This window comes from Salmo salar, chromosome 13 (assembly GCF_965601325.2).
Source record: "Salmo salar chromosome 13, fSalSal1, whole genome shotgun sequence".
NCBI classification, from domain to species: domain Eukaryota; kingdom Metazoa; phylum Chordata; class Actinopteri; order Salmoniformes; family Salmonidae; genus Salmo; species Salmo salar.
The window spans coordinates 93,834,325-93,906,413 of NC_138303.1; the positions used below are offsets into that span (position 1 = coordinate 93,834,325).

Genomic DNA, 72,089 nt, shown 5'->3' on the forward strand with positions numbered 1-72,089 from the left:
AATATTTGTATGAACACATGTTAAGTTTGCTGAAAATAAACGCAGTTGACAGTGAGAGGACATTTCTTTTTTTTGATGAGTTTATGTTTTCTATGGCGCAAAATAGTGTTCCGTTTAGTAAACAACGTGCTAATTTCCATTGCATGAGCTAGGCCTGCTGTTACTTGCACACAGTGGTCATTAAACACTATCATGGAAACAGGACTAGTAATTACAACAACCAGTGTTCTCGTCTGCACTCCTTACTGCAGGATAGCCTCACGTTTACTCGTCTAGAGGGGAAAGAGCGCGGTGGGTACGTGCGCTGTCCATGGTGCTGATTAGCATAAACACAACGAGGCAAGGTGGAAAAGGCAAAAATATAATTCTCTGTTGAAGTGTGTTTTACAGACATTCAAAGAAAAAACATGTTTGTCTTCTCTATGGAAAACATTTAATGTAACAACGACTGATAGGCTTCTATTAAATGGTGTGCTTTTTACAGCAACATGTTTAATAGTTATGTAATATAGGCTTGTTGAGACAGTACAGTTAGGGAGGTGCGGTAATTTGAGCGTTCACACCACCGCTGGGAGGCGTCTCTCTCTCTTAATTTAGAATAGCCTGATAGGGAGATCTCATTCTCACCTATCATTACGAATAGCCTATGATATAAGCTCGTTTTCTATGACGTGTTACAATCAATTAAACGGGTCGAGATAAATCAAGAGCAATAACACCTATCACTAAATAAAAATATACAATTTCTTTGCTGTCCATCACATAACGGTCCTGAGATGCGTATTACCCACTGGGCACAGACATAATTTCAACGTCTAGTTGTGATTTACATTTGGTTGAGTTGTCAACGTGAATTTAACGTTAAATCAACAACAAATGTCACCATGCCATTGGATTTAGGTTAAAAGTTGGGTAAAAAAAATTGTAGTCTTTTCACTAATCCAATCAGTTTTCCACATTGATTCATCGTCATCATATTGTTTCTTTGTGTGTTTTTTAATGACGTGGAAACAACGTTGATACAACAAGTTTTTGCCAAGTGGATGTCGTTTGTTGCGATCATCGGTTCTGCGTGTATTTGGTTGTTGTCCCACGATATGGGTTGTGATCAGAGTACAGAGAAGTTCACCAACACCAACATATTTGCTGCGTTTACACAAGCAGCCCAATTCTGGTATTTGTTTCACTAATAGGTATTTTAACCAATCAGATCAGCTCTGAAATAGATCAGATGTCAAAAGATATGATGCGATTGGTCAAAAGACCAATTAGTGGAAAAAAATATCAGAATTGGGCTGCCTGTGTAAATGAGTCTATGATCTCAGTTGCTTCCTCACTTTCTGACTCAAAAAGACGCCCGCGCGCCTGCATCTCCCCACTGCCCTGTCTTGTTCTAAGCTGCTAGAGATGCGCAGGTCTTTGGATCCCAACCTTCACAAGCCAACCGACAATGAACTACTCATCTAGGATAACTCTGCGTTGGAAACCACACGAAGGATGATTGGATATATGACTGTTCTTAACCGTGGACAGCTGCTGGTTTTAATTCTGTAGCCCATTGGATTGCTGCCACCCGTGCGTTTATGTGGTCCGTTTGGAGACGTTCCTTTGGGTTGTCTGTATTCGGATGTAAATCGGAGGTTTTGTTCCCTGCGCACCTCTCAAATGACTAAGCGTGGCGCGAAGAGGAGACTGCGTTCTCCATCTCGCTTCTATGTTAAAACCTTGGGCTAAAGTTTTCATGGACGGTGCCCTGGATTTTCCACTGCTATCCCTCTGAACAGGGTCTTTGCTTTTCAAGCAGAGAACAAGTATTTTACCACGCACACAAGAGGTGCCTTCTTTTGGATTCTATCTCCATAATGAAGTCCGTTTTTATCCGAGGTACGTATGGGATACGTTTACATCAGATCCGAATGTGTCGTGTGTTTGCTTGTTTATTAGTCTTTTACTGGTTTAGCATACTCTGATTCAATTTGCAGACAATTTTATGTTGATTTGCAGAAACATTATAAAAATATCCGTGCTTGCTATTGCAAGTCAGAACGCAACTATTGATGTATAGTCTAGGCCTAATTAATGTGTACTTTACTTGTTTAAATGAGAAGATATAGCCTGTAACATGCCAATGTAGGCTAATATATATATTATCTTTTTAAATTATCTTGTAGCCTAATGTTGTATGATAGTTGGAACACATAAAACATGCATAGTAAACATGTAATGTTGTTTTATAGTTACCCCAAATAATCAATGTGTAAACACGTGACATCCCAAGGGCTCCATTTGTCGGATAAAAAAAGTGTGGGGTTTCTGTTTGCACTACGCTTTCTCTCTCTATCGCTGTCGTTTTTTTTACCAGCGCCTTTGAGACTATTGTGCACCGTGACCAATCACCCATGTCATCCTAAGTGTTGGCGAAGACCACCAGAGCTCATGAAAATGATTTATCAGTGTTCACTGCTCATTTTGTAAATCGCATCTAGTCAAGCAGTGGGGATTTGGGGAATGGGGAGTTGGGGATTGGGTGGGGTGTTTGCCTTACCTAATAGCAATTAAATAATCTGGTTTCTTGTTTTGTATGAGTGAGTGCATGCCTACTTTTGTCTTTGTTCTTCTTCTGTCTGTGCATGTGGGCTGCCACTGCACGCCTCTTAAATGTTAATTCCTGGAGAGCCCAGGTCACTATACATAAAGTGTGATTCACCACCAGACCCAGGGAGGGAGGCTGCCAGGCTGGATCTCTGTCTATCACACCAGCTGGGGGTAGAGAAGAACAGTCCTGAATAATGAATAATAATCCCAACCAAATGCCCAGTGTGATGAAAATACATCAAACGATCCATAGCTCAAAGGAAGCAGAGAAAGAATAGAGAGATAGGGAGAGAGCATAGGTTGGAAGTGTCTAAGTGTGTGCTAGAAATCTAGACAGCAAGAAACTAGGGCGTGAAGTGTGTGTGAATGAGAGAGAGAATATGCGAGATATTGCAAACAGGGTGTTGGATTAGACTCATTAGAGGCATGGAGAATACTTGAGAGCAGGATGGTGAAAACCATAAAATCAAATGTTATCTGTCACATGCTTCGTAAACAACAGGTGTAGACTAACAGTGAAATGCTTACTGAAGGGTCCATCCCAACAATGCAGAGAGAAAAATATAGAAAAAAATAACAACATGAAGAACAAGTACACAATGAGTAACGTTTAACTTGTCTATATACACAGAGTACCAGTACCAAGTTGATGTGCAGGGGTATGAGGTAATTGAGGTAGATATATACATATAGGTAGGGGTAAAGTGCCTAGGCAACAGGATAGATAATAAACAGTAGCAGCAGCGTATATGATGAATCAAACAAGTTAGTACAAAGATGGTCAATGCAGATTGTCCAGGTAGCTATTTGGTTAACTATTTAGTAGTCTTATGGCTTGGGGTTAGAAGCTGTTCAGGGTCCTGTTGGTTCCAGACTTGATACATCAGTACTGCTTGCCGTGTGGTAGTAGAGAGAACAGTCTGTGACTTGGCTAGCTGGAGTCTGACAATTCTTACGGCCTTTCTCTGACACTATCTGGTACAGAGGTCCTGGATGGCAGGGAGCTCGGCCCCAGTGATGGGCCGTATGCACTACCCTCTGTAGTGCCTTGCAGTCTTTCCAGCCTCCTGAGGGGGAAGAGGCATTGTCGTGCCTGTTGGTGTGTGTGGAAGCAAGAGCAAAGATTATGAGATAAAAGACAGAGAGGATGCAGGAGGAAAAGATAGCTGGTTATCAAGAGGTTGTTATGTATGTCTGTATAGACATTGTGTTTGTGGTATTATGTAATATGACAAGCATGACAGCTTTAGCTATTGTTTCTGTTTCCTATAGTGTGCACAGTTACACCATTGTCTGTAGGAAGAGAGTAATAATCTGGAATCCACTGGCAATTGTTTATAAATCATGCAGGTGGTGTACTGTGTATTTTTCATTCTTACTTACTGGAGGAAAGACCTTGAACAGCCTGCACTGTAAATGTAGAATGTTTTTGCAAATGAGAACAAGGCACGAATCCTTTGCTATCCAATAAAATAATCGTAAATCCTCTGTTATGGCTCTGCTGTGTTTGGTCAGGTTTAAAGATCAGACAAATGCTCATACAATATGGTATGTTGAGTGGAAACAGGAATCTAGTCAGTGTAAAGGTCAATCCATCCCCAAACCCATCACCTTTGAAAGATTGAGCCTGTAGTCATTACACTCAGCAGTGCATGATGTCCCTCTAGGAGAAACAACCACTGAGATGTTCACAGCTCCTCACAGTGCTTCCTGTACATCAACCACTCTCCCTCTACAGCTCAGCACACATAAATCAAAGTCCCAATTGTCTGGTGCAGCCAGCCTCCTTTATTGAAATCCATTAGGCTATGCCTTTGGCCTCAGATTAGCTTTAATTGCAGAAGGGTTGAATCCATTCCTGTGTGTGAGCATGCTGTGGGTGGGCCCCTTCCATTAGTTTGCTGGAGACTTTATGGTTCAATCAGTCGTGGACACGGACGGGCGGTATCTACCATTAAAGTGGCTGGGAGGGTGGAGGGTATGGTGGTGGTTTATTGGTGGAAGGCATGTTCTTCTCATTATTATGCGTGTTGCAGAGGAAGGGAGGAATGGCTTGGTTGATTGATAATTGAGCCAAATGGAAGCAGCCATTTTAGGGAGGAATTAGGGTGTGGCAAATGTACATCATCAACTAGATATCACACACACCTACATGGTTAACTCTGTGTTTTTCCTTTATTTGCTTGGGTATTGTAGTGTGAAGTCACAGACCATTGACTGTGCTGTGAATGGTTTCCACATACACTGAACATTGCTGCTCAATGGAGTTCGAATTAAACCGATGGGATTTACTTTGCTTAATCTGTAACTTCCTTTTAATTTAGAACACATTTTGGTTCATGGTCCATTTATGTTATTATAGGCAGAGCTCTGTGATGCAATGAGGCGTTTTGTGATGGTAAATGGGTCTCTGAGAGTTTGAGGATTATTATGACATTGATGACATAGGAGCATGTACCAGTAAGCCAATAATCAGTATTTCAATAAATAAGTAATGCAGCATTAAGACTTTCAACTTGTAAGTGCTATCTATCCTTGCTGATATCAGGCCCTGATACCCCAGGTTTGAGCTTCCTGATTGGGTAAAGGGAAAGAGAGAGCATCTTAACAAATGTATTTATGCCAATTAAAGTGTCAGAAACATTTGGCCTAAAAGATTGCAATACTTTCCCAGACAAGAGAATTTGTAATGTCAACTGAGAATATTTTATGTTGATAATTATTCTGAAGAAAGGCTCAGATTCAAAAGGTTGCACAGCTACTAGCTACTTTGTTAATTCTGACACTGATGGGGTTTTAAGAAGAGCTTGAAGGTGATGATTCATACCTCTCCTCTGCATCGTAAATGCATCCCCTGAAACATCCCAACTACAGTACATGTGTAGTACGTCATTCATGCCAGATTAAGGATACTCAATTTTGTCTAACAGCATCCATATATGTTATTTACCCCAAAACACCTCCCACATATTTCCAATGTAAACTCAGCAAAAAAATAAACGTCCCTTTTTCAGGACCCTGTCTTTCAAAGATAATTCGTAAAAATCCAAATAATTTCACAGATCTTCGTTGCAAAGGGTTTAAACACTGTTTCTCATGCTTGTTCAATGAACCATAAACAATTAATGAACATGCACCTGTGGAACAGACACTAACAGCTTACAGACGGTAGGCAATTAAGGTCATAGTTATGAAAATTTAGGACACTAAAGAGGACTTTCTACTGACTCTGGAAAAAAAACTAAAGAAAGATGCCCAGGGTCCCTGCTCATCTGTGTGAACGTGCCTTAGGCATGATGCAAGGAGGCATGAAGACTGCAGATGTCGCCAGGGCAATAAATTGCAATGCCAGTACTGTGAGACGCCTAAGACAGCGCTATAAGGAGACAGGACGGACAGCTGATCGTCCTCGCAGTGGCAGACCACATGTAACAACACCTGCACAGGATCGGTACATCCGAACATCACACCTGCGGGACAGGTACAGGATGGCAACAACAACTGCCCGAGTTACACCAGGAATGCACAATCCCTCCATCAGTGCTCAGACTGTCCGCAATAGGCTGAGAGAGGCTTGTAGGCCTGTTGTAAGGCAGGTCCTCACCAGACATCACCGGCAACAACGTCGCCTATGGGCACAAACCCACCGTCGCTGGACCAGACAGGACTGGCAAAAAGTGCTCTTCACTGACGAGTTGCGGTTTTGTCTCACCAGGGGTGATGGTCGGATTCGCGTTTATCGTCGAAGGAATGAGCGTTACACCGAGGCCTGTACTCTGGAGCGGGATCAATTTGAAAGTGGAGGGTCCGTCATGGTCTGGGGGCGGTGTGTCACAGCATCATCGGACTGAGCTTGTTGTCATTGCAGGCAATTTCAACGCTGTGCGTTACAGGGAAGACATCCTCCTCCCTCATGTGGTACCCTTTCTGCAGGCTCATCCTGACATGACCCTCTTGCATGACAATGCCACCAGCCATACTGCTCGTTCTGTGCGTGATTTCCTGCAAGACAGGAATGTCAGTGTTCTGCCATGGCCAGCGAAGAGCCCGGATCTCAATCCCATTAAGCACGTCTGGGACCTGTTGGATCAGAGGGTGAAGGCTAGGGCCATTCCCCACAGAAATGTCCGGGAACTTGCAGGTGCCTTGGTGGAAAAGTGGGGTAACATCTCATAATAAGAACTGGCAAATCTGGTGCAGTCCATGAGGAAGAGATGCACTTCAGTACTTAATGCAGCTGGTGGCCACACCAGATACTGACTTACTTTTGATTTTGAACCCCCCTTTGTTCAGGGACACATTATTCCATTTCTGTTAGTCACATGTCTGTGGAACTTGTTCAGTTTATGTCTCAGTTGTTGAATCTTGTTACGTTCATAGAAATATTTATACATGTTAAGTTTGCTGAAAATAAACACAGTTGACAGTGAGAGGATGTTTCTTTTTTTGCTAATTTTATGTAGCTCCAATGACAACTACTCTCAGAATTTTCACTCAACAGTCCACATTCTGATGATGGTGCGATTGATGCAAAAAAGTGCAATTCTTGTTCAATAATTACAAGCAGTACTACAGTCATGGCCAAAGGTTTTGAGAATGACACAAATATTTAATTTTCACAAAGTCTGCTGCCTCAGTTTGTATGATGGCAATTTGCATATACTCCAGAATGTTATGAAGAGTGATCAGATGAATTGCAATTAATTGCAAAGTCCCTCTTTGCCATGCAAATTAACTGAATCCCCCAAAAACATTTCCACTGCATTTCAGCCCTGCCACAAAATGACCAGCTGACATCATGTCAGTGATTCTCTTGTTAACACAGGTGTGAGGGTTGAAGAGGACAAGGCTGGAGATCACTCTGTCATGCTGATTGAGTTCAAATAAAAGACTGGAAGCTTCAAAAGGAGGGTGGTGCTTGGAATCATTGTTCTTCCTCTGTCAACCATGGTTACTTGCAAGGAAACACGTGCCGCCATCATTGCTTTGCACAAAAAGGGCTTCACAGGCAGGGATATTGCTGCCAGTAAGATTGCACATAAATCAACCATTTATCGGATCATGAAGAACTTCAAGGAGAGCGGTTCAATTGTTGTGAAGAAGGCTTCAGGGCACCCAAGGAAGTCCAGCAAGTGCCAGGACCGTCTCCTAAAGTTGATTCAGCTGCGGGATCGGGGCACCACCAGTACAGAGCTTGTGAGTGCATCTGCACGCACATTGAGGCGAAGACCTTTGGAGGGTGACCTGGTGTCAAGAAGGGCAGCAAAGAAGCCACTTCTCTCCAGGAAAAACATCAGTGACAGACTGATATTCTGCAAAAGGTACAGGGATTGGACTGCTGAGGACCGGGGTAAAGTCATTTTCTCTGATGAATCCCCTTTCCGATTGTTTGGGGCACCCGGAAAAAAGCTTGTCCTGAGAAGACAAGGTGAGCGCTACCATCAGTCCTGTGTCATGCCAACAGTAAAGCATTCTGAGACCATTCATGTGTGGGGTTGCTTCTTAGCCAGGGAGTGGGCTCACTCACAATTTTGCCTAAGAACACAGCCATCAACTTCTCCCTACCATCCAGGAACAGTTTGGTGACGAACAATGCCTGTTCCAGCATGGTGGAGCACCTTGCCATAAGGCAAAAGTGATAACTAAGTGACTCGGGGAACAAAACATCAATATTTTGGGTCCATGGCCAGGAAACTCCCCAGACCTTAATCCCATTGAGAACTTGTGGTCAATCCTCAAGAGGCGGGTGGACAAACAAAAACCCACAAATTCTGACAAACTCCAAGCATTGATTATGCAAGAATGGGCTGCCATCAGTCAGGATGTGGCCCAGAAGTTAATTGACAGCATGCCAGGGCGGATTGCAGAGGTCTTGAAAAAGAAGGGTCAACACTGCAAATATTGACTCTTTGCATCAACTTCATGTAATTGTCAATAAAAGCCTTTGACACTTACGAAATGCTTGTAATTATACTTCAGTATTCCATAGTAACATCTGACAAAAATGTCTGAAGTCACTGAAGCAGCAAACTTTGTGGAAATTAATATTTGTGTCATTCTCAAAACTTTTGGCCACGACTATATAGGTTTAGACTGCAAACATTCACGAAAATTACAATTCTGTAGGCATAATTCTGTAGAAAGTTTCATAGAATTGATCGATAGAGACAATGCAGAGCTTCAGCAATATTTCAGTGTTTTTTTTCTCAGTGTTGAAGGTTTGAAAATGGGTCATCTGCCTTCCTTGCAGAAGAAGCCTTTAGGTTTCATAATACCTCAGCAAGTCAAACCTGTAGTTAAAGCAATCATAAGCTTTTTTTAATAAAGCCAATAATTATTGACTAGGTGTGAAAATGATGAGCTGCAAAAAAGAAATGCTTACATGAGGGTTGTTGCCTGTACAATTTATTGATTGTTGATGTAAAACATGTTTTTTATAAAAGCAGTAATAAACTGGAGCCTGTATGTTATTATGATTATTGTCATGGATGTGCAAGTTGGCAGTATTCAGTGATTGGAGCAGAGCCAGCAATTATAAAAATCAATAAAAAAAACATTTGAATGCCTTATCATTGTATTGACATGATGTGTAATCCATCACTCATCATGGGTGCATTGGCATATTTTCCCTCCTACCTCCATGTGAACAGACAGATCCCATGCTGTTGGTATGTGGACAATGTGTGTGTATAAACTATGGACACAGACATAAGACTGGAGCCAGAACTCTTGTGTTGAGATATTATGATGTACAAATAAAGTGTTCCTACAACTTTCAGAGATAAAACATGATGCCATCAGGGTTTTCAGAGTGAAAACAGTTCTTTGTTATTCTACTATGGATTTGGTCAGTGTGCACCAAGTATTTGCATACCTACTCAGTATGGTAGAAGAGTAATCTTTAACTTCAAAACAGAATAATAACTAAGGCTTACAGCTGTCAGCTTCACAACATTAAACTTGCTCTTTTAAACAAGTGCAATACAGCTTACGTCTACGAAACTCAGCACAGTAGCAGTTTAATATACCTTCGTGAGCTGGAGAGACTTAAAAAAATATATTTCACCTTTATTTAACCAGGTAGGCCAGTTTAGATCAAGTTCTCATTTACAACTGCGACCTGGTCAAGATAAAGCAAAGCAGTGCGACAAAAACAACAACACAGAGTTACACATGGGATAAACAAACTTACAGTCAATAACACAATAGAAAAATCTGTATACAGTATGAGCAAATTAAGTAAGGAGGTAAGGCAATAAATAGGCCATAGTGGTGAAGTAATTACAATTTAGCAATTAATACTAGAGTGATAGATGTGCAGATGAGGATGTGCCAGTAGAAATACTGGTGTGCAAAAGAGCAGAAAAACAAAAACAAATATGGGGATGAGGTAGGTACAGTTAAAGTCAGAAGTTTACATACACTTAGGTTGGAGTCATTAAAACTTGTTTTTCAACCACTCCACAAATTTCTTGTTAAATTAACAAACCAGTTTTTGCATGTCGGTTAAGGACATCTACTTTGTGCATGACACAAGTAATTTTTCCAACAATTGTTTACAGACAGATTATAATTTATAATTCACTTATAATTCACTGAATCACAATTCCAGTGGGTCAGAAGTTTACATACACTAAGTTGACTGTGCCTTTAAACGTTTGGAAAATTCCAGAAAATGATGTCATGGCTTTAGAAGCTTCTGATAGGCTAATTGACATCATTTTAGTCAATTGGAGGTGTACCTGTGGATGTATTTCAAGGCCTACTTTCAAACTCAGTGCCTCTTTGCTTGACATCATGGGAAAATCAAAAGAAATCAGTCAAGACCTCAGAAAAAAATTGTAGACCTCCACAAGTCTGGTTCATCCTTAGGAGCAATTTCCAAACGCCTGAAGGTACCACGTTCATCTGTACAAACACTAGTATGCAAGTATAAACACCATGGAACCACGCAGCTGTCATACCGCTCAGGAAGGAGACGCATTCTGTCTCCTAGAGATGAACGTACTTTGGTGCGAAAAGTGCAAGTCAATCCCAGAACAACAGCAAAGGACCTTGTGAAGATGCTGGAGGAAACAGGTACAAACGTATCTATATCCACAGTAAAATGAGTCCTATATCGACATAACCTGAAAGGCCACTCAGCAAGGAAGAAGCCACTGCTCCAAAACCACCATAAAAAAGCCAGACTACAGTTTGCAACTGCACATGGGGACAAAGATCGTACTTTTTGGAGAAACGTCCTCTGGTCTGATGAAATAAAAATAGAACTGTTTGGCCAAAATGACCATCGTTATGTTTGGAGGAAAAAGGGGGAGGCTTGCAAGCCGAAGAACACCATCTCAGCTGTGAAGCACGGGGGTAGCAGCATCATGTTGTGGGGGTGCTTTGCTGAAGGAAGGACTTTTGCACTTCACAAAATAGATGGCATCATGAGGCAGGAAAATTAAGTGGATATATTTAGGCAACCTCTCATTACGTCAGTCAGGAAGTTAAAGCTTGGTCGCAAATGGGTCTTCCAAATGGACAATGACCCCAACCATACTTCCAAAGTTGTGGCAAAATGGCTTAAGGACAACAAAGTCAAGGTATTGGAGTGGCCATCACAAAGCCCTGACCTCAGTTCCATTGAAAATCTGTGGGCAGAACTGAAAAAGCGTGTGCGAGCAAGGAGGCCTACAAACCTGACTCAGTTACACCAGCTCTGTCAGGGGGAATTGCTGCGGGGGGTGCAGAGCTGTTGGCTGGGGTTTGGGTAGCCAGGTGGAAAGCATGGCCAGCCGTAGAGAATAGCTTATTGAAATTATTGATTATCGTGGATTTATCGGTGGTGACAGTGTTTCCTAGCCTCAGTGCAGTCGGCAGCTGGGAGGAGGTGCTCTTATTCTCCATGGACTTTCAGTGTCCCAAAACTTTTTGGAATTTGTTCTGCGGGATGTAAATTTCTGTTTGAAAAAGCTAGCCTTTGATTTCCTAACTGACTGTGTTTATTGGTTCCTGACTTCCCTGATAAGTTGCATATTGCGTGGACTATTCGATGCTAGTGCAGTACGCCACATGATGTTTTTGTGCTGGTCAAGGGCAGTCAGGTCTGGAGTGAACCAGGCTCTGTATCTGTTCTTAGTTCAAAATTTTTTGAACGGGGCATATAACTAGGCATCCTCTGCTGACGGGATGAGGTCAATATCCTTCCAGGATACCCGGGCAGTTTGATTAGAAAGGCCTGCTCGCAGAAGTGTTTTAGGGAGCGTTTGACAGTCGTTTGACCGCAGACCCATAACGGACGCGTAGGCAGTGAGGCAGTGATCGCTGAGATCGTAGTTAAAAACAGCAGAGGTGTATTTAGAGGGCAAGTTGTTCAGGATGATATCTATGAGGGTGCCCATGTTTATGGATTTGGGGTTGTACATGTTAGGTTCCTTGATAATTTGTATGAGATTGAGGGCATCTATCTTAGATTGGATGGCCGGGGTGTTAAGCATATCCCAGTTTAGATCACCTAACAGTACGAACTCTGACGATAGATGGGGGGCAATCAATTCACATATGGTGTCCAGGGCACAGCTGGGAGCTGAGGGGGGTCTATAACAAGCGGCAACAGTGAGGGACTTATTTCTGTGGAGATGGAGTTTTAAAAGTAGAAGCTCGAACTGTTTGGGCATAGACCTGGATAGTATGACAGAACTCTGCAGACTATCTCTATAGTAGATTGCCACTCCGCCCCCTTTAGCAGTTCTATCTTGACAGAAAATGTTGTAATTGGGGATGGAAATTTCAGAATTTTTGGTGGCCTTCCTAAGCCAGGATTCAGACACGGTTAGGACATCATTGTTGGCGGAGTGTGCTAAAGTAGTGAGTAAAGCAAACTTAGGGAGGAGGCTTCTGACGTTAACATGCATGAACCCAAGGCTTTTACGGTTACAGAAGTCAATTAATGAAAGGGCCTGGGGACACACAGGGCCTGGGTTAACCTCTACATCACTAGAGGAACAGAAGAGAAGTAGGATGAGGATACGGCTAAAGGCTATAAGAATGGGTCGTCTAGTGCGTTGGGAACAGAGAATAAAAGGAGCAGATTTCTAGGTGTGGTAGGATAGATTCAGGGCATAATGTACAGACAAGGGTATTGAATTCCTGCCTGAAATGCAATGGTGTTACATTTTGATGCAATGGAAAAATTGAACATTTGGAGTTTGCACCATAGCTCAGTCATTTATGCATAGTCCTAATGGGTTAAGCCGTGAAGCTGTGAGCTTCTCTGAACATTGACAAGTGCATAAATGAATTCAGTGAGAGAAGTTAGTGTAAGAAAAGCCTGCACACTACCAGTCAGGTATGATGAAAAAATGTGAAGAGGGAGACATACTGTCATGGTTCCACGAGGAGCGGGCGTGGGTGCCTGCACGGACATCCTGGATCCGGGACCTGTTCGGGACATCAATCAACTACGTGGTGGTTGCCCTGGCTCCGCGACTGGAGCCACTCCTAGAAGGGGGGGTATTGTCATGGTTCCAACTGTTACCAGAGGGCGGCAACCTCAACATGTCACAACAAGCTTCTACCTAAACATGGACGCAGTAGAGATCACCCAGATAAAAAAGGTTATAACCCACCAAGGGGCACTGCTGGGGCAGCAGCAAGAACAACTCTCCCAAATATCACTTTCCAACTCCCTCCAACTACAGTCCAACTTCAACCCAGGAGGAGCCAATGCCCAAGTCTCATCGCCCAGGGCTACAGGCGTTGCCATAGCTCTTCCAGGGAACCTGCACCGGGAACCCAAGATCCCAGCCCCCGAGCGGTATGATGACCACCCGGGAGGATGCAAGGGGTTCCTCACTTAGTGTTCTCTGGTGTTTGAGCTACAGTCCTCCTCGTTCCTCACCGATCGGGCCATGATCACCAACATCTCTCTACTCTCGGGCAAGGCTTTGGCGTGGGCAATGGCGGTGTGGAAACAGCAGCCACCATCCTGTAGCTCCGTATTAGCCTTCACTGCCGAGCTGCAACTAGTCTTTGACCACCCAGTCGGCGGACGAGAAGTGGCCAGCCGACTGTTCAACATCCGCCAAGGGGTAGACCAGTGGCTGACTTGGCCATTGAGTTCCGCACCCTTGCCGCCGAGAGTGGGTGGAGTACGGAGGCCCTGGTTACCGCTTTCCACCAGGGTTTGTCTAACTCAATCAAGGATGAACTGGCCTGTCGGGAACTGGCAAAGGACCTCGAGTCCCTGATAACGCTGGCAATCAGGATCGACAACCGCCTCCGAGAACGTGAGAGCGCCTTTTTGACACTACCCCAGTATCACGGTTTCCTGAGCACCCCAAGCCCCCCGAACCCAGTATTGAGGAGCCCATGCAGCTGGGACACACACGTCTGAGCCCACAGGAGCATGACAGGTGAATGTGCGAAGGTTGCAGAATCTCTACTGCGGAGGTTACCTCATCCTTTCGTGATCTGGATGGACTTGGTCTCCATTCAAGAAGACAAGAGGTTGAACGCTCACCAGGCTAGGTAGGCTGTTTTTAACAGTTTGATTTCACACTAGTCTATCTCCCTGGATCCAAGAATCAGAAAGCAGATGCCCTGTCCCGCCAACATGATGTCTTTAGTGAGAAGAGGGACTCTGAGCCCATCATCCCCAGCTCCCGCATTGTGGCCCCTGTGATATGGAGTATTGAGACCATGGTACGACAAGCCCAGACCTGAGAACCTGACCCCGGCAGGGGTCCCACTAACAGACTTTATGTTCCACAATCAGCCTGTTCTGGAGAGCTACAATGGGAACACTCCTCTAAATTAACTGGGCATCCAGGGGTTAATCGGACACTGGAGTTCCTGAGACAAAAATTCTGGTGGCTCAACATGATTGAGGATGTGAGATCCTTTGTTGCGGCCTGTTCCACCTGTGCCCAAAGCAAGTCCGCTTGACAGCGACCGTCTGGGTTGCTCTAACCTCTGCCCATCCCCAGTCGGCCCTGGTCCCACCTGTCCGTAGACTTTATCACAGGGTTACCTCCATCCCAAGAACTTACCACTATCCTGGTGGTCGTCGATCGGTTCCCCAAGGCAACCCATTTCATCGCCTTACCCAAGTTGCCCTCAGCGAAGGAGACCTCTGATCTCAGGATTACCCATGTATTTCGACTACACCAACTTCCCCAGGACATTGTCTCAGATTGTGGGTCTCAGTTTGTTGCACGGTGTTGGAAGGCCTTCTGCTCCCTGTTGGGGGCGTCAGTGAGTCTCTCCTCGGGGTTCCACCCACAGTCTAATGGGTAAACTGAGCGTGCCAATCAGGAGCTGGAGAAGTTCCTCCACTGTTTCATTTCCACTCAGGCCAGCAATTGGAGCAAGTACCTCGTCTGGGCGGAATATGCTCATAACACTCTGCTGAACTCATCCATTGGATTGTCACCGTTTGAGTGTCAGTTCGGGTTCACCCCCCATTTCCTGAACAAGAGGCCAATGCAGGGGTGCCATCAGCCGAGGCATTCATTCGACGATGTCACCCATCTGGATCAGAGCCCGATCCTCCTTACTCCACTCCTCTGCCCGACACCAATACCAGGCAAACTGACACCGAAGGCCTCTTTGGCTCCTCTGACCGGGTCATTGGGTGTGGCTCTCCACCCATGATCTGCCCTTTAAGGTGGACTCACGGAAGCTCGCTCCACACTACATGGGACCATTCAAGATCCTGAGTCGCATGTACCTAGTCACCTATCGTCTCCAGCTTCCCAGGTCTATGAGGGTCTGGCCATCCTTCCATGTCTCCCCTCTCAAGATGGTAAGGACCAGTCCCTTCTCTCTGCCCACACCTGCTCCTCCGCCCCCTTGACTTATGGATGGCCATCCACCCTACACTGTCCGTCGTCAGTTGGAGGCTCGTCGGGTCCAAGGCACCCTGCAGTACCCTTGTGGACTGGGAAGGCTATTGTCCCAAGGACCCATGAGGACCCATGCCCGGGACATCCTGGATCCAGGACCTGTTCGGGACTTCAACCAACTACGTGGTGGTTGCCCTGGCTCCGCGGCTGGAGCCACTCCTAGAAGGGGGGGGGGGTATTGTCATGGTTTCACCTGTCACCAAAGGGCGGCAGAGACCGTCCTAGAGACATTAATGACACTCAGGTGTGTCTTACTACTCATTATGATTTACCTGTTAAAAGAGGGGTGTTTTCTGGTTTCCTTTGCAGAACCTTGAATTGTTTGACGTGTGCGTTTGTCTCCTTAGTGAGTTTTCAAGACTTAGTGTTTGTTGTTTTCCCAGTGTTACTGTGATCGTTTGTTTACCGTTTCTCAGTAAAGTATTATGTTTATCTTTAACCACCAATTCCTTGTCTGGTCTCTTCTCTGTGCCTGGGTCCAACCTCACCACTACACACATACAGCATGTAAAGTGTTTTATTGGTGTTTCCAATGGTCAGGCTTGGATTTGTGAGGAATTACAATGTATGCAGAGTTGTCTGCAGAATGAATCACTGGTGCTTCCATACGGGTGTGGTTCCTGAGTCAATTAACCATCATGCTTAGGGTCATGTATAAAAATGCCCAGTTGCCTATTATTTTTCGCTATCATGGCTAGAAGAAGAGCTATCAGTGACTTTGAAAGAGGGGTTTTAAAGGAGCATAGGGGGTTGGGTGTGTGTGTGTGTGTGTTAGTCACCAGATCTCAACCCAATTGAACACTTATGGGAGATTCTGAAGCGACGCACGAGACGGCATTTTCCACCATCATCAACAAAACACCAAATTATGTATTCAGGGCTGAAAACTCCCTCCTGTAGAATCCATGCAAAGGTAGATTGAAGCTGTTCTGGCAGCTTGTGGTGGCCCAACACCCTATTAAGACACTATGTTAGTGTTTCCTTTATTTTTGGCAGTTACTGTACCTGTAGATTTGCATTGAGCTGTATGGACATATGAAAAAAGATGGCATCACTCTCTTTCTCCCAAGAATACTTGATGGCCTAACTTGCTGAACACCATAAACCAGGAAGGCCACAAGCATGGTCCATTTCTACGCCATGATGTGTTAGCGCCCCAATGAGCTATCCAATATTTTCCTGCTAGACTACTCTATCAATTAACTGTTTAGTATGGACAACTGCTGTTAACGCTAGTATGAGGAAACTATAGAATGTATGGTGGGAGAAGAAAATGTTAGTAATCTTAATCTCCATTAATGTAAAATTTAGACAGAATTGGGGTTCCTATTCCAACCACATTCCTTTTCCAACCCATGCAGAGGGATCCCTATAGCAGACAGTCCTGACAATGCATGTTATAAATAATGCCAGAGCATTTGTTTTTCACTTTAATGAATTCCTCCCTAAAGATACTGCACAAACATCGCCTGAGAGAGAGTGGGACATCTCAGGCCTCTCTGGGAGACAGGCTCGGCTAGAGAACAGAGGATGCTCAAAAGCTCCCTCTCTGTAACGATGTGCGCTGAGAGTCGGGAAGCAAGTTTGGGGAGTGAGTGTTTTAATAAATAAATGAAACATAATACAAAACAGGAAACACGAACAACGCACAGACAGAAAACAGAAACAATGACGCCTGAGGAAGGAACCAAAGGGAGTGACATATATAGGGCAGGTAATCAAGGAAGTGATGGAGTCCAGGTGAGTGATGACACGCAGGTGCGTGTAATGATGGTGACAGGTGTACGCCATAACGAGCAGCCTGGTGACCTAGAGGCCGGAGAGGGAGCACACGTGACACTCTCAAGGAATGGGTGTAGACAAAGGAAAATTCTGAAGAAAATAGGTAATACGTTGCACGTCACAACTTCACAGGAGAGGCATTTCAAGTTTCTGTAAAAATGTTTATCAAAATACATTGTTTGGGCACAAATGGAACATGTGGAACATGTGAAGGCCTTAATAACGAACTTGTATGCCATCTGTAAATACGAATAAAATTGCTAAATAACGAGCCTAGTTGGCTTAGCCTCAAAAAATACAGGAACCTTCCTGCTTGCCGTGATTGGCTGAGATAATGGATGAGTTGGACATGCCGAGAGATGAGTTCGGATTGTGCTGCTATGTAGCATGCTTCTATCTATAACATGAGCTGCTAAATATGTGTGGAAAATCCTGTTTTTAAAGCTGTTTTCCACAGCTTTAAAAAAATATATATCATGAAGAACTGAATAAATGTAGCTACTGTTCTCAACATTGCTGCCCTGAAGGTAATAGCGCTATCGACAAAGCACAGTGTGAAAACGTTGTGATGGACTACTTTCTGGAGGATGATCGTGCCATGCTCACTCTCTTTGACTCTGAAAATGATTCAGACAATGAGGAAATCCCTGATTTAGGTAAAAACATTTTCATTGAACCAGAAATTGTAGAGTCTTCTGATGACAATGGTGGGGAAGAAACAGTGTTGTTGTCATGGAAGATGTTGACCGAGTTTTGAAATAAGTGGAATGCCCAGTGGAAGCAGAGAGATGATTGCCAAATGCAGAGAGAGTCCAAAAAGAAAACACAGAAAGAAGGCTGTTGTATAAAACTCCTGTCTCCGGATTACATCAAACTAAGGGCAACCATGGCATCCATGAGGGAGAAGCGTTCATCCATGTATACGGGTAAGAGTTTAGCTACATTTTAAGATATAATATGTTTCTAATTTTGCAGAAAGTCGTTTTCATTCTAAGTTAAAGAGTACTGTTAGCTATCTACTGTAGCTAACTTTAGCTGGCTGGCTCGCTAGATAACATTACATGTATGACCTCTGTAGGAGCTCTAGAAAGAGGCCCGAGGTCTAGTTAGCTAGCTAGCTACATGTCTAAACAAAAGACTCCACTATGCAAGTAAACATTTCACTGTACCGTTTACACCTGTGTCCTGTGCATGTGTCAAATAAACTTAGATTTTATTTGATATGGTGTGTGTTTACCAGAGATGGTAATGTGAAGAACCTGCACCAAAGTCAGATTAGGATATAGGCCAAGGACTAGATACATTTAATTTTTACTACTACTTTTTGCTACTACTTTCACAACTTTTTGTCTTGAAATCTTTGTTTTTTTACTACACTGTGAATCCTTAAAGAGATGGGAGGAGCTGAGGCTTAAGAGGGTGTGAACGATGCTGCATGGGTGTAAACAAAGAAGAGTACTGTAGTAGGTGTACCAAAACATTCATGGGACATTTTCTCAAAAGTGGGGTAACAAGTTTATCAACTTTCCAAACAGAATAACTTTCAAATTTTTCCTCAACTGCAGTGTATGATTTACAATTTTCTAGCTTGGAGTCTCTACTTTTATCCAATGTAAAATACACTACTTCAAATTTTTCAGTATAGGACCGAATCCAGGTGGTGGGTCACATATAATAATAATGCTCCTCTTTTTATCTATTCCACACTTATGCATGCCCTTAACAAGAGCTGCAACTTACTATGACGATTTAGAGGACAGAATGAAAACTTCTCAAGTTTTCGGCAACGCATATTAGCCTTGGGCGATATACCATTTGTATTGTCTACTGGGGTATTTCAAAATACCGATGGTATGATTTTCAATACCATTTAATAAATAGCGCCCCTTGTGGGCACTTCCGGTAATAATGTATACTGTATGGTACAGAAACGGTATGACGTGTGAAAATCTGGATACCGCCCAACCATACCCCATATATAATAACATGGTTTCAGTAGTATCTATCCTCTATACAACTCAGTTTTGTGTCCCTGTCTATCATACAGTTGAACTCAGAAGCTTACATACACTTAGGTTGGAGTCATTAAAACTTGTTTTTCAACCACTCTACAAATTCTTGTAAACACACTATAGTTTTGGCAAGTCGGTTAGGACATCTACTTTGTGCATGACACAAGTAATTTTTCCAACAATTGTTTACAGACAGATTATTTCACTTATAATTCACTGTATCACAATTCCAGTGGGTCAGAAGTTTACATACACTAAGTTGACTGTGCCTTTTAACAGCTTGGAAAATTCCAGAAAATGATGTCATGGCTTTAGAAGCTTCTGATAGGCTAATTCAAATCAAATTTATTTATATAGCCATTCTTACATCAGCTGATATCTCAAAGTACTGTACAGAAACCCAGCCTAAAACCCCAAACAGCAAGCAATGCAGGTGTGGAAGCACGGTGGCTAGGAAAAACTCCCTAGAAAGGCCAAAACCTAGGAAGAAACCTAGAGAGGAACCAGGCTATGAGGGGTGGTCAGTCCTCTTCTGGCTGTGCCGGGTGGAGATTATAACAGAACATGGCCAAGATGTTCAAATGTTCATAAATGACCAGCATGGCCAAATAATAATAATCACAGTTGTCGAGGGTGCAACAAGTCAGCACCTCAAGAGTAAATGTCAGTTGGCTTTTCATTGAGAGTATCTCTACTGCTTCTGCTGTCTCTAGAGAGTTGAAAACAGCAGGTCTGGGACTGGTAGCACGTCCTGTGAACAGGTCAGGGTTCCAGAGCCGCAAGCAGAACAGTTGAAACTGGAGCAGCAGCACGGCCAGGTGGACTGGGGACAGCAAGTAGTCATCATGTCAGGTAGTCCTGAGGCATGGTCCTAGGGCTCAGGTCCTCCGGGAGAGAGAAAGAAAGAAAGAGAGAAAGAGAGAATTAGAGAACTCATACTTAAATTCACACAGGACATAATTTGAGTCAATTGGAGGTGTACCTGTGGATGTATTTCAAGGCCTACCTTAAAACTGAGTGCCTCTTTGCTTGACATCATGGGGAAATCAAAAGAAATCACCCAAGACCTCAGAAAATAATTGTAGACCTCCACAAGTCTGGTTCATCCTTGGGAGCAATTTCCAAATGCCTGAAGGTACCACGTTCATCTGTACAAACAATAGTACGCAAGTATTAACACCGTGGGACCACGCAGCCGTCATACCGCTCAGGAAGGAGACGGGTTCTGTCTCCTAGAGATGAACGTACTTTGGTGCGAAAAGTGCAAATCAATCCCAGAACAACAGCAAAGGACCTTGTGAAGATGCTGGAGGAAACAGGTACAAAAGTATCTATATCCACAGTAAAATGAGTCCTATATCGACATAACCTGAAAGGCCCCTCAGCAAGGAAGATGCCACTGCTCCAAAACCACCATTAAAAAAGCCAGACTACGGTTTGCAACTGCACATGGGGACAAAGATCGTACTTTTTGGAGAAATGTCCTCTGGTCTGATGAAACAAAAATAGATCTGTTTGGCCATAATGACCATCGTTGTTTGGAGGAAAAAGGGGGACGCTTGCAAGCCGAAGAACACCATCCCAACCGTGAAGCACGGGGGTGGCAGCATCATGTTGCTCATGAGGCAGGAAAATTATGTGGATATATTGAAGCAACATCTCAAGACATCAGTCAGGAAGTTAAAGCTTGGTCGCAAATGGGTCTTCCAAATGGACAATGACCCCAATCATACTTCCAAAGTTGTGGAAAAATGGCTTAAGGACAACAAAGTCAAGGTATTGGAGTGGCCATCACAAAGCCCTGACCTCAATCCCATAGAAAATTTGTGGGCAGAACTGAAAAAGAGCGTGTGCGAGCAAGGAGGCCTACAAACCTGACTCAGTTACACCAGCTCTGTCAGGAGGAATGGGCCGAAATTCACCCAACTTATTGTGGGAAGCTTGCGGAAGGCTACCCAAAACGTTTGACCCAAGTTGAACAATTTAAAGGCAATGCTACCCAATACTATTTGAGTGTATGTAAACTTCTGATCCACTGGGAATGTGATGAAAGAAATAAAATCTGAAATAAATAATTCTCTCTACTATTATTCTGACATTTCACATTCTTAAAATAAAGTGGTGATCCTAACTGACCTAAGGCAGGGAATTTTTACTACGATAAAATGTCAGGAATTGTGAAAAACGGAGTTTAAATGTATTTGACTAAGGTGTACGTAACCTTCTGACTTCAACTGTTCCTTTCTAGATTAGGCTCAGCAGGTCTAGCAGGAATGACAACATATCAGGTGTGTGTTCTACCTTGGTAGCTTGCCTTAGGCCTACCTTGTATAGGTCAAGAACCATACAAACTCAAAACTGAGTCATTTGTTCACAGAAAGACAGCTTTGCTTATCACTCAATGGACAGTTATTTCAATCTAATTGACTTGCCCATTTAATCTCTGTGATGTACTCTCTGTGGTCTGATTGGGGGTTTGAATTACATGATTGATTTAGTTATTTAAATTCTGCCTGGAGGCCACCAGCTGGGTTGGACTTGCTCGAGGACCAAGAACAGAATTCATAGTCTAAGACTTTTTCCATTGAGCATGAAAAGCCTGGTTGCTCAAGAGACCTGCTGAACTGTGTGCATGTGTAAACCAATCAGCATTGAGTTTTCTATCCTTTATCTTCCTCAGTAAAACATTTTCCATAGCTAAAATACAGCAAGCTGTAGTGAATCACTGTTCCTGCCCTCTCTAATATCACTCTGCTCCGTAACCACATTTTTGTGGAATTGTGATTAGGTCAGATATTATGAGATTTCCCCAAAGCAACCTCTACTATGTTAGCAGGCCCTATTGATAGAAGTGACATCATGATAGTGATATCGCTGCTCACTTCTCAGTCTGGAACACTAAGAATGGATGGGGAAGAATCTGAGTTTCCAATGGAGCTCCAATGACTTTAAACGTGACTTATGTATGAGCTAATCCAATAGACTATATTGACGAGGTGGACCACAGTATGGTGCATTAATATGATCAAGCTTTATCATACAGGGAACGGGATCAAATCGTTTTACATTGGATCTCTGCTGTCTGTTTTCCACTAGTCTGTCTGGCGGCATTCTGTTCTTGTATTTATCCCTGTTGACCAGAGGACTCCGAGCATCTTCCTCTCCCAAACCCCATCTTCAGCAAATCCTGTCTCATGGAAGGACAAGTTGCCCAACACAGAAGACAATCTTGCTTTGCATGTGGATTAATGCCACACAAAGAAACACATTTCTAAACTATTTCAAGCCATTGTTTGTTTTCCTCCTTCCTTCCCTGCTTCCCCTTTTTGGGGTTCAGTTTCAAATAGATAATCTCCTAAATTAGTTTTCGTCTTAGATTTTGCTCTTCAATGTCTTACAGTAAACTGGAAGCTTTTCCAAAGGGGTGATAATAGTTTGGACACACATTATCAGCTGTAAATAGCAGATGCTTGTCTTGAGTTTGCAATGTTAATCTTTGTTGTGCGGATTCGTTTTTTGGGGTTGTTTCCTTTTAGATAACTATGGACTTTTTGAGTTTTGCTGACTCTGAAAATAGTTTAGCTGACTAATTGAAGCTTAGGTTACCTACATAACTGTTTGTGTCATAACTAAGTCAGTTGCTGTCATTATTGTTTATGTCATGGTGATAACTGCGTTGGACAATTCTGTCATCAGTACTGTAGCTTTTTAAGCCTGGCAGTCTCAAGTAGTTGTTTTACTACAGACTCCCTCTCTTCACCTACTCTCTATCTCTCTCTCCATTTCAGTGGGATGACCCATTTGCTCTGTTGACTGGAGCTAATGGCATAATTAAGTGAGTTTGAACTGCCAGGCAGTTCTGTCAGCGTTGTTTCAAGTCCCAATCACAAATCACTTGAGGAACAAAGACACCAGGTCACCCACATGTTTACAGAATCAAACATTATGATAGCATAGCTTAAAGCAGTTTACAGGTGCACCTTTCCACGTATTCACAGTCAGGAGCTTTTTCCAAAAGGATTACCTTCTCACTTTGATGTTTTCCCATAATATGGTTTAGAACATCAGCTTCTAGACTGCAGGCTTCGCGAGAAGCAGATCAACTGTATTTGCGCTGTTTTCTGAGAATGTACACTGAGTGTACAAAACATTAGAAACACCTGCTTTTTCCATGACATAGACTGACCAGGTGAATCCAGGTGAAAGCTATGATCCCTTATTTATGTCACTTGTTAAATCCACTTCAATCAGTGTAGTTGAATGGGAGGAGACAGGTTGAAGAAGGATTTTTAAGCCTAGAGATAATTGACAAATGGATTGTGTATGTGCCATTCAGAGGGTGAATGGGAAAGACAAAATATTGAAGTGCCTTTGAACGAGGTATGGTGCCAGGCACACTGGTTTGAGTGTGTCAAGAACTGCAACGCTGCTGGGTTTTTAATGCTCAACAGTTTCCTGTGTGTATCAAGAATGGTCCACCACCCAAAGGACATCCAGGCAACTTGACACAACTGTGCGTTCTTCGGCTGTCCCCATAGGAGAACCCTTTGAAGAACCCTTTTCTAAGACTTTGGGCTTATACCGTATAGCCTAAACTAGTATGCAAATTAAAACTGGGTAATCAGAAAGTTGCATAATGTGTATGGGGAATAAGATTCTACGGGCACATCGCGCATATGGCTCTACACAATCATTTAGTGTTTAAATTAGTATTCATTGAGGGATGCTATGCTCTGACTCTGTACTGTTCTGATCATTAGATGCATACATGCAGCAGTGTAGCGTTGGGGCTACTTTCACAGATAGCTCGTCTACTGTGTGTTCCTCTGGTGAATACAATGTGTGACATCTTCAGCAGTTGATGAGAGAGGGAGGGGAGAGTGTGGGAGAGAGAGAGGAGTGGGAGAGGGGAGTGTGTGATAGAGAGGAGTGAGGAAAAGAGGGAGAGAGAGGGGGAAGTGATAAAGAGAGAGAAAGAGAGAGAGCGAGAGTGAGAGAGGGGGGGGGGCGGTAGAGACTTGCAGGCTGAGGAGATCCCAGTTCAGATCGTCAAAGGCGCCCATGTGCAAACAGATTTCCCTCTTGAGTTTGTGGTTGTGAATACACAAAGATGAAAGGAAAGGAGGGGGAGGGCAGATGATAGATGCAAGGACACTCAGAGTGGGAAGGTAGAGGAGACTTATGGAGGTAAGAAACCGAGGGTGGGATGGTAGAGGGATGGAGAGAAGCAGAGAGAATGGAGTGTGAGATGCTTATCAAGTTGAGTAGTTGCTGATTCATAGACGCTTGGCAATGTACAGCTTAAATTCAATCTGCCAAAGCACATAAAATATTTTATACAGACAGAGTTTATTCATATCTGAATATAATGTTGTTTGATCAGTAGAAATTAACGATCTAACACAATTATTCATATTTGTGTGTGTGTGTGTGTGTGTGTATGTGTATATGTGTATGTATATATATCATTAAATGTACAAAACATTAGGAACACCTTCCTAATATTGAGTTGCACCCCCTTTTGCCCTCAATTCGTCGGGGCATGGACTGTACAAGGCGTTCCACAGGGATGCTGGCCCATGTTGACTCCAATGCTTTCCACAGTTGTGTCAAGTTGGCTGGATGTCCTTTGGGTGGCATTCTTGATACACACTGATCGAAGTGGTTTTAACAGGTGTGGTTCACCTGGTCAGTCTGTCATGGAAAGAGCAGGTGTTCCTAATGTTTTGTACATGTTTGTGTACACTCAGTGTATGTGACATACAAACCCACAATATATTTGAATAGGCTAAGCCACATAATATACCATATGGAAGAACTATGGAAGATATGCAGGGTTTTTATGAGGGCCGTTAAGATGCAACGTCACATCTGTGTGAAATCACTTTCATTTTTTTTTCTCTGCTGTATGGCATCTTTCTCTGTAACTTTTTTTATTTGTGTATTTATGCAAGGCGTACATAGCAGGAACCTACTCCCTGTTCACCATGAATGCGTGGCTATGCATGTCTCCAACTCAATCATCAAGTTTGCTGACGACACAACAGTGGTAGGCCTGATTACCAACAACCACGAGACAGAAGAACAATTGCTCGTTCTGATATTATTATTATTATTTCTTATTTTTTTATTGCTAGGTATTACCACTCTGATGGAACTAGAAATAAGCATTTCGCTGCACCTGCGATAACATCTGCAAATCGGTGTACGTAACCAATACATTTTGATTTTGGATGGATTCAAAAGGCACGCTAACATGTTAACTTCAAATCCACATTTCTTGGAAAACATAGCTGCATAATAGATGCAATGTGAGACTATTTGCAGTGAAGGTGGAGACTGGTGATTTATGACTCAACCCTTCAGCCTCCATGAAGAAAATATACATTGTGAGCTTTGTTCTATTATCAATGGGAGGATGGAAGCTGAGATAATAGGTTTGGCTGACACGGGACCCAATAGAATCAGACTTGCTTTGAAGTTTTCATGAAATACATGCTGTAGCATGCATACCCTTGTTACTCATTGTCAAATAAAATCGTAAAATGATTTTGGGCATTGTGAAAATACCAATTGGGCTCCTCTCACAGATATTTGAAAATTGGAGTGTACCTATGGAAAATATCCAAAATAGGATGAATTCAAGGCAGCACCTCATTTGAACAAACAAAAAGCAGGTTGAGCTTACATAATCATAGGCTTCATTCCAAATGGAACATATGAGTGTAGGCACAGGAGTCACAAGTAGATCCTTCCAGATTTCGTAAGAAAACAAGTGTGTGCACTGACACTATTGTAAACAAAGCAGTTCCATAAATATTGCTGTGGCAGGTTTTATGGTTTTAGGCAGCTGATTAATAGGCACAGTATTCATAGCCAGTATTCGAGTACCACCAGGCTGTGGTGGGGCTCAGAGAGCAGGCTCTGTTCTCCAGCTGCAGGCATGTTTACACCCTTCAGTACAGCAGTACCAAGGCAGCTCAGACTGTCTGTGACAGGCAGGAGGACTGTGGGCTCAGCCTCTCCTACTCCTCTCTGTGACTGCCTGAACAGTGGCGGTAGGCAGCAGATAGGGGCCCTTACAGCTGTGCGATCCTACACCTTCGCAGCTGCCGCCTGTCGAACACAGACACTTATCAAATCACCGCCGACACTGCCTTCGGCTTACTCAACACTCCCTACCCCTTTCTTCAGGGCCATGTTGAGTGAGGTACACAAACTAATTTCATGTCCGCTTGCATTTCGGTTGTTGTTCAGCAGCGCTGAGATAAGAAGATGAGAAAATGGGAAGGGAACAAGACCAAGAGTGATGTCTGTCTGGGCTGGCCAGCAAAGGAGCTGTGCTGTGCTGTGGAGAGCAAGGCAGGGCTTAGACTGGACAGCCCTCTAAATGAAAAGGTGATGGATCAATAAAAGGCTGTGGCTGAGAAGTGTCCTATCAGCTGAGCAATGAGAAGCTTCAGAGCGCGTCGTGCGATGATCTAGAGGTGGGGAGCGCCAGGGTTCAGTGGCCTCGTGCCTTATCGCTACTATTTACTGCAGAATCTATTTTCCACCACGGGGCTTAGTGCACCCAGGAGCACCCGAACAAGAGCAGTTTGTCAATAATGCAGCACCTTTTCCCCCTCCATAGGATGTTCAGCACAACATGGGCCCCACAACAAAGGCCTGTATAAAGAAAACCTTTTAGGGCACAGTCAAACTTTTCTGGATTTCTTTGTGATGGATTGGGGCCCATGTCGGTGCAAATGTAATCCCCCCAAAAATGTTGTTTTAGCTTTTTTCTGTTGACGTGCACTTCACAGTCAGATAAAACAATTTCACACTGTTTCGTGACACGTTAAAGAGGATAAAAAAAGCACCAGTCTGTCATGAATGTAGATGACACACAACGATACACCTATGTCTATGCACATAGTCTATGCACACTGATGCACTTAACACCTTTAATTCATTTGGGATATTCTTGCAGTATATTTTTTTAGCATAGTCTGTGACTGAGTGATGTTCTGCACCTGCCTGCAATTTGACTTAAACGAGGACATATTGTTCTTACAATATGCTGCCAGATCTGCAATTACTGTATAGTTAATATCTGGAGATTGTCATATTTGTAAGGGCTGTCTTCAGGAATGGACCAAAATGCAGCGGAGTTAGTATTCATCTCTCAATTTAATTAGAAAGAACACTATACAAAACAAAAACAAGGAAACTGACAGCCAATAGTCCTGTCAGGTGCAACCACACTAAACAAGAAACAATTACCCACAAACCCCAGTGACAAACAACTCCTACATATGTGACTCCCAATCAGGAACAACGATTCCCAGCTGTTCCTGATCAGGAGTCACAAGACACACACCAGACTGCCACGTCCTGACCCCCAAACTACTACACCAGCTCCATCTGCTGGTCAGGACGTGACAATATTGTTTATAAACCCCCCTGCCACCAACTCGGTAGCGCTCATGCTTTCATTTGCTGTTTACCAGATGTTGGTTGTCATCATTTGACAGGGTTTTGTCTCAGTGTTCTGCAAATCGGGGCTTTCGACTAAAGTACATTTAAGCAATAAGGCACAAGAGGCAGTGCTGTATCATGAATACAGTCAAAAGTAAATGGCGTTCTGCCCGACACGATAGTGGACGGCCAGTCAACCCATTTACCTGTAACTGTATTCATGATACAGCACTGCCTCGCGTTTCTTATTGCTTTTATAAAACTGTTACCAGCATATTAAAATAACAATGAATGACATATTTTCATTAAAACTTTATTTTGATAAGTAAATTCATACAATTTCATTATTACACCAGAAAAAATAGTCTGGACAAAAATATAGTTGTTAGATCTTTTGGTCATGTTATTACAGATGCGACCCACTCGTAAACTATTTTTGCAAAGAAATTGGACGTCTGTTCTAAACAATATGGTTGCTATGAAGGCTGGATAACGTTCTTGTCACAACGTTCTTGTCACTTGCTAGCTATAGCTAATAAAGCTAACTCAATCATGTCAAACATTGCACCTGGAATGACAGTACACTACCTGCATTTTCGTTTGTTTTTTCTATTGGCATTTACTTGGATATTTCCATGAGAATGACGTTGATGCGTGATTTCGCTTGGCTCAGAAAAAATGTCTCTCTCGTCTAGTCTAGACTAGGCATCATTCACTCTCTATGTCTAGACTTGGCAGTTCATGCAGCTTTTGTATTCTGATCATTGAGTTCCGATCATGGAATTGCGAACACGTCATGAGTCTACAGCTACATTTAAATGTGTCTACCGTGTCCACATTAACCCTTTTTTCATGGCGAATTAAGAAGGAATGTCAATGTAACCTGTAGCGACATAAAATAAATTTAAAAAAAGTTTTGCCATCAAAAAAATATACACTGCTCAAAAAAATAAAGGGAACACTTAAACAACACAATGTAACTCCAAGTCAATCACACTTCTGTGAAATCAAACTGTCCACTTAGGAAGCAACACTGATCGACAATAAATGTCACATGCTGTTGTGCAAATGGAATAGACAACAGGTGGAAATTATAGGCAATTAGCAAGACACCCCCAATAAAGGAGTGGTTCTGCAGGTGGGGACCACAGACCACTTCTCAGTTCCTATGCTTCCTGGCTGATGTTTTGGTCACTTTTGAATGCTGACGGTGCTTTCACTCTAGTGGTAGCATGAGACGGAGTTTACAACCCACACAAGTGGCTCAGGTAGTGCAGCTCATCCAGGATGGCACATCAATGCGAGCTGTGGCAAGAAGGTTTGCTGTGTCTGTCAGCGTAGTGTCCAGAGCATGGAGGCTCTACCAGGAGACAGGCCAGTACATCAGGAGACGTGGAGGAGGCCGTAGGAGGGCAACAACCCAGCAGCAGGACCGCTACCTCCGCCTTTGTGCAAGGAGGAGCAGGAGAAGCACTGCCAGAGCCCTGCAAAATGACCTCCAGCAGGCCACAAATGTGCATGTGTCTGCTCAAACGGTCAGAAACAGACTCCATGAGGGTGGTATGAGGGCCCGACGTCCACAGGTGGGGGTTGTGCTTACAGCCCAACACTGTGCAGGACGTTTGGCATTTGCCAGAGAACACCAAGATTGGCAAATTCGCCACTGGCGCCCTGTGCTCTTCACAGATGAAAGCAGGTTCACACTGAGCACGTGACAGACGTGACAGAGTCTGGAGATGCCGTGGAGAACGTTCTGCTGCCTGCAACATCCTCCAGCATGACCGGTTTGGCGGTGGGTCAGTCATGGTGTGGGGTGGCATTTCTTTGGGGGGCCGCACAGCCCTCCATGTGCTCGCGAGAGGTAGCCTGACTGCCATTAGGTACCGAGATGAGATCCTCAGACCCCTTGTGAGACCATATGCTGGTGCGGTTGGCCCTGGGTTCCTCCTAATGCAAGACAATGCTAGACCTCATGTGGCTGGAGTGTGTCAGCAGTTCCTGCAAGAGGAAGGCATTGATGCTATGGACTGGCCCGCCCCTTCCCCAGACCTGAATCCAATTGAGCACATCTGGGCCATCATGTCTCGCTCCATCTACCAACGCCACGTTGCACCACAGACTGTCCAGGAGTTGGCGGATGCTTTAGTCCAGGTCTGGGAGGAGATCCCTCAGAAGACCAGCCGCCACCTCATCAGGAGCATGCCCAGGCGTTGTAGGGAGGTCATACAGGCACACACACTACTGAGCCTCATTTTGACTTGTTTTAAGGACATTACATCAAAGTTGGATCAGCCTGTAGTGTGGTTTTCCACTTTAATTTTGAGTGTGACTCCAAATCCAGACCTCTGTCACGGCTGTCTAGGACCAGTGGAGATGTGGAATCAGCAGCAGGAGACAGAGGGCCGGAGCAACAGTGTTTTAATAATAATTTCAAACGCAATAGCCGTAGGGCACAGGGCGCGTGGCGAAGTCCGCCAGGGGAAAAACACATTCCCAAAATAAACGCTCTGGAAAAAGTGCACGGGGCGCGGCCCGGCAATACAATGGACAATCACAGCGAAAAAACAGCTTACACTCGCAACTCTCCTGAGTGGACAATAAACAATCCCGCACGAGAACCCCAACTGAAAATACATACTAAATAACCCCCGACTAATGACAGACAAAAAAAAAGGTGCGGGATAGACAGACAAAACCAAAAGACACAGAAACAGCGATCCGTGGCAGCTAATAGGCCGGCGACGACGACCGCCGAGCGCCGCCCGACCGAGGAGGGGCGCCACCTTCGTTAGATACTGTGACAACCTCCATGGGTTGATAAATTGGATTTCCATTGATTATTTTTGTGTGATTTTGTTGTCAGCACATTCAACTATGTAAAGAAAAAAGTATTTAATCATTCAGATCTAGGATGTGTTGTTTAAGTGTTCCCTTTATTTTTTTTAGCAGTATATTATTAATAAAGAATTTGCGTATGTTGAAAAACGAAATAGAATTGTCCCTTATTAAATTCGCCAGATCATTTTCCATCAATGGATGTCGATTTAATTTCTTTGACTGCTAGTGATTGTAAATAAATCTTTTATATATTTTTTTTTGCATTTGCATAGCTATGGATAAATCCGTCAGGAAAGAGTGATGAAAGTTGGACAGAGGATCTCGAAATCTCTGCCCAAGGAACACTTGGACGAATAAAAAAAACGCATGTTATTTTCTGGCAATTGTGCCTTAATCCGTGCCAGAAGTTATTAAACACACCGTTATAAATTGATAATGCAATAGTTAGGCCAATTTGCGTGATTGACTTATAATTTCAATAGGTCTAGGCTATTTCAATAGGCCCTATCCCCTTTTCCCTTTCCAATTGATAACTTCCCATTTAAACTAAACTTGGCCATTCATAACTGCATAACAGAAGCACGCAAGGGAGCTCCATAACTTCCATTTCAAATGTCCTTTCACCCAGTGCTTGAGACCCAACAACTGAGCATGCATAAAACCCTTAACTCTCTTGATTCGGTTTCTCAAAAGCAAAGTTTACATTAAAATGGAGTTAAAACCACTTCTTACAAGCAAATTTATCTTATGCGCTCTAGTGCGCCTAAAGTTGATTTAAGCAGTTTTCCAGTACATCTGTCGTCGTGATTTCTTGATGTGCATCAGTTCTAGCACATTAATATTTTTTTATGGAAAAGGGTTATAGACGTGGTAAAGAGGTCAATCGAACTCAACCAAAACAATGGAATTTACATATTTTTTTCCTTATCAATCTACACAAAATATCAATCTACACAAAAATAAAAAACAGAAATACCTTATTTACATAAGTATTCAGACCCTTTGCTATGAGACTCGAAATTGAGCTCAGGTGCATCCTGTTTCCACTGATCATCCTTGAGATGTTTCTACAATTTGATTGGAGCCCACCTGTGGTAAATTCAATTGATTGGACATGATTTGGAAAGGCACCCACCTGTCTATATAAGGTCTTCCCTGTGGCTCAGTTGGCAGAGCATGGTGTTTGCAACGCCAGCATGGTGTGTGCAATGCCAGGGTTGTGGGTTCGATTCCCACGGGGGGCCAATACAAACAAAATAAAATGCATGAAATGAAATGTATGTATTCACTACTGTAAGTCGCTCTGGATAAGAGTGTCTGCTAAATGACTAAAATGTAAATGTCCCACAGTTGGCAGTGCATGTCAGAGCAAAAATCAAGCCGTGAGGTTGAAGGAACTGTCTGTTGAGCTCTGAGACAGGATTGTGTTGAGGCACAGGAAGGAAGAAACTGATGGTCATGCTGACAGCATTTCAGAGTTGCTCTGTGGAGATGGGAGAACCTTCCAGAAGGACAACCATCTCTGCAGCACTCCACCAATCAGGCCTTTGTGGTAGAGTGGCCAGACAATAACCTGCACAGGGACTGTGGTTGAAAATTAGCCGGCTGGCTAAAACTGGCACTTTTACTGAAACATTGATTAATGTGCACTGTAAAAATAAAATAAACTCAAACAGAAGCCTCAGTAAAAGGCACATGACAGCCCAGGCCAAAGATTGAACTCTTTGGCCTGAATGCCAAGCGTCACGTCTAGAGGAAACCTGGCACCATCTCTACTGTGAAGCATGGTAGTGGCAGCATCATGCTGTGGGGATTTCTTTCAGCGGCAGGGACTGGGAGACTAGTCAGGATCGAGGGAAAGATGAATGGAGCAAAGTACAGAGAGATCCTTGATGAAAACCTGCTCCAGAGCACTCAGGACCTCAGACTGGGGCGAAGGTTCACCTTCCAACAGGACAACGGCCCTAAGCACATAGCCAAGACAACGCAGGAGTGGCTTCAGGACAAGTCTCTGAATGTACTTGAGTGGCCCAGCCAGAGCCCGGAGTTGAACCCAATCGAACTTCTCTAGAGAGACCTGAAAATAGCTGTGCAGCGACACTCCCTATCCAACCTGACAGAGCATCTGAAGAGAAGAATGAGAGAAACTCCCCAAATACAGGTGTGCCAAGCTTGTAGCCTCATACCCAAGAAGACTTGAGGCTGTAATCACAGCTAAAGATGCTTTTAACAAAGTACTAAGGGGTCTGAATATTTATGCAAATGTGATATATATATTTTTTATACATATAAATGTGCAAATGTGTAAAAACCTGTTTTTGCTTTGTTATTATGGGGTATTTTGTGTAGATTGAGGGGGGAATTTTTTTTTAATCAATTTTAGAATACGGCTGTAACGTAACAAAATGTGGAAAATGTCAAGGGGTCTGATTACTTTCCGAATGCACTGTACAAACTTGTCACCAACATAATTAGAGCAGTAAAAATACATGTTTTGTGATACCTGTGTTATACGGTCTGATGTACCATGGCTTTCAGTCAATCAGCATTCAGGGCTCGAACCACCCAGTTTATAATTTGGTATAAATACTGTAGTCTTCACTGCAGTGTTTTGCGGACATTACTTTAGTATTTAGGCCTACTATAGTATTTAGTGTAGTATATTGTAGTATACTGTAGTATTTACAGTTGACTCTAGTCTAAATACTGTAGTCAAAGAACTGCAGTATATATTATACTATAGTAATTAATATACTGTTTCTGCAGATTGTAGTGTACTTGTCACATCCTGACCATAGAAAGCTTTTATTTTCTATGGTAGAGTAGGTCAGGGCGTGACAGGGGGGTTTTCTAGTTTAGTTTTTCTATGTTGTTATGTTCTAGTTTTGTATTTCTATGTTGGGTTTTGTATGGGATGATCTCCAATTAGAGGCAGCTAGTGTATGTTTCACCTCTGCATCACGGTTTGTTGTTTTTTGTTCTTTAGTTTATGTGTATGTATTGCATAGTTTCCACAGTGAAAATAAAATGTGGAACGACACACGCTGCACTTTAGTCCGCTCCTTCCTACGACAACCGTGACAGTACTGTAGTATTTAAAGTCATGTTTTTGCAGACATTACTAAACAGTAGTATTTACTGTAGTGTTTTTGCAGACTATTATACTATAGTATTTTGGTATTATTATATTTGACATAGCAGCAGAGCCTGTTTCCTTGAGGAAACCTACTGGAGAAATACTAAAAGAGCACATTTTCCATAACCGGTAAGTAGAGCTGAACAGATAGTTCAGCGCTTCTGCTCTTACATATTATCTGTAGGGGACACAATATATCAACTATACTTGGCATGTAGGTTTCTCAATTATGGGTGGCACAAACTGTGAAATGGGGGAGGGGAATGGGCAGGGTATATGCAAATTAGATACTGTAGTATTTACTAAAGTGTTTTTTTGTGCATAATACTGTAGTGTTCACTATAGCATTCTACTGTGAATAGAGTTTCCATCATGATCGAGGGATAGTACAGTGTGTAATATAGTATTCTACGGTATACTACAGTTTACTATAGGTAGACAGCTCGCCCAATTAGCAACCAGGATCTAAACAACCAGTTTTATAATGGAATTTAAAGTTTTAAGTTCATTCTAACTGATTTGTATGATTGAATGAAGGTCAATAAATGTGTTATCAACTCTGAAACATCTGGGGGAAAAACATATTTTGCTTAAATACTGATACCGTATGCTTGGGTGTCGAGTTGACTTTATGTATATTTACTGCAAACACTTCTTCCTGAGCTGATCTCAATGCTTTGCAGTTTTAATGACTTGTTGTGACTGTCTGTACTGTGGTGTCCTGTCTAGCAAGCATCAGCTTTTTCTTCTTGCATGGCTCGGTGCTGAAAGCTATGCTTTTTTTCTCCCTCTGAAAAGAACCAGCGGAATTGCTGCCAATTATAATAGCCATAGACTCCCAAGCAGTTCAGAAATAATGGGGGTCCTGAAAATCTTTATACAAATAATAAAGTAAACCCTGTTAAGACAGTTGATGATGAGTTTCTGTGAATGTACTGTAAATACATATACAGTATGTCAATACCTACCAACATCTTTATGAGTGCATTGTACAATTTCAGGTTTCGTTTTAGTGTCTGAAAATGCACACGTGCCATTTTCACAGTGAGTAAATACGCTATGTGGCGGCAGTTCATTTGGGAGTCACCTCTCAGTGCCTGAAATGATGATGGCTTCATTTACAGGATAATTACTGTAGCTGTGGGGACCTTTACGAGAGAGAACATAATGCTGAAGCTGTGAGCATCTCTTCTGAGAGGTCTCCTGGTCCCAAAGCTGGCACCTGTGCCAGAGGAATATTTAACTTAGATGACTAAGGCCTGCCTCTATCACACTGAGGACCGATGGGCAATGCCCACATCCCAGAACACGTTGGGCAATGTTGATGAAAAAACTGTCTGGTTGGAATGGCTCTAAAAAATTCCTAGAATACAAATAGATTATATTGTGTTAATTAATAATGGTGCCAGAGGGGATGGCTGCCGTTTTACTGGCTTCTAACCAACTGGGCTATTTTGTGTGTTTTTTCGCATTGCTTGTAACTTATTTTGTACATAATGTTGCTGCTACCGTCTCTTATGACCGAAAAGGGCTTCTGGATATCAGAACAGCATTTACTCACCTCGAACTGGACGAAGATTCTTTCTTTAATGAGTCCGATGCGAAGGATATACTGCTTCTCCAAGACCAGGCCCAAATCCCTGTCATTCGCGTGAAGAAAAGACAGAAATACAGGGGGCGGAGATCGGGGTGCCTTGTGAGAATTCGTTGGCGAGTGGGTAAACCGCCTCTACCATCCATTCTATTGGCCAACGTGCAATTGCTGGAGAATAAACTGGATGATCTCTGTTCAAGACTATCCTAACAACGGGACATTAAAAACTGTAATATATTAGGTTTCACCGAGTCGTGGCTAAACGATGACACAGATAATATACAGTTGGCTGGGATTTCTGTGTATCGGCAGGAAAGAACAGCTACGTCTGGTAAGACGAGGGGTGGGTATGTGTGTCTATTTGGCAATAACAGCTAGTGCGCGATGTCTAATATTCAGGAAGTCTCAAGGTATTGCTCGCCTGAGGTAAAGTACCTCATGATAAGCTGTAGACCACACTATCTACCATGAGAGTTTTCATCTATATTTTTCGTAGCCGTCTATTTATCACCACAAACCGATGCTGGCACTAAGACCGCACTCAACAAACTGTATAAGGCCATAAGCAAACAAGAAATTGCTCATCCAGAAATGGCACCCCTAGTGGCCAGGGACTTTAATGCAGGCAAATTTAAATCCGTTTTACCTCATTTTTACCAGCATGTCACATGTGCAAACAGAGAAAAAAAAACGAGACCATTTTTACTCCACACACAGAGATGCATACAAAACTCTCCCTCGCCCTCCATTTGGCAAATAAAATAATTATATCCTCCTGATTCCTGCTTACAAGCAAAAACTAAAGCAGGAAGTACCAGTGACTCGCTCAATACAGAATATGTTCTGGGTTTCATCCAATGGCAATGACCAGTATACCACCTCAATCACAGGCTTCATCAATAAGCACATCGATGACGTCATCCCCACAATGAGCGTACGTAGATATCCCAACCGGAAGCCATGGATTACAGGCAACATCCGCACCGAGTTAAAGGGTAGAGCTGCCGCTTTCAAGGAGCAGGGCACTAATCCGGACGCTTACAAGAAATCCTGCTATGTCCTCAGATGAACCATCAAACAGGCCAAGAGTCAATACAGGACTAAGATGGAATCCTACTACACCGGCTCTGACGCTCATCGGATGTGGTAGGGCTTGCAAACTATTACAGACTACAAAGGCAAACCCAGCCACGAGCTGCCCAGTGAGGTAAGCCTACCAGACAAACTAAATGCATTTTATGCTCAATTCAAAGCAAACAACACAGAAGCATGCATGAGAGCACCAGCTGTTCCGGACGTCTGTGATCCCGCTCTCTGTAGCCAATGTGAGCAAGACATTTAAACAGGTCAACATTCACAAGGCTGCGGGGCCAGGCAGATTACCAGGACGTGTCCTCAGAGCGTGAGCGGGCCAGCTGGCAAGTGTCTTCACTGACATTTTCAACCTCTCCCTGACCGCTTCTGTAAAACCTACATGTTTAAAGTAGACCACCATAGTCCCTGTGCCCAAGAAAGCAAAGGTAACCTGCCTAAATGACTACCGCCCCACATCAGTAGCCATAAAGTGCTTTGAAAGGCTGGTCATGGCTCACAACAACACTATCATCCTGGAAACCCTAGACCCTCTCCAATTTGCATACCGCTCCAACAGATCCACAGATGACACAATCTCAATCGCATTCCACACGGCTCTTTCCCACCTGGACAAAAGGAACACCTATGTGAGATTGCTCAGTGTTCAACACAATAGTGCCCACAAAGCTCATCACTAAGCTAAGGACCCTGGGACTAAACACCTCCCTCTGCAACTGGATCCTGGACTTCCTGACTTGCCACCCCCAGGTGGTAAGGGTAGGCAACAGCACATCTGCCACGCTGATCCTCAACACGGGGGCCCCTCAGGGGTGCGTGCTTAATCCCCTCCTGTACTCCCTGTTGAGCCACAACTGCATGGCCAAGCACGACTCCCAACACCATCATTAAGTTTGCTGATGACACAACAGTGGTAGGCCTGATCTCTGACAATGATGAGACAGCCTATAGGGAGGAGGTCAGAGACCCGGCATTGTGGTGCCAGGACAACAACCTCTCCCTCAAAGTGAACAAGACAAAGGAGCTGATCGTGGACTACAGGAAAAAAAATGGTCAAAGACTCCAGTCACCCAAGTCATAGATTGTTCTTTCTTCTACCGCACAGCAAGTGATACCGGAGCACCAAGTCTAGGTCCAAAAGGCCTCTTAACAGCTTCTACCCCCAAGCCATAAGACTGCTGAACAATCAATAAAATGGCCACCTGGACTTTTGCATTGACCCCCCCCCCACACCCCCTTTGTTTTTACACTGCTGCAACTCGCTGTTTATTATCTATGCATAGTCACTTTACCCCTACCTACATGAACAAATTATCTTGACTAACCTGTACCCTTGCACATTCATCTTCTGCACACTCTACCATTTCAGTGTTTAATTGACCCGTGTGGCTCAGTTGGTAGAGCATGGTGTTTGCAACGCCAGTGTTGTGGGTTCGATCCCCACGGGGACCGGTACGGAGAAATAAAATGTATGTCGCTCTGGATAATAGCGTCTGCTAAATGACGCAAATGTAAATGTAATTGCTATATTGTAATTATTTCACCACCATGGCCTATTTATTACCTTACCTCTCTTATCCTACCTCATTTGCACATGCTGTATATAGAATTTTCTACTGTATTATTTATTGTATGTTTGTTTATTCCATGTGTAACGCTGTGTTGTTGTGTCGAACTGCTTTGCTTTATCTTGGCCAGGTCACAGTTGCAAATGAGAACTTGTTCTCAACTAGATTACCTGGTTAAATAAAGGTGAAATAAAAAAATGTAAATAAACATTGACTCAGTACCAGTACCCCCTGTATATAGGCTTGTGTTTCTTCTCAATACATTTTGTACTTTGGTTTATTTAGTAAATATTTCCTTAACTAAATTTCTTGAACTGCATTGTTGGTTAAGGACTTGTAAGTAAGCATTTCATGGTAAGGTCTACACCTGTTTTATTCGGCGCATGTGACAAATACAATTTTATTTTAATTTAAATTAGCATTACCTATTGTTTCGTTCACAAGCAGCATTCTTTATTTCTCTCTCTCTTTCATTCGCCTGCTCATTCTTTGACTTTCGAGTCTTCTGTTATTTACAAGCCACCTGGTTTGAAGATGCTTTGTCTCTACAGGGCCCTATCACTTCTTCTCTTGCTTTTCAACTGTGCCCTATTAGCACATGCTAACCTAAACTGGGACATGCTTAACACCCCGGCCATCCTACAATCTAAGCTTGATGCCCTCAATCTCACACAAATTATCAATGAACCTACCAGGTACAACCCCAAAACCGTAAACATGGGCACCCTCATAGAGATCATCCTAACCAACCTGCCCTCCAAATACACCTCTGCTGTCTTCAACCAGGATCTCAGCGTTCACTGCCTCATTGCCTGCGTCCGTAATGGGTCCGCGGTCAAACGACCACCCCTCATCACTGTCAAACGCTGCCTAAAACACTTCAGCGAGCAAGCCTTTCTAATCGACCTGGCCCGGGTATCCTGGAAGGATATTGATCTCATTCCGTCAGTAGAGGATGCCTGGTTATTCTTTAAAAGTGACTTCCTCACCATCTTAAATAAGCATGCCCCATTCCCAAAAATTTGAACCAGGAACAGATATAGCCCTTGGTTCACTCCAGACCTAACTGCCCTTGACCAGCACAAAAACATCTTGTGGCATACTGCATTAGCATCGAATAGCCCTCGCGATATGCAACTTTTCAGGGAAGTTAGGAACCAATACACACAGGCAGTTAGGAAAGCAAAGGCTAACTTTTTCAAACAGAAATTTGCATCTTGTAGAACAAACTCCAAAAGGTTCTGGGACACTGTAAAGTCCATGGAGAATAAGAGCACCTCCTCCCAGCTGCCCACTGCACTGAGGCTAGGAAACACTGTCACCACCGATAAATCTGCGATAATTGAGAATTTCAATAAGCATTTTTCTACGGCTGGCCATGCTTTCCACCTGGCTACCCCTACCCCGGTCCACAGCCCTGCACCCCCCACAGCAACTTGCCCAAGCCTCCCTCATTTCTCCTTCACCCAAATCCAGATAGCTGATGTTCTGAAAAAGCTGCAAAATCTGGATCCCTTCAAATCAGCCGGGCTAGACAATCTGGACTCTCTCGTTCTAAAATTATAATCTCTCTTTCGTATCGTCTGAGATCCCCAAAGACTGGAAAGCTGCCGCGGTCATCCCCCTCTTCAAAGGGGGAGACACTCTAGACCCAAACTGCTACAGACCTATATCTATCCTACTCTGCCTTTCTAAGGTCTTCGAAAGCCAAGTCAACAAACAGATCACCGACCATTTTGAATCCCACCGTACATTCTTCGCTATGCAATCTGGTTTCCGAGCTGGTCATGGGTGCACCTCAGCCACGCTCAAGGTCCTAAACAATATCATAACCGCCATCGATAAGAGACAATACTGTGCAGCTGTATTCATCAACCTGGCCAAGGCTTTCGACTCTGTCAATCACCGCATTCTTAACGGCAGACTCAACAGCCTTGGTTTCTCAAATGACTGCCTCGCCTGGTTCACCAACTACTTCTCAGATAGAGTTCAGTGTGTCAAATCGGAGGGCCTGTTGTCTGGACCTCTGGCAGTCTCTATGCCACAGGGTTCAATCCTCGGGCCGACTCTTTTCTCTGTATACATCAGTGATGTCGCTCTTGCTGCTGGTGATTCTCTGATCCACCTCTACGCAGACGACACCATTCTGTATACTTCTGGCCCTTCTTTGGACACTGTGTTAACTAACCCAGACGAGCTTCAATGCCATACAACTCTCCTTCCGTGGCCTCCAACTGCTCTTAAATGCAAGTAAAACTAAATGCATGCTCTTCAACCGATCGCTGCCCACAGCTGCCCGCCCGTCCAGCATCACTACTCTGGACGGTTCTGACTTAGAATATGTGGACAACTACAAATACCTAGGTGTCTGGTTAGACTGTAAACTCTCCTTCCAGACTCACATTAAGCATCTCTAATCCAAAATTAAATCTAGAATCGGCTTTCTATTTCGCAACAAAGCCTCCTTCACTCATGCTGCCAAACATACCCTCATAAAACTGACCATCCTACCGAACCTTGACTTCAGCGATGTCATTTACAAAATAGCCTCCAACACTCCAACAAAATTACTGAAGCTGGAGACTCATATCTCCCTCACTAGCTTTAAGCACCAGCTGTCAGAGCAGCCCTCGGGGTTCTCTATGGTGTTTTAGGTCAGGGCGTGAATAGGTGGGTTCTAGGTATTGTGTTTCTATGTTGGTGTGTGAGTATGGTTCCCAATTGGAGGCAGCTGAATGTCGTTGCCTCTAATTGGGGATCATACTTAGTGTGTCCCTTTTCCCACCTGCGTTGTGGGATATTGTTTTTGTTAGCGCTATGTGCGCTAAGAACGGCATGTTCGTTTATTTATTTGTTGCTTTGAAGTTTCACTAAAATAAATATGTGGAACTCTACGCACGCTGCGCTTTCGTCCACTCATTATAACGAACGTGACAATTATATCCATTTCACTTAATAAATGTTGTTTTCTGTAGTAAATAAAAACTCAATTCAAAGACATCATTGCAAATGCCAAGGGGATTATATAGTAGTAAAACAGAGGAAGAGACTGTGATACCGCAGTAGTTGGAGAACTGAACAGAGATGAAATGTTGAGGCACAGTCCGTGAAAACTAAACCAGGATCTTCTGCTCTGATTAGACTTGCGAAACTGATTCCTTCTAAGGATTGTAAATATTGCTGTTTTATAGAGGGTGTTGTGTTCTGCTGCTTCATTCAATATAATCCCAAAACGTAAAGAACTAAAGAGCACTACATTTTAATATGTAAAATCATGAATTCCATGCTTCTACTATTATTGTGTTTTATTTTCCGTTGTTTAAATATATTCTAGCTTTAACAGGTAAATTCGAACTTTGTAAATGTACTGTTTTGGTATTTTAAGAGACTGTTTAAAACCTGTTATGGCTCGATATGACGACAGCCAGTGAAAGTGCAGGGCGGCAAATTCAAAACAACAAAAATCTCATAATTAAAATTCCTCAAACATACAAGTATTATACACCATTTTAAAGCTTTACTTCTTGTTCATCCAGCCACAGTGTCTGATTTCAAAAAGGCTTTACAGCGTAAGCAAACCATATGATTATGTTAGGTCAGCGCCTACACACACAAAAACACAGCCATTTTCCAGCCAAAGAGAGGAGTCACAAAAAGCAGAAATAGAGGGAAAATGTATCACTAACCTTTGATGATCTTCATCAGATGACACTCATATGACTTCATGTTACACAATACATGTATGTTTTGTTCGATAAAGTTCATATTTATATCCAAAAGTGTCAGTTTACATTGGCGTGTTATGTTCAGTAATCTTTTGCCTCCAAAAACATCCGGTGATTTTGCAGAGAGCCACATTAATTTACAGAAATACTCATCATAAATGTACATGAAAATACAAGTGTTATACATGGAACTTTAGATAAACTTCTCCTTAATGCAACTGCTGTGTCAGATTTCAAAAAAGCTTTACCGAAAAAGCAATAAACTGAGTACGGCGCTCAGACACAAAAACATGCCATACAATATATCCGCCATGTTGGAGTCAACAATAGTCAGAAATAGCATTATAAATATTCACTTACCTTTGATGATCTTCATCAGAATGCACTCCCAGGAATCCCAGGTCCACAATAAATGTTTGTTTTGTTCGATAAAGTCCATCCTTTATATCCAAATACCTCCTTTTTGTTCGCTCCTTCAGTTCACAAATCCAAATTCAGGATGCGCATGTCAGACGAAAACTAAAAAATGTCCATTACAGTTTGTAGAAACATGTCAAACGATGTATAGAATCAAGCCTTAGGAAGTGCAACATGACCCCACAGACACTGTAGTTTGAATAGGGAATTAATTGAAGTCCTACAGACCACTTTCTGTTTGGAATTTTTCTCAGGTTTTTGCCTGCCATATGAGTTCTGTTATACTCACAGACATCATTCAAACAGTTTTAGAAACTTCAGAGTGTTTTCTATCCTAATCGACTAATTATATGCATATCTTAGTTTCTGGGAGTGAGTAGCAGGCAGTTTACTCTGGGCACGTCAGTCATCCAAGCTACTCAATACTGCCACCATCCATAAGAAGTTAAATGTTCTCCAGTATGTGCTAGATCAGCTTTCCCAAACTTGGTCCTGCCCCCCCAGGTGCACTACACAGGTGATTCAAATAATCAACCAGGACTGAGTTCGGGAAACCCTATACTAGAACAAAGTCATAAAATATGATTTTAAACATAATCCTAGCCTTAACCACACTGTTAACCCTAATGCCTAACCCTAACCTTAAATTAGAAACAAAGAACACATTTTTGGGGTTCATACATTTTTACAATATAGCCAATTTTGACTTTGCACCTGGCCTATCTTAAAGGAAATTGCTCAGTTCTGCCTCAAGGACAAGACTCATGACAATGAATGTCAACCTGCTATTCATGTTGCATGATTTACAGCAGACTGGGTGTTTGGAAGTTAACGCAAATGCTTTTCTTCTAAGTCCAGCAGAACCCCGACATATTCTCATTACCCACTTGTGTCTTCCTCTTTTGCAGTTGGCGAACTCTACTTTCTGGTCCTTTGGCTTCAGTCAGTGCCTCGGATGGAAGGTTGGGTGGAGGGCTGCCCAGCGCCATGCATATGCCACAGCGAGCCGCGGCCCACCTTGGCCTGCCAACAGCAGGGCCTCTACTCCATTCCCACAGAGATCCCCATCCACAGCCAGCGCATCTTCCTCCAGAACAACAAGCTTACCGTGGTCCGCTCCACCAGCTTCAGCCCCTGCAGAAACCTCACCGTACTCTGGCTCTACTCCAACAACATCAGCCACATTGAGGCTGGTGCCTTCTACGGCCTAGAGAGGCTGGAGGAGCTGGACATAGGGGACAATGACCTGAGGATCATCAGCCCCACGGCCTTCCGAGGCCTGTCTAGACTGCATACCCTGCACCTGCACAGCTGTGGCTTGTCTGTGCTGCCTGTAGGCATTTTCAGGGGACTATTTTCCCTGCAGCACCTCTATCTCCAGGACAACAGATTACTGACTCTTCATGACGATACTTTTCTGGACCTGGCCAACCTGACCTACCTGTTCCTCCACAACAACAAGATAAAGACTGTGACGGATCACATGCTGCGAGGCTTGGTGAGCTTGGACCGCTTGCTGCTGCATCAGAATCGAGTGACCTTCGTCCAGCGCAATTCTTTTCATGACCTGCGCAAGCTGACCACTTTGTTTCTGTTCTTCAATAATCTAACAGTGCTGACAGGGGAGACCATGGACCCACTGGTGTCCCTCCAGTACCTGCGTCTGAATGGGAACCAGTGGATCTGTGACTGCCGGGCCAGGACCCTGTGGGACTGGTTTAAGGGATTTAAAGGGTCTAGCTCAGAGCTTGAGTGCCATGTTCCGGCCAGACTATCCGGAAAAGACCTGAAACAGCTAAAGATCCCTGACCTGGAAGGTTGCTACGACAGCTCTGACCATACTTGGGTTAGCGTGTTCAGTTCCAAGACACGATCTGGAAAACTCACCACGGAGAGTCCACTTAGGGCTGGTATTCCCAGGTGCTGCCTCTCAGACAAAGACAAGTCGTCCATCATCTCCAGCAAGGGTCTCCCAGATCCCTCCTCCTACAACAGCAGACAAATCACCAACAATCCTCTGAAGGAGAAAGAGAACATCTCCAAAACTAAGCTGTTGGAAGCTGACCCCAACAAACCCCAGAACAAACAGAGTTTGAACGATGGGCCAGTGGGAACATTATCTAACAACCTGGACCAGTCCTCAGAGGATCTAAGCCCCTCCAATGACCCTGAAAAGAAGAAAAGGTGTGCAAAGGAGAACATGTCAGACCCTCTGTGTCTCAAGTCCCACGGATCTACAATTGGAGCATGGAGGCTTGTCTTTCTGCCTGTGTTTTGGCTATCCTTAGACTTCTGTTAGAAGTTACAATAACAGAGGGATAATATGGGCCAGTGTAAGGCCAGTGCAGAAGACCCTGCTAAGTGCCAAAGGTGGGAAAGGGGAACAGACCTTTCATTCAAGTAACTGCCAAAATAATGGAAACACTTGACTAAATGAGGGATACAAAGTATTCTGAAAGCAGGGGCTTCCACACAGGTGTGGTTCCTGATTTAATTAGGTAATTAACATCCCGTCATGCTCAAAGGTTCTGCATGATCAATCTGCCATCTGCAGTGGCCGTACAGCATTTACTGTGATATGGCCTCTCCAGAAGTCAGGGCATTGATACTTTTTGCACTTTGCGGTGCAGAGCAGAGCTGTTGTGAAGGAAATTGTCAAGGAAGTAAATTTGTGTTTATATAGGACCTCCCACCCCCACCTACTGTCAACCAATCATGTCATTGCAGAGCTATATGGAGAATTACGGAGCCTTCCGCATTGTTACAAAATTTGGGAGGAGCACAGCGAGGCTGTACAGAGCCCGATTTTGCCTCTGCAAGCCTCCGCAATTGTGTCACACCCTCCGTACGGAACCTCCGGATCGCATTTATGGAGCAAGCATAAATTGGCTTTTAGGGTCATCTATAAAAATGCTGGGCAGCCCATTATTTTGGCCAATACCATGGCTATGCCCCCATAGGATGGCAATGCCCCCATCCATAGGACATGAGTGGTCGCTGAATGGTTTGATGAGCATGAAAATTATGTAAACCATATGCCATGGCAGTCTCAGTCACCAGATCTCAACCCAGTTGAACACTTATAGTAGATTCAACAAAACACCAAATAATGGAATTTCTCGTGGAATGGTGTCGCATCCCTCCAATAGAGTTCCAGACACTATAATATATTCCAAGATGCAATGAAGCTGTTCTGGATTGTGTTGCCCCAACACCCTATTAAGACACTTTATGTCGGTGTTTCCTTTATTTTGTCAGTTACATGTAGATCTGATGATATGAATTTGAAAAGAGAATTGGAAGAGCTAAAAAAAAGACAAATCAACAAATGGATGCCTTTCTACAGTATGTCCATTCCAAATGTATATATGTAATGGATTTGTTCCCAGGTGATACTGTATGTTCTGCCCAGCTATAAAGCACTTATTCTGGGAGGCCCTATCCTCTCTAGGTTTACTCTGCCAATGGTGGTGATTGGTTATTACAAAGACATTGAAACAGCACAAGCTGTTTAAAACTAAGAATGTTTTGAGGTTTCCTTCATGACAACCCCAAAGATGTGATAGATCGTATTCCTCCATTTATTTTTGTTAATCTTTTTTTAGAGTGAAACATTGATTTAAATGCTATTTTTATGTTTATAAGTGTAAACGTAAGATGAATACTTAATGTTTCTTGTCACGCTGTGGTTATGGGTAGCATTCTCAAAAGAGTACTGTCTATTCATTCACTGAAGTTGCTGTGTACTATAGATATGCATTTTATTTTACTTGTGTAAAAGTATAAATATATTGCAAATAAAGTATTCTTTTTCTTACATTCATTATGCTATTTATTCAAGCAAATAAAAAAAGTATAGTTACCAGCTTGCTTTGTATGAGTAGGAAATATAGCCTCCTACTGTGGGCTCCCGAGTGGCGCAGCGGTATAAGGCACTGCATCTCAGTTTCAGAGGCGTCACTACAGACACCCTGGTTTGAATCCAGGCTCTATCACAACCGACTGCGATTGGGAGTCCCATAGGGCGGCGCACAACTGGCCCAGCGTTGTCCGGTGTAGGCCGTCCATTGTAAGAATTTGTTCTTAACTGACTTGCCTAGTTAAATAAAGGTAAAACAATTATTGATTATCAAGTCAACACAGGGGACAGACAACATTGCAGATGGTGATTGTCTTGTCTCTGGCAGCTTTGTAACATAATAACACTTTCCATTTAGATAAATACAATGTTTAACCTGCTGAGAGCAAACCACTCATTGTTCTTGATCACGCTGGAATGCGTGAATGCAAGATGTAGTTATGTCAAAACCCATGAGCAAGACCTGCTGGAAACACGTTGACACAGACATAAATCAATGTGGGGTCGCTGATGCACCGCCACCCTGTGAATTCAAGGTCAATCGGAGGGATATTGACAACTTATTAAGTGTAATGATGCATATCTGATTTCATAGAAGGGTATGACTGACTCCATTCATTTAAAATGACTTTCAAATTCATATTTTTAGTCCAATTGTTGGTGGATTTCAAACTAATTTAATTGAATCGCACCACTCCCAGTAGTATTAGCCAATATAACAGCAATAACATGATACTTAGTACAGAAAATCTGAATAATGTAACATATTATAGCAATAGATCACTTCAATACCTTACAGTGAAGATTCTTATTATATAGTTTTACTGAAGGAATTCATTCAGCTTTTATCCAGAGCAATTAGGTTTAAGTGCCTTGTTCAAGGGCACAGACAAATGTTTCACCTAGTCGGCTCTGGGATTTGAACCAGCAACCTTTTGGTTATTAACTCAACTCTGTCAACCGCTAGGCTACCTGCCACCCCATAATTAATTTTTGTCTACGCCTGACAGTTTCTATGCTGCATTAAACCTATGGGAACACAGCTGCATTATAGGCTTTAGGCATCTGCCAGCACATAGCAAAAAGAGGCAGTAATGTAATGGTAAATGTACCTCCTGCATATGGTTCCTTTCCAAATAGTATCATCTAAGCTATCATTGTCATCACTGCTATCACATTCAGAGGAATATGGTATTTTAGATACCTTCACACGTGTCTTGGCATAATGTACAGTTGGTTAAACAGATTTTTTTTTAAATGTAGGATATTTTGCAGCCAATATATTTTTCTTAAGGCAAGTCAATCATACAAACTCAATGAAGGTTAACTTTCTAATAGGAATGAGTTCAGGTGGGCCTTCGCGCTTCAACAAACAAAGGAAAGGAGGGCTGCTCAACAACCATGACAATAATCATGAGAATGGCTTACCAAGAAAAACTTCCAAAAGGACTAAATCAAGGTAAAAAGGAGTTGAAGCGCTGCTAACTTTAATCCACTGTACAGGATGCGAACAGAAGTACTGACGTTTCGACATCAAGCTGACGTCTTCCGGAGTGACCTGACCATTGCACTTAGCTCCTATTTATAGCCTAGTGGCCCATTGAGACGCAACAATGGTAATTTTTTTAAATGATAATATGTTTCAAGGTAAATGGCAAGTTACAGCACAAAATAATTACATAAATAGTGTGTCTCGTTAATCAACAGGCCATGTAAAAATATACATTGGTGATATTCTGTGAATCAGGATTCACAGACACCCAAATATCACCTATGTACAGTATATTTTGACATGGCCTATTGATTAACGAGACACACTATTTCACCTTGAAACATATTATCATTATTCTTGTTTTACATTGTTGTTTCACAATGGGCTGTTAGGCTATAAATCGGAGCTAAGTTCAATGATCAGGTCACTGAGGAAGATGTCAGTTTGACGTCGAAACGCCAGTCGTCTGTTCGCATCCTGTACAGTGAAATAAAGTGAGCAAAATAAATCACTCTGCCTTTTTTTATTGAGTGCTCCAACTCAATCTTGTCTCATCGCTGCAACTCCCCAACCGGCTCGGAAGGAGAAGGTTGAGTCATGCATCCTCCTAAATATGACCCGCCAAACCGAGCTTCTTAACACCTACCCGCTTAATCCGGAAGCCAGCCACACCAATGTGTCGGAGGAAACACCATTCAACTGACGGCCGGGGTCAGCCTACAGGCGCCCAGCCCGCCACAAGGAGTCGCTAGAGCACGATGAGCCAAGTAAAGCCCCCGGCCAAAACCTCCCCTAACCCGGACGATGCTGGACCAATTGTGCGCCGCCTTATGGGACTCCAGATCACAGACAGTTGTGATACAGCCCGGGATCGAACCCGGGTCTGTAGTGATGACTCTAGACTGCTGCGCCACTCGGGAGTCCACTCCAACTCCTTTTTACTTCAAATTAGTTATTTTGGAAGTTGTTCTTAGTAAGCCATTCTCATTTCTAATACGAATATTGAATAAATTCAATATTTAACCTTAAAAATTATTTTAGATGCCATTCACTAGACCACAGACACATCTTTTTGAGTAAAATAGTTGTTAATGGTTTCAACATATACTTGCAATGTTGCATATAACGAACACTAGTAATTGTATCTCAATTGTTCTAAATAGATCCCATTTGTATTCCATAAAGCAATTTTAGGAACACATGAATCATTCAGGAACACAAACATTTTCAGGCCTATGGAAACATGACAGGACCAATAATAGAAACATGGATTTTATTGGCATTACTCAAATGGGACCTGCTCGCTAATTTGTAGTTGCAAACTCTTGAAAAAGTACAGCAATTCTCTGCTGTACCACTTTCACTTGTTGTTTCGATATCTGCCTTTGATTGGGCAAGAGTCATTGACAGTAGCTAGATGTGAAAATGAATGGCGGTGAAGAGGAACAATGATTACTCCAGCTCATCTGTCTTGGTCAAGTACAATGAGGGTTTCACACACACACAGAAGCTAAACATCCATACATCCAAAATTGTCAATGGAAAGGAACCACAACATGATGACATGCATGTATAAGTGATTTTGATCACCCTGTTGGAGCAGAACTTTCTTGCAATGCAGAAAATGTAACATTTGTTGTGTATTTTAGGTTTTAAAACACTTCTGAAGTTTGTAATTTCCACTTTGAAATTTCAGACTTAATTTCTCCTTACAAAAAAGTCCATTAATTGTAATCCACATAATGATTCCAATTTCTGTTGCTGCAGGATTGTTTTCCTGCTGTGAGAAGCAGAGTCAAATTAAGATAGAGCACCTTCCGGAAGGTCAAGGACACCAGGGATGAATAGGATACTCCCACATAAGTAAGAAATGAAATCCCTATTCGAATAGCTCCAGAAATACTGAGCACAAGTAAATCCCAAGTGCGTTTTAGCTGCATTATTCTTTAGCATGGCTTTAGCCATAACAACTGTACTGCAATGGCAACCCCCATGTGTGTGTTGTAAATAAAAGACATCTGATCATTTAAAATGCTTTTCATTGAGGTGAATACAGTACCTTACAAAAAATATTTTATCTACTGTTATTGCTGTTAGTACATTTACAATGTTCTTAAGGTGTGCAATGACATTTAAAAAGACTGATCAACGAGAGGTCTGAACTCTTTATTGACAAGGTCCTCACTGCAGAGCAGGATGATCTAGTTGGCTCATGCCCCATCCATTAATCTTAGGCAGATCAGTTAAGAACACAGTCTTCTTTTCAATGGCCTAGGAACAGTGGGTTAACTGCCTTGTTCAGGGGCAGAACAACAGATTTTTACCTTGTCAGCTCAGGGATTTGATCTTGCAACCTTTCAGTTACTAGTCCAATGCTCTAACCACTAGGCTACCTGCCACCCCTTCCAACCAGCCAAATCAAGTACTCTCTCTTTGTTATGCTCTGTAAGGACAAGGTTATTACAGTGAAAACTTAATATAGAAAACATTTTAACAATTTGTTTTAAAGTTAGCAAACACGACATATCACTTCATATCTCGCAAGATATACAGTGGGGTCCGACATTATTGACACCCTTGATAAAGATGAGCAGTAATGGCTGTATAAAATAGTTCACATACTGAGCTACATTATATGCAAAAGGGGGGAAATTATATTTGATAATGTTTTTACCATTACCAATAACAGGGGAGGTTAGCATGTCTTGGGGTATGATCCTTGAGTCTCTAATTTTCCTCACTCATTCACAATTCATTCAGGATTACCTGTAATCATGGTATGATCTACATTAAAGGGATACTTCAAGATTTTGGCAATGAGGCTCTTTATTTACTTCCCCAGAGTCAGATTAACTTGTGGATACCATTTATATGTCTGTGTCCAGTATGAAGGAAGTTAGTAGTTGCGAGCCAATGATAACTAGCATCAGCACAATGACTGAAAGGCTATGGGTAACGCTAGTTGCACCAGTTAGCAACTTCCTTCAAACTGCACACAGAGACAGAAATGGTATCCATGAGTTCATCTGACTCTAGGGTAGTAGATAAAGGGCATCATTAGAAAAATGTAAAGTATCCCTTTATGTAGAAGTATGTAGAAACATTATATTCTTATTTACAATAAAAGAGACTCCAAAATGACAAAACATTATTTGCCATTCATTTCTATTTGGCACAAAATAATATGAAACAACCAAAACGAACTGCAAATGCATCCAACAAGTTTGTGGAGTCACAAGCTTAATGTAGTTGGCAAAACAAAGGCTCTACAGATCCTGGGCCACCACAGACAGTTTTATATTTTAAGACTTGGGCAGTTTTCAAACATTCAAAAATAAATGCGAGACAAAAGACAAGACTTAGTCCCAAGATGAAGTCCCAGCTGCTGGTGAGGGGAACAAGAAGGCCGTCACAGCCAGTAGGTTGCTGTCCGTTGGCACATGCTGCCTTGCCACTTGGTACAGGGTGAAAGAACACAGCAGGAGTCAGGGAGAGCATTCTTTCGGAAACACACACACACACACAGTCCAGGAATTGACCATTGCTTATCTGGTCAATAGTGGGTGTTGTGCAACATAGCACTCATCATTCGGCTCGGTCTTACATCCCCCTACAGGCATCAGTGTGGCTTGGTTGCAGATACGTACTGTAACAAGGCAGCTACGTAGCATGGTGGATGTATAGCATGGAGGATGTATAGCATGGAGGATGTATAGCATGGAGGATGGGTAGCATGGAGGATGGGTAGCATGGAGGATGTATAGCATGGAGGATGTGTAGCATGGAGGATGGTTACATTGGCGGATGCGTAGCATGGCGGTGGCGCCTTAACATCCATTCATAGGCTGCGGTTCAAACTCGTAAAAAACACACCCTCGTCCACTTACCCTTGCCTTAAGCCCTTGGGGAAATCCCCATCACCATCTTGGAGGGTGGTCCAAATGATTAGCCAAGCAAGAGAAGTTTGCAAAGTAAGCCCCTCAGCGATTGTTTTTAGTCAAGTTTCCGAGTGTACAATTCACTTCGGGGCCTGACACTCCCCATAAATCAATTCGTGACGATTGTACATCCACTCAGAAAAGTCAGCCAGAACTTTAACCTTAACGTCAATATGCAGTCAACATACAAGTGTAAGTAAAAACAAATGTAAATAAGTTAGAAATTGTGCTACTAATGCACAAGACGGCACAAACATGTCTCTTAAATGTTTTTGGAAATTGTAGAAATAAAATATTTTCTTTCTTCAGAAGTTACAGCTAGGCAGGCTAACATTATTTAGCTAATTCATTTTCTAGTTATCATACAGAAGGTGTATATTAATAATTATATATTTAATGTTTTTTTCACCTTTATTTAACCAGGTAGGCAAGTTGAGAACAAGTTTTAATTTACAACTGCGACCTGGCCAAGATAAAGCAAAGCAGTTCGACACTTACAACAACACAGAGTTACACATGGAGTAAAACAAACACAGTCAATAATACAGTAGAAAAATAAGTCTATATACAATGTGAGCAAATGAGGTGAGATAAAGGAGGTAAAGGCAATAAATAGGCCATGGTGGCGAAGTAAATACAATATAGCAAGTAAAACACTGGAATGGTAGATTTGCAGTGGATGAATGTGCAAAGTAGAAATACTGGGGTGCAAAGGAGCAAAATAAATAAATAAATAAACATGGTGGCGAAGTAAATACATTATAGCAAGTAAAACACTGGAATGGTAGATTTGCAGTGGATGAATGTGCAAAGTAGAAATACTGGGGTGCAAAGGACAAAAATAAATAAATACAGTAGGGGAAGAGGTAGTTGTTTGGGCTAGTTATAGATGGGTTATGTACAGGTGGAGTAATCTGTGAGCTGCTCTGACAGATGGTGCTTAAAGCTAGAGAGGGAGATAAGTGTTTCCAGTTTCAGAGATTTTTGTAGTTCGTTCCAGTCATTGGCAGCAGAGAACTGGAAGGAGAGGCGGCCAAAGGAAGAATTGGTTTTGGGGGTGACCAGTGAGATATACGTGCTGGAGCACGTGCTACGGGTGGTCTGCTGCTATGGTGACGAGCGAGCTGAGATAAGGGTGGACTTTACCTAGCAGGGTCTTGTAGATGACCTGGAGCCAGTGGGTTTGGAGACGAGTATGAAGCGAGGGCCAGCCAACGAGAGCGTACAGGTCGCAGTGGTGGGTAGTATATGGGGCTTTGGTGACAAAACGGATGGCACTGTGATAGACTGCATCCAATTTATTGAGTAGGGTATTGGAGGCTATTTTGTAAATGACATCGGCGAAGTCGAGGATCGGCAGGATGGTCAGTTTTACGAGGGTATGTTTGGCAGCATGAGTGAAGGATGCTTTGTTGTGAAATAGGAAGACAATTCTAGATTTAACTTTGGATTGGAGATGTTTGATGTGAGTCTGGAAGGAGAGTTTACAGTCTAGCCAGACACCTAGGTATTTGTAGTTGTCCACATATTCTAAGTCAGAACCGTCCAGAGTAGTGATACTGGACGGGCGGGCAGGTGCAGGCAGCGATCGGTTGAAGAGCATGCATTTAGTTTTACTTATATTTAAGAGCAGTTGGAGGCCACGGAAGGAGAGTTGTATGGCATTGAAACTCATCTAGAGGGTTGTTAACACAGTGTCCAAAGAAGGGCCAGAAGTATACAGAATGGTGTCGTCTGCATAGAGGTGGATCAGAGAATCACCAGCAGCAAGAGCGACATCATTGATGTATATAGAGAAAAGAGTCGACCCAAGAATTGAACCCTGTGGCACCCCCATAGAGACTGCAAGAGGTCCGGACAACAGGCCCTCCGATTTGACACACTGAACTCTATCAGATAAGTAGTTGGTGAACCATGCGAGGCAATCATTTGAGAAACCAAGGCTGTTGAGTCTGCCGATGAGGATGTGGTGATTGACGGAGTCGAAAGCCTTGGCCAGGTCAATGAATACGGCTGCACAGTATTGTTTCTTATCGATGGCGGTTAAGATATCGTTTAGGACCTTGAGCGTGGCTGAGGTGCACCCATGACCAGCTCTGAAACCAGATTGCATAGCGGAGAAGGTACGGTGGGATTCGAAATGGTCGGTAATCTGTTTGTTAACTTGGCTTTCGAAGACCTTAGAAAGGCAGGGTAGGATAGATATAGGTCTGTAGCAGTTTGGGTCAAGAGTGTCTCCCCCTTTAAAGAGGGGGATGACCGCAGCTGCTTTCCAATCTTTGGAGATCTCAGACGACACGAAAGAGAGGTTGAACAGGCTAGTAATAGGTGTTGCAACAATTTCTGCAGATAATTTTAGAAAGAAAGGGTCCAGATTGTCTAGCCCAGCTGATTTGTAGGGGTCCAGATTTTGCAGCCCTTTCAGAACATCAGCTGACTGGATTTGGGAGAAGGAGAAATGGGGAAGGCTTGGGCGAGTTGCTGTAGGGGGTGCAGTGCTGTTGACCGTGTTAGGGGTAGCCAGGTAAGTGTAATGTAAGGTAATGTAAGGTAATGTAAGTAAACATGCAATCATAATTGACTGTAGCACATATAAAGCACCCACAAGCTATCGGTGGCTGAAAACACAATCATCGCGGGATGAACGAGTGACAAATTTCCTGGCAAGGGTGGTCCATTTAAAAATCATTCCTTCCACCCTCGCCCCTTGGCCTGCAAGTGTATACTCGTCAGACGTCATTAAACATAATCAGAAGTGCCCACTTAATTTGAGGTATGAGGGGATAGGGTGTGGCTTTAAAGTGTTTGGACTGCAGCCACAGTCGATGTTCTCAACAGCTGCTGCAAGTTGTCGTGTTCTTCTTCAGTGGAGTTTAACAGCAGTTGGCATCCAATATGTTGCATTACCGCCCCCAACTGAACTATAGTATAAATCCCTTACACCTCGAGATACAAAATGGGAAAGGGGGAAATATAAAAAATAATGTTTAAATTGCCCTACACTCATTAAAACCCACCATTTTATTCCACTACTTTGACCCTATCTCATCTTACCCCGGGCTAACAACCTGAGAAGACAGGACACTAAGCAGCCAGAAGTTTTTCTTCTTCTTCTCCTCCTGTGTGTTTTCTGGCAGACCACAACCCATAAAGGTGTATTGAAGGGTTGAAAAAACAAGTTAAAAAGAAAATCCAAACGTGATTGAGAAAAACTTAATCCACTCAAATAAAAATAGTACATTGACAAAACCAAAACAAATCTGCCTTTTCAGGCCTGAAAGTCAGAGCTGAAAGTCAGAGCTGAAAGTCAGAGCTTTGGACAGCTCTGACTTTGGCCACCGCATTCCAAAGACGTGGCTCCACTTTTCCCACCACAATTGCAACATGTCACATTTTCATCACTTTAAAACACATGACATTATCTTTTCCACAACTTGGACATCTCTGCTTCTCCCTTCTGCAAACACTTGAAACATGTTCAAAAGCTTTACAGTGACCACACTGCATTTGTCTTGGGATAAATTCTCTGACTCTGCAATTTATATACCCCAACTGCACTTGAGTACCGTAATTTCCGGACTATTGAGCGCACCTGAATATAATCCGCACCCACTGAATTTTTTTAAAGTTATTATTTTGTACATAAATAAGCCGCACATGTCTATAAGCCGCAGGTGCCTACCGGTACATTGAAACAAATGAAATTTACACCGGCTTTAACGAAACACGCCTTGTAACAAAAATAAATAGGCTTTAACGAAACACGGCTTGCAACAAAAATAAATAGGCTTTAACGAAACACGGCTTGTAACAAAAATAAATAGGCTTTAACGAAACACGGCTTGTAACAAAAATAAATAGGCTTTAACGAAACACGGCTTGTAGCAAAAAATAAAAATGACCAGTCAGCTTTAGTTGTCTTTTTGCACTGAGTCAATTCCTCACGCTGCTGTTTCCAACGTCTTATCATCGACTCATTAAGACCAAACTCCCGTGCAGCAGCTCTATTTCCTTTTCCAACAGCCAGATCAATCGCCTTCAACTTGAAAGCTGCATCATATGCATTTCTCCGTGTCTTTGCCATGATGAGGGTGACAAAATGACTACCGTAATCAGAATGATGGGAAGTTTGAGAGCGCTCGATTTAATCTAAACAGTAAACAAAAAGTTGTTTGACCTTAACCTGTTTGCATTACAGGTGGAGGTGGGGGATATGCATTGCAGATTAGGACACAGCAGCTGTCAATTAATTATTGGGTCAACCTACAGTGACATGGGGTGTCTCATCCTGCAAAAGGGATTCTACAGGAACATGAATGAGGACAGAACACGGAGATTAACCCCACGGTAGCTAATCCTGTGAACCCAGCATGGCTACTCCCACCTCCAGTAGTTGATCCAGAAGTGTTTTTTTTATATTGAATTTTTTTTATTTCACCTTTATTTAACCAGGTAGGCTAGTTGAGAACAAGTTCTCATTTACAACTGCGATCTGGCCAAGATAAAGCAAAGCAGTTCGACACAAACAACAACACAAAGTTGCACATGGAATAAACAAACATACAGTCAATAATACAATAGATAAAGTCTATATACAGTGTGTGCAAATGAGGTAAGATAAAGGAGGTAAGGCAATAAATAGGCCAGAGTGGCGAAATAATTACAATATAGCAATTAAACACTGGAGTGATAGATGTGCAGTGGATGAGTGTGCAAGTAGAGATACTGGGGTGCAAAGGAGCAAAATAAATCAAATAAATAACAGTATGGGGATGAAGTAGTTGGATGGGCTATTTACAGATGGGCTATGTACAGGTGCAGTGATCTGTGAGCTGCTCTGACAGCTGGTGCTTCAAGTTAGTGAGGGAGATATGAGTCTCCAGCTTCAGTGATTTTTACAGTCCGTTCCAGTCATTGGCAGCAGAGAACTTAAAGGAAAGGCGGCCAAAGGAGGAATTGGCTTTGGGGGTGACCAGTGAAATATAGCTGTTGGAGGGCGTGCTACGGGTGGGTGCTGCTATGGTGACCAGTGAGCTAAGATAAGGTGGGGCTTTACCTAGCAAAGACTTATAGATGACCTGGAGCCAGTGGGTTTGGAGACGAATATGAAGCAAGGGCCAGCCAATGAGAGCATACAGGTCGCAGTGGTGGGTAGTATATGGGGCTTTGGTGACAAAACGGATGGCACTGTGATAGACTGCATCCAATTTGCTGAGTAGAGTGTTGGAGGCTATTTTATAAATGATGCTGTATGAGGTACTACAAACCCATGGCAGGCTTAGACAGATGGGAATACAGACAAGGTTTACTTGGGTCCCAGCCCATGTGGGGGTGGAGGGAAACGAGGCAGCTGATGTACTGGCTAAACAAGCACTTAGTAGTGGGGATGTTGATGTTGTAGTTTTTGCTATCAACAAGGCAGAAGCAAAAAGCCTGATATGGACAGTGCAGAAGCAGTGGAATAGAGATACTACGAGCAGGCGTCTATTCCAAGTACAGAGGAAAGTCGGGAGGGGAGGACGGCAGGAAGATATTTTCTACAACATTTACATTTTAGTCATTTAGCAGATGCTCTTATCCAGAGCAACTTACAGTAGTGAATGAATACATTTCATGCACTTTTATTTTTTCTGTACTGGCACCCTGTGGGAATTGAACCCACAATCCTAACGTTGCACACACCATGCTCTACCAACTGAGCCACAGGGAAGACTAAGGGTGGGACACAGCCGGTTGAATAAGACTTTAAATGTGATAGGAAAGCATCCAACAAGACAGTGTGAGTCTTGCCAGGAAACAGAGACAGTGGAGCATGTACTGCTACAGTGTGGGCAGTATGAGGGGGAAAGAGAGAGGCTGAAATCCAATATAAGGGAGAAGGGGATACAGGAAATGCACCATAATGTTGAATGCCAACCACCGATAAACCCCACTGAAGAAGAAGAATCACAATGGCCAATAATAACATATATTCTATGACGACATAGTCTTTAGGTGCTAGGAATTGAATTCAGTCATGGCCGCTAGCATGTCTTCATGAGCCAACTCTAGAACAAGGAAGTGCAGTCGCCCTTTAAAACTAACTAATGACATGGTGCACCTCTACCTTGCTACCTTGCAGATGAGCCAAGGAGGAGGACAGATGAGAACAGCAGGCCAGTGGAGCAGCTAGGGGCAAATGGTAGGGAGGAGGATGATTTACCCCAGTAGCTTGTTTGTTTGTTTTGGCTCTGTATTCCAGCACTTTGGATTTGAAATTAAACAATGACTATGAGGTTAAGGTGCAGACTGTCAGCTTTAATTTGAGGGTATTTCATTCATATTGGGTGAACTGTTTAGAAATTACAGCAAATCTTGTAAATAGTCCCCCCATTTTAGGTGCTAAAAAACATTGGGACAAATTCACTTATATCAAATCAAATTTTACTGGTCACGTACACATATTTAGCAGATGTTATTGCGGGTGTAGCAAAATGTTTATTAAAGTATTTAAAAGTTAAGTATTTGGTCTAGGGATGTACAATATATTGGTGAACAAATAAGAATCAGCCGATATTAGCTAAAAATGCCAACATCGGTATCGGCCTGATGTCTAGTTTAACGCCGATGTTAAAAACCGATGTCAAAGCTACCATGTATACCTACATAACGTAGGTAAATAATGTAATGATGGCACATATAATTTTGCGCTACATGTGCAACACAGTATTCCTAACCTAGCCCACAATGTCTGCTGTGCGGATCGAGCAGTCAAGAAGTCGAGCAGTCATTTGAAAGAGTAAGAAAATTTCAGCGAGACAACTCAAAGGCGAAATCCATTAAAGCCAAGATAATGGAATTCATTCCTCTTGACAATCAACCGTTCTCTGTCATGGGTTATGTTGGCTTTCGCTGACTGGTCAAGCACCGGTACAACTTACCAAGTGCGCTATTTTTCAGATGTTGCCCTACCGGATTTACACAGTAATAGCATCACTGCTATTAGCTTCATGACATACATACTATGGAACGCCGTTTGGGTCTTTGCGTGTCAAAAAAGATACAGTAGCACTGTCAAAGCTGTACAAAAAAGTCTGCAAAGAAGCAAATACGGCCCCGAACGATGTGTTTACAATACTGCGTTGGTAATAAAGCATCATTTGTTCGACCGCAACTTCTGGGGTAGATAGCTTTAGCTTGGTACCTAGCTAGCACCAACACAACCAGCCTGAAAACAATGACCAGTAGAAACTGCTGTCATTTTCATTAGGATTTAGGAATCCTTGTGAGTAAGTATTGTTCGATTATTGAAATTGAATTTCAGTTCAGGAAAATAAATAGCTAGCCAGCTACTTAACCCTGTTGCCCAAAGATAACGTTATAAGCAGCCAGCTAGCTTCATCTGGCTAGTGAGGCTCGACCGGACCGGGTTATGTGCTGTGAAGCTACCCACAATAACGATTAGACACAATAGTGGAATTTGCGGTTTGCCTTCAAAATAAAAGTATGTCATTGACAGTGATGCAAATGAATACAAATAGTAGAATTATGCCATACTTTTATTTTTAAGGCTAACCGCAAAGTCCACTATTGTGACTAATCCTTATTGTGGCTAGCTTCACATAGATGGTTCTGACCACCATTAATCAAATGAGAACTGTCTTATAAATTAGAGTTGTTTTAGATGATGACACCTAGCTATATAGTTACCTGAGCTAGTTTTTGGGGAAGAACATTGTTTGCATTTTTTCATGACCAGCACTGTAGGTGTGCAGGACTATTTTACCAGCATCATAGCATATGTATGAATCGTTGTGACATATGAAATGCGAGTGATAGTGTAATCAATGTGTAATAACTACGTAAAAAATGTATGAACGCGTTAAATTATTATGTGACATGCAGTCATATTCAGGTCCTGATTGGTCAACAAGCTTATTTGACAGGTCAAATAGTGGTATTTGACATGACAAATAGTGTTGACGTGTATCTTTTTTGACACGCAACGACCCAAACGGCGTTCCATAGAAATCCTGGTTGAGAATGAAACGACTGAACAAATGAACCACGAAACAGCACAGCAAGTAACTGAAAGAAATAGGTTTTGATTATGCTTTACTGGTAATGGGGACATACATAAATGCCAGCAAAATAACCTTTTGGTCAGTGTGGTGTGTGTGTTTGTAACCTTTATTTAACTTGGCAAGTCAGTTAAGAACAAATTCTTATTTACAATGATGGCCCGGACGACGCTGGGCTAATTATGCGCCGCCCTATGGCACTCCCAATCACGGCCAGATGTGATACAGCCTGGATTCGAACCAGGGACTGTAGTGATGCCTCTTGCACTGAGATGCAGTGCCTTAGGCCGCTGCGTCTGTGTGTGTGTTAACTATTTAACTGTACTAGAATCCTTAAAAGGCCGCTAAAATTTTAAATATCGGTTATTGGTATCAGTATCTGTTTTTTTTGGGCAAGGAAAACATTAGATATCGGTAAAGGCCAAAAATGTAATATCAGTGCATCACTAATTTGGTCCCATATTCATAGCACACAATGACTACATCAAGCTTGTGACTCTACAAATTTGTTGGATGTTTTAATATCGTGTGGTTCCCAGTTTCAAACAAAGTTTGATGTGCCCCACAGCGGACCTCAGTTATCCACCAACTCCGTAATATGAAACAGTTGATGAATATTAAAGGTCATGTGATTCATGGCATACAAACCTGGGACTTCTGTGAGAAAATGTTCTCAACAATGAATTTGCTCTCAACAGGTAATTTGGACTTATTGATTCTAGAAGCAGCAAGTCAATACCTTTAACTAGAAGCAGAAAGTGCCTTAGATAGATCATTGGAAGAATACCATTAACACAAATGAGTGAGTAAAACAAAAGCCTGTTTCTTCATTCAGAAGCTTTTCAGATAATGACCTTGGAGTTGCACTTTTTAGTCATTTAGTAGACACTTATCCAGAGCAACTTAAATTAGTGAGTGCATGCATTTTTCATACTTTCCCAAACTGATCTTCCATGGGAATTGAACACACCTCTCTTGCATTGCAAATGCCATGGTCTACCAACTGAGCCACAAAGGTTTTATTATTTGGAGGTATTACACTGTTCAACCGTTTGTCAACATGACCAACTTTTCTTCCACTGTACCATGGGGAAATATGATGTACAGAGTCAAACCACAAGTTTGTCATCTACTTAGTAACACCTTAGAGGACACAGTGCATAACATCAACCGGAAAAACTTTGACAATGTCAAATGAGTCGATAAGCAAGAGAGGTGATGCACCTTCAACACCATGTCTTATAGTGTTGTATCTTACTATTTTTTCTGCGTCCCTTATGAAATTGTCTTTACTTCATTTGGGGTACTCTTGTGAATCATAAACCCTCACAAAACCATTGCCCTTGGGCACCACTTCAACTGGATTAAGACACCACGCACAGCCAAATTTATCATTAACCTGTTTCACATTCTGAAAAATACTGAAAGCTATTGTGTTGCATGAACATACCAAATTAAAAACTTTTGTTCTCTTAAAACGTTATGAAGTCTTGCAATACTAGGATTATCCCTTCTCTTGAAGTAATCTGCACTCAGCCACAAATTGTTTTAGAAAAGAGGACATGGCAGGCTTTGATGGTCCGAATCATAACCCTGTCAGAACTAGGTGAGCACGCCGGATCTTAATTAAAGGGCAACTCAGTAATAACATTGTGTATAGGCCATATGGACATCTTGGACGATTTAAAATCAGAATTCCATGTCAATTAAATATTGTTTACATCAAATAATGCTTTAAAAGTTTTGTATTGTTTACAATCAAATGCCTTCAATGTTTTCTTCTGATTTTTTCTGTCTATTGCAATGATATGTGATAAGACCAGACAGATTGCTATTCTTAAACATGTCACGTAATTGTTGCTTTATTGGAATTACAATGACAGTGTGTCCGACCTTGTCTCTGTATGGCAAGAACTGAACGTAGATTTTACTGTTAGGACCTATGTATGTAGAAAATTCGGGGCAAACTAAATAAAACTCCACTATACCCGTTCATACTTTGAATAAAAAAAAACTTTGAAAAAGGTAGTTTGTGGTAGGCAGGTTGGAGTTTGGCATCAATGAACAGAGAAACACAAACAGCCCTTGCAGAGCAAGCCATAACAGATTGAATTGTACAACAAAACACATGATGAGAACAATAGCCCCACCAACAGTAAGGTCTGATGCGGCAAAGAGTGTTCTATCATATTCCTCTAGCTCTTGTTCGTCAGAAAGGTCTTCATCAGTGTCCATATCTGTCACGACTCCCGCCGAAGTCGACCCCTCTCCTTGTTCGGGCGGCGTTCGGCGGTCGACGTCACCGGCTTACTAGTTGCCACCGATCGATGTTTCACTGTTCGTTTGGTTTTGTCTTTATTGTGTACACCTGTTTTGATTTTCCCTAATTATGTTTATTATTTAAACCTTTGCATTTCCTGTTTGTCTCGTCGGTAATTGTTTCCTGTTGTGTGTGAACGGAGATGTTTTCTCCGCGATATGTATCGTCCTCGGAGAAGAATTATTGATTATTTAAGTAAACACGTTTGTTTACATTGATCCCTGTGTCCTGCGCCTGACTCCTGAACTTCTCCTAAATATAATCATGACAGAATTACCGACCACAATGGAGTCAGCAGGAGCAGCCAGTTCGCCTATTCAGATAGAGGAGCGCGTTCAGCAGCAGGCGAGTATGATCCAGGAGCTTATAACTGCCATGGATTGCGTGCTACGGACCATGGAGAGAGTGGAGAAGAGAGGATGTCCCGTTGACCCAGCCACACCACCGCCCGGCACACCTCTGGATCCTATCCAGCCGCCGTCTGGATCCGGTGGGATTCGGCTCTCGCTCCCGGGAGCGTATGACGTAGCAGCTGCCGGGTGTCAGGGGTTCCTACTCCAGCTGGAGCTCTACCTGGCGGCTGTCCAGCCGCCGCCCTCGGGACGCGAGAGAGTGAGCGCCCTCATCTCCTGTTTGACTGGTAAAGCCCTAGAGTGGGCCAACGCCATCTGGGAGGTGGAAGACCCGACTCGGAATAACTACGAGGACTTCTCCCGCCGCTTTCGGGCAGTATTTGATCATCCACCAGACGGAAAAGCGGCGGGAGAGCGCTTGTTCCATTTAAAGCAGGAGATGAGGAGCGCTCGGGAGTTTGCCCTGGATTTTAGAACTCTGGCGGCTGGTGCAGGATGGAATGAGCGGGCCCTGATCGATCACTACAGGTGTGGTTTGCGAGAGGACGTTCGTAGGGAGCTAGCCTGCAGGGACACCACCCTCCACCTGGACCAGCTGATGGACTTATCTGTCCAGCTGGATAACCTGCTGGTCTCCCGCGGACGTCCAGATCGGGGTCCGTTGGTTCCATCCTCCAGTCCCTTAGACCCAACACCGATGGAGTTGGGTGGGGCTGGTACTAGGGAGACCGGAGGGGAAACCGTTCCATGCACCAGAGGTGACCGCAGAGGACACACTGCTGGTCGGTGCTGGGGAGGTTTTCCAGGTAATCGAGGTGGTAGGCGGAACACTGGTGGTTCATCTCAGGTGAGTAGGCACACGACTCACCCAGACCCCCCTGTTGCTCACATGTGGTTATCTATAAGATTTCCGGGGTTTTCCCCGCATTCCCAGCATAAGGCGCTAGTAGATTCAGGCGCAGCTGGGAACTTTATAGATCGGTCTTTGGCCAATAGATTAGGGATTCCTATTGTTCCCGTTGATGTTCCCTTCCATATACATGCCCTAGATAGTCGTCCTTTGGGGTCTGGGCTAATTAGGGAGGTCACAGTTCCCATTGCTATGGTGACGCAGGAGAGTCATGAAGAGAGTATTAGTCTCTTTCTGATTGACGCTCCTGCGTTTCCCGTTGTGTTGGGGCTTCCCTGGTAGGCTTCTCATGATCCTATTATTTCGTGGCAACAGAGGGTTCTCAAGGGATGGTCCTGTCAGTGTTCAGGGAGGTGTTTAGGTGTTTCCTTAGGTGCCACTACGGTGGAAAGTCCAAACCAGGTTTCCACCTTGCACATTCCTCCCGAATATGCCGATTTGGCAATCGCCTTCTGTAAAAGGAAGGCGACTCAATTACCACCCCATCGACCGGGGGATTGTGCGATAAATCTCCTGGAGGGTGCTGCACTTCCCAGGAGTCACGTGTATCCTCTGTCACAGGAGGAGACGGCGGCTATGGAAACATATGTCGCTGAATCTCTGGGACAGGGATACATTCGGCCCTCCATTTCACCTGTCTCCTCGAGCTTCTTTTTTGTGAAGAAGAAGGATGGAGGTTTACGCCCGTGCATTAACTATCGAGGTTTGAACCAGATTACTGTGAAATACAGTTACCCGCTACCTCTGATCGCCAGTATGACAGAGTCATTGCTCGGGGCGCGCTTCTTCACAAAATTGGACCTCAGGAGCGCGTACAACCTGGTGCGTATCAGGGGAGGGGATGAGTGGAAGACGGCATTTAGCACTACATCTGGGCACTATGAGTACCTCGTCATGCCGTATGGGTTAATGAATGCTCCATCCGTCTTCCAATCATTTGTGGATGAGATCTTCAGGGACCTGCACGGGCGGGGTGTAGTCGTGTATATAGATGATATTCTCATATACTCCACCACCCGCGCTGAGCATGTGTCCCTTGTGCGTACAGTGCTTGGTCGACTGTTGGAGCATGACCTTTACGTCAAGGCGGAGAAATGTCTGTTCTTTCAACAGTCCGTCTCCTTCCTTGGGTACCGTTTGTCCGCGTCAGGGGTAGAGATGGAGACTGACCGCATTTCAGCCGTGCGTAATTGGCCGACTCCAACCACGGTAAAGGAAGTGCAGCGGTTTTTAGGGTTTGCCAACTACTACCGGAGGTTTATCCGGGGCTTTGGCCAGGTGGCTGTTAGCTGTTGTCGGGGCTCTGAAAGCGTGGAGACATTGGCTTGAGGGGGCTAGACACCCTTTCCTCATTTGGACTGACCACCGAAATCTGGAGTATATTCGGGCAGCGAGGAGACTGAACCCTCGCCAGGCTAGGTGGGCTATGTTTTTCACACGCTTTGTTTTCACTCTTTCCTACAAACCAGGTTCCCAGAACTTCAAGGCAGACGCACTGTCCCGGCTGTATGATACAGAGGAGCGGTCCACAGAGCCCACTCCCATAATTCCAGCCTCATGCCTGGTGGCACCGGTGGTATGGGAGGTGGACGCGGACATCGAATGGGCGTCACGTGCAGAACCCACTCCCTCCCAGTGTCCCGTTGGGCGCGTGTACGTGCCGTTTGATGTTCGCGATCGTTTGATCTGTTGGGCCCACACATCACCCTCCTCTGGTCATCCTGGTATAAGTCGGACGGTGCGCTGCCTTACGGGGAAGTACTGGTGGCCCACGTTAGCCAAGGACGTGAGGGTTTATGTCTCCTCCTGTTCAGTATGCGCACAGTGCAAGGCACCTAGACATCTGCCCAGAGGGAAATTACAACCCCTTCCCGATCTGCAACGACCATGGTCACACCTATCGGTGGATTTCGTGACGGATCTTCCCCCGTCGCGGGGTAACACCACGATCCTGGTCGTTGTGGATCGGTTTTCTAAGTCCTGCGGTCTCATTCCTTTGCCCGGTCTCCCTACGGCCCTACAGACTGCGGAGGCCCTTTTCACCCATGTATTCCGGCACTACGGGGTGCCTGAGGATATAGTCTCTGATCGGGGTCCCCAATTTACGTCTAGAGTCTGGAGGGCGTTTATGGAATGCCTGGGGGTCTCGGTCAGTCTTACCTCAGGGTTCCACCCCGAGAGTAACGGGCAGGTGGAAAGAGTCAACCAAGAGGTGGGTAGGTTTCTACGGTCCTATTGCCAGGACCGGCCGGGAGAGTGGGCATCATTTATCCCTTGGTCAGAGATGGCCCAAAATTCCCTACGACACTCTTCCACTAACCTTACCCCGTTTCAGTGTGTGCTGGGGTATCAGCCGGTCCTGGCACCATGGCATCAGAGCCAGATCGAGGCTCCTGCGGTGGATGAATGGTTTCGGCACTCGGAGGAGACATGGAACGCTGCCCATGTACGTCTTCAACGAGCCATCAGGCGCCAAAAGGCGCAGTGAGGTGAGGCCCCGGTTTGAGGCCCCGGTTTATGCAACGGGGGATCGGGTCTGGCTCTCGACCCGAAACCTGCCCCTTCACCTGCCCTGCCGGAAGCTGAGTCCGCGGTTTGTGGGGCCATTTAAAGTCCTGAGGAGATTGAACGAGGTTTGTTATAGGTTACAACTTCCCCCTGATTATCATATTAACCCCTCGTTCCATGTGTCTCTCCTCAGGCCGGTGGTGACTGGTCCGCTCCAGCAGTCGGAGGTACGGGAGGTTCCTCCGCCCCCTCTGGACATCGAGGGGGCCCCGGCATATACAATACGAGCCATTATGGACTCCAGACGTCGGGCGGGGGGCCTTCAGTACCTCGTGGAGTGGGAGGGGTATGGCCCGGAGGAGCGAAGCTGGGTACCGGCGGAAGACATCCTGGATCCGTCATTAATCCAGGATTTTCACCGCTTCCGTCCGGATCGCCCTGCTCCCCGTCCTCCGGGTCGTCCCCGAGGCCGTTGTCGGCGCGCTGCTGGAGCCGCGCGTTGGGGGGGGGGGGGGGGGGTACTGTCACGACTCCCGCCTAAGTCGACCCCTCTCCTTGTTCGGGCGGCGTTCGGCGGTCGACGTCACCGGCTTACTAGTTGCCACCGATCGATGTTTCACTGTTCGTTTGGTTTTGTCTTTATTGTGTACACCTGTTTTGATTTTCCCTAATTATGTTTATTATTTAAACCTTTGCATTTCCTGTTTGTCTCGTCGGTAATTGTTTCCTGTTGTGTGTGAACGGAGGTGTTTTCTCCGCGATATGTATCGTCCTCGGAGAAGACTTATTGATTATTTAAGTAAACACGTTTGTTTACATTGATCCCTGTGTCCTGCGCCTGACTCCTGAACTTCTCCTAAATATAATCATGACAGTATCTTCAAATGTTGCCTGAAATTAAATTATGCCAAGTATAGTGTGAGACTGAGTGCAAAGAAGCAGTTACATTATCTTACCTAAATAATATAGAAACCTTACTCTCCACTGTATAAGCTAGTATATGTTAAGTAGGTGAAAGGGTAACCTCATTAGCCATCCGTTTCATTAATTTCAAGTAATTTTGTAGTTGTAGTAAATCCACAAGAAGATATTCACAAGGTTAGACGAAGCAAAAATTCAGCTAGCTTCCGTGTTCATGAAAGACAGAGAGACTGTTAGGCTTGCAGAGACACATAATTTATATGTAAAGTTAAAGTAGCTACAACAAATAATAAACCTAGCTAGCTAAGTAGCTAGATAAATAGCTAACTAGCAAAACAAGTAGCATTAAGCTCATAGAGAATCATAGAGGCCTCTAGTGGCCAAAAGGCAATTTTAGCATGGTCAGTGCCATTGAGAGCTTCCACCATGCTTCCGCCATTTTAAAGTAATCAACTGGGTGGGGATTCCTATGGGTTGTAGCCTTAATGGCACTGTCCATGCTGTCACAGATGCTGTAATGGCACAGATATAAAGATGAGTCCTCTATCTCTATGTGTTAAGAAAGACAAGCTAGACAATAATGGTTATTGCCATCTGGAATCCTTAGGACATCCCTAACCTACCCCCTACCCTTACCTTAACCCGAACCTTAACCCTTAACATAACCACTTTAAATGTCAACTTCAATGGGAGGTAGGGACATCCCAAGGATCCCGGATAGTAAGGACCTAGCTCAGTTGGTAGAGCATGATGCATGTAACGTCAGGGCAGTGGATTCGATTCCCGCGACCTCCCAAACGTAAAAATGTATGCACGACTGTGTGTATATATACAGTGCAATCCCAAAAGTATTCAGAAGCCTTCCCATTTTGTTACGTTACAGTCTTATTCTAAAATGAATTCAATATATTTTTTTCCTGATCAATCTACGCACAATACCTAATACCTTTTTTAGAAATGTTTGCTAATGTCCCCCAATATTTTTTTTTAAAGACTTATTTTCATGAGGTTGAAGGAATTGTCCGTAGAGCTCCAAGACAGGATTGTGTCAAGTCACAGATTTAGGGAAGGGTACCAAAACAGTTTTGCAGCGTTGAAAGTCCCAAAGAACACAGTGGCTGCCATCATTCTTAAATGGAAGAAGATTGGAACCGCAAAGACTCTTCCAAGAGCTGGCCGCCCGGCCAAACTGAGAAATCGGGGGAGAATGGCCTTGGTAAAGGAGGTGATCAAGAACCCGATGGTCACTCTGACAGAGCTCCAGAGTTGCTCTGTGGAGATGGGAGAACCTTCCAGAAGGACAACCGTCTCTCCAGCACTCCACCAATCAGGCTGTTATGGTAGAGTGGCCAGACTGAAGCCCCTCCTCGGTAACAGGCACATGCCAGCCCGCTTGGAGTTTGCAAAAAGGCACCTAAAGGACTCTCAGACCATGAGAAACAAGATTCTCTGGTCTGATGAAAACAATATTGAACTCTTTGGCCTGAATGCCAAGCATCATGTCTGGAGGAAACCAGGCACCATCCCCACGGTGAAGCATGGTGGTGGCATGAACTTAGCAAAGTACAGAGAGATCCTTGATGAAAACCTGCTCCAGAGCACTCAGGACCCCAGACTAGGGTGAAGGTTCACCTTCCAACAGGACAACGACCCTAAGCAAACAGCCAAGACAATGGCTTCAGGACAAGTCTCTCAATGTCCTTGAGTGGCCCAGCCAGAGCCCGGACTTGAACCCAATCGAACATCTCAGGGGAGACCTGAAAATAGCTGTACAGTGACGATCCACATCCAACCTGACAGCTTGAGAGGATCTGCAGAGAAGAATGGGATAAACTCCCCAAATACAGTTGTGCCAAGCTTGTAGAGTCATACCCAAGAAAACTTGAGACTGTTATCGATGCCTAGGGTGCTTCAACAAAGTACTGAGTAAAAGGTCTGAATACTTATGTACATTTAAAAACATTTATACATTTGCAAACATTCTAAAAATCTGTTTTTGCTTTGTCATTATGGGGCATTGTATACAGATTTATGAGGGGAAAAAATGATTTAATCCATTTCAGAATAAGGCTGTAATGTAGCAAAATGTGGAAAAAGTCAAGGGGTCTGAATACTTTTCGAATGCACTGTATAAAGAAGAATAGGATATGATAGAGAGACACCAGAATAACACAACAGGCCATAACAGAAGATGATAGATAAAGGAGACAGTAACAAACAAGAACCTGAGACAGCAACAGACAAGACACAGAGAAAGTGACAGAAGAGGGCAGATGGAGAGAGAACAGAGGTAGGTTGAGCACACAGCTTGTATCACTTGAAGCTGCTCTGTAGATTTTTATAAGTTGTATTTATTTGCACAAATTATTAAAGGTGAAATAAGGACAGTGACAAGGTAAAAGGTAAAACAAAGAATTAGCTGGTGAGATCAAAAATGTATATTGTATTTTTGTTTTACTTTTATACTTTTTACAACAAGGACAGAAAGAGAGAGGATGGAAGACAAGAGACAGCGACATACAGTACTAAGAGACAGCAACAGAAGAGGTCAGATAAGAGAGATGGGGGAAGGATGCCCCGGGTCCCCACTACTGGCTTTGGGCTAAACCCCCAATATCTTCAAATCCTAGAAACGCTCCTGCTGCCATCCCTGACTGCTTGTCACTGGTGAAATTACATTTCACTTCATAGCTTCTCAAACATGGTCTAATGATAACAAATCATGGTACTTATCCTGAGATCAAATCAAAGGTGCTGTCAATGTGAGAATGAAACTGAGGGAAACAAATGAGACACTCCTCACTTAGGAAGTGAAGCCTTTGGTTAGGAAATTCATTTTGATCAATGAGTTCAAAGAGCTCTCAGAACCATTCAGCTGGGTAGAGAAATATAGCAGCTTCCATTATGCAACAGCTGTAACCGCATTCAGAGACATCCAGATGTAGGATCTTAATTTGATCACGCTGTTGCAGGATAACTTTCCTGCAATGCAGGACATTTAAACATTTAAGCTTCTGAAGTGTGTCATTTCCACTTAGAAATGTCATGTATCAACCCATACAAAAATGTCCACCAATTAGAATCCACATAATAATTCACATTTCCTGTTGCTGCAGGAAAATTTTCTTGCTGTAGCAAACTGGCTCAAATTAAGATCCTGCACCTGAACTAGCTTCCAGTGGAACTTCACAGCTAAAATCCATGTGAAAGAAGAATCCTCCCACTTGGCACAAACTGAATGAATAAAAAAAAATCCACGTAATTTCAACAACAAAAAATAAACCTGATGACTTTGAATCAATGTGGAAAACTGATTGGTCATCAACATAAAGACGTTTCAGGAATTGTTGTCATTCTTTCACCCATATATATGTTAACCTAAATCCTATGACATGGTTCACATTTCTGTCGAATTCAGGTTAGTTGATAACTTAATCAAATGTAAATCAAAACTAGATGTTGAACTGAAGTCTGTGCCAAGTGGGATGCTAGATGGCCCAACATAGCCTACTAGTATGAAAACCAAGACAACTAAAAGTTGAGTATGAGAATACATTTGCACATTTTATACCAACATAACAACTTTCCATTAATCTTCCTCACAAAATCTTCAAGTCTTGGTAAGTATTCTTACCAAGTCAATTTTCAGTCCATTATTAACTGTGAACTATTGCAGCAACATTTGTTAGAGGAAATAAACGTTTCTTTAACCCTAACAAAAACATGAACCAATGTCTAACTAATAAGAAAGAAACATGCTGTTGAGGCAGAAATTAATTCCCTATTTATGGTAATATAATTGCAGCATCCTGATTCATCATTGACTTCTTCAACCCTCTCAGCACCAAAGACACTGTGACTCATCTCAATAGCAGGAGCAGGAGAGGAAGAGCCTCTTCATTACTGGATTCCACTCATGGGACTTCCAGCAGTCTTCTCTTTACGATATGAAAGCATTGAAAATGTCTTGCTGTGGCATTTTTCACACCAGGGGCACCGTTAGCGGCTGCCCGACCACAGGAGTTGAAGCCATTCCTTTTTCATTTATTCTCACTGAAGGGGACAGGGTGACCGACCTCTCTCTGGTGCCCAAACTCAATGCTAAGGAATCACTTACGGCACTCCGAATTGCTGCACTTGCCAGGGCTCGTGGCGAGTTTTGTATGAAACGCTATCAGCATGGTTTGAGGTAAATTTCCCTAGCGACCTGATGCAATACTTGTGAAATCGTTGATGGAATCTTAAAATGAGAATAGGATCTATTTCAGGTCAAAACTTAATGCGTTGGTAAGGAGGGCCTGCATTGGGTGAGCGTATGCTATGTGCCACAGTATGTTAATGTTATACAATTGCTCCACTACGTTTGGCATGTTAAATGGAGGAAATATGAAATAAACTTACACACATTTTATAGATTTCACACCTGTGTTTTCCTACGTGACTTTTCCCTGTAATGTCTTATCAATGTTATATACCATTAAGTATGTGTCTTTCATAAATTAAGTGATGTTTCATTTCCTATGAAAGCTGGCTGTGGCCTTGTGTTCATAACTTTAATGCTTCATTCCTTTTAATAGTTTTCATGGCCAGGCTAATGTGGAGGACTGCGCTCTCTCTCTCTCTCGCTCTCTCTCTCTCTCTCTCTCTCTCTCTCTCTCTCTCTCTCTCTCTCTCTCTCTCTCTCTCTCTCTCTCTCTCTCTCTCTCTCTCTCTCTCTCTCTCTCTCTCTCTCTCTCTCTCTCTCTCTCTCTCTCTCTCCTATTGAGCAGTGTGAGGTCAGCTAGCACAGCTGGATTATAGCAGGTCCCCAGGAAGTGGGAGTGAATAAGAAACACCTCAGCCTTCTTAACAAGGTCACAGCAGAGAGTGAGAAAAATAAACTTGCCGGGTAATTAGCATCAGCCTCTTAGCCATAAGACTAACTGAGTTACTACTGCAGGGATCATCAACTAGATAAAGTAGTTTGTAGACCGCAAATTGACCAGAAGAATCCCGAACAGATATACTATATGACCCGATTCAGGAGACTAAGCGTAGGTCGTAAATCACAACTTCACAGGAGAACCGTTTGAACGTAAAAAATATTTTTTTATCAAAATGCGTTTCTTGGCAGAAATGCCTTCTCGAACATGTGAACTTTCATGTGCCTGAATAACAAACTTGTATGCCATCTGTAAATACAAATAAAATTGTTAAATTCCGAGCCTTGTTGGTTAAGCCACAGAAAAGGTTTGCAACATTCCCACTAGCCATGATTGGCTGAGATAATGAGTGGGCTGGACATGCGGAGTTCGGAGTTCGGATTGGTCTGCCATAGAAGCTCGTCAGTCTGTGTTGGTAATCCTGTCGAACACACTTTAAAAAAAACGGTAAGATAGTCTATCTAGCGTTAGCTAGCTACATTTTCAGATATTACACGTTTGACAGAAAGGGGTTAAATTTCAAGATGAAGTGTACTGTTAGCTAGCTAGCTAACATTAGCTGGCTGGCTCCCTAGCTGACATTATTATTAGTTTTCCAGAGCCGTTTGCTGTTCTCGTTAGAGCCTAATGTTAGTTAGCTAACATTAAACATGGTTTGTTAGCTCCCAGCACTGTGGCATTGTTGGCATTGTTCATT

At 43.3% G+C, this 72,089-nt stretch overlaps 1 protein-coding gene across 1 annotated transcript; it reads left to right on the forward strand.

Annotated features, from left to right (window-relative positions):
* Positions 1 to 43,021: 43,021 nt before the first annotated feature.
* On the forward strand, positions 43,022 to 45,930 carry LOC106568195 (reticulon-4 receptor). The gene has a single exon (XM_014138322.3). It carries the CDS (start codon positions 43,065 to 43,067, stop codon positions 44,406 to 44,408), a length of 1,344 nt encoding a protein of 447 aa, XP_013993797.2. The 5' UTR covers positions 43,022 to 43,064; the 3' UTR covers positions 44,409 to 45,930.
* Positions 45,931 to 72,089: the final 26,159 nt, after the last annotated feature.

What these genes read in the sequence shown, in the direction of transcription:
- LOC106568195 (XM_014138322.3), top strand. Translation starts at nt 43,065, where the DNA reads ATGGAAGGTTGGGTGGAGGGCTGCCCAGCGCCATGCATATGCCACAGC.